Source organism: Amblyomma maculatum, chromosome 5 (assembly GCF_055883805.1).
Source record: "Amblyomma maculatum isolate TAMU_Amacu chromosome 5, ASM5588380v1, whole genome shotgun sequence".
Classification (NCBI taxonomy): domain Eukaryota; kingdom Metazoa; phylum Arthropoda; class Arachnida; order Ixodida; family Ixodidae; genus Amblyomma; species Amblyomma maculatum.
The window spans coordinates 26,204,508-26,276,596 of record NC_139348.1 but is presented as its reverse complement, the minus strand read 5'-3'; the positions used below and the strand labels follow the sequence as shown (position 1 = coordinate 26,276,596).

The following is a 72,089-nucleotide window of genomic DNA, read 5'->3' as shown; positions in this document are numbered from 1 at the left end:
CTATCGCTATTAGCTTTGATTCGTGTGCTTTCTCTCAGGCAACAAGTCATTGTCTATTTTAGTTCCTCATTTCGGGCTGTGGCAGTAATTCCTCTGCTTGTAGCGTCTTTGTATGCATACCAGTCTGTAGATTTTATAAGAAATTTCTCCGCCGCCCTCTGCGCACAGACAGCTGATATGAGGACTGGGCAATAGTATTCTCCACGTGTTTCCAGATTGGTGCGCACGCCAAAGTTGTAGGTAGCTGAACTTTTCACAAAGGTAACGTCAATGCTGCTGGCACCGGGCCTTGAAGATAGGTTATGGTGCCGTCATACAGCGGCTCTATTGAATGTTTTGCAAGAAGTTCTACAAGCTTGGCACCTCGTGCACGTGTGAACTTCCCCAAATGTCATTGTGAGCATTGAAGTCTCCACAAATAACATGTGGACTGGGCGTCCTTATTATCAAGTTTACAAGCCTCGAAGAGTCGAATGACCTGTCTGGCTCAAGACATACTCCAGTAAGAGTGTACTCTTGTCTCCAAATTACTGTTACGGCACACACATATTCGTTGTCATTGTGAGGCGGGACTTCAACGAAGGAAGCCGCAATATCCTTGCGAAAGCCTATTAGCAATCTACTGACGTCAACTGGCAGTTGTGAATGATGAAAATGGTATCCATTTTGTGTGAAAGTTTTCTCCCCGCGCGATTCAGAGATGACTATGAAAAGGAAGTGGTGCGCTCGCACAAGTTGTCGAAAATCAGAGAGTTTCGAGCGTAAACACCGGGCGTTACTGGAAAATGATGCATGTGCGAAATATGTTGTCGATGGTCAACTGTGGTGAAGCTCTTCCTGTCGATGCCATGATTACAGATATGTGATGTTACGCCCCTGCGGAGCGTACAAAACCTACAGCAACGGTTCCATTGCAGGGACAGCTTCTACTGCTGGGAGACCTCGTGACGAAGGGTTAGCGCGGACAAGAGCCTTGATGGCGGAAAACAGCATCAGAATCAGTAGGCATGTGATTTCTGGTTCGGCGCTTCCGCTTTGCTGCTTTTGGCTGATCTTGTTACGTTGCACTGCCTTAGGCTGAGAGCTAAACAGGTTGTTTGTCGGGTCTTGTGTGGAGTGTCGCTGCCGCTTTTATTGAGGAGAACAACCAATGGACTTCCAACGCTTCTTTTTTGGCTGCATCCGCGTATGTGTTATGAGATGTTTTTTCACGTTGTGGTTACTGATTTTGGGATAGATCTAGCATATTCGTCGGGGATAGGTGGTGGATTATGACGCTTTGGCGGTTTTCGTTGTGTTTGCTCCACTGTGCGTGCGAGTGTAGCAGCTTCCTTGTTAACACACCCTCCCTATAAAGCAGGGTGTATGCCATCGCAGTCGCGCATTTAGGTTGCGCTCTCGAGGTGCCCTCTGTGAATGGGGGCCAACCCAATTTGCAGCGCACGGGGCCGGTACATTGTTTCGATATGTGGCCGTGCCTCTGCAATTTGTAACGTGTCTCTACTTCCATGTACTAGGTTGCAGGGTGACTAAATAATCCAAGCGTGACTTTTTTAGGCAGTGGTGCATCTTTTGAACCTTTTAAAATAACGGAGCGACGGTGTACCTTTTTGGACTTGCACCGTCCTCAGGAATGCAAGTTGTTAGCCTCAACACGTTTTGATGCATTTTCTCCTCGCACCTGTATAACGCAATGACACCTATGGAATACAATGAAAGCACCAAAACAAAAATAAAATCATGGTATATTTTTGTCTAGTGTATTAGTAAACAGATAAATATAGTAGACACGTGCTTCTACGCAGTTTTGTACCTTTGCCGTTGTGCGTAATAAAAACATCTGCAATCGCTCCATTGTCATTCGCGGCTGGAATGTTTGACTGCCGAAAGATTTATGGTGAGCAATTTTATGAAAGCACACTTCAAAATTTCGCACCGTTTGAAGTAGCTTCTTACCCAAGTGTAAGCATAGTACTGTCGCAAATGTTTCATGTATTTACTTGTTCTTCTTCCACCGCCGCCAGCATGCGGCCTTATGACTGTGATTCTGGCGCGCTGATCAATTCTGTTTTTTTTTTTTTCTGCTTGTTGCCGCGAAACGTGGCTTTATCATTTGTTTTGTTGCAAAAGATGGTTCGAGATGTACATAGAAAGATTGCAGCCACACACCTGTACTTCTGCATTGTTCCAGGGTACACTAGTCACTGTTCGGGGCTTTATCTAGATCTTCATTCACCGCCTATAGACCGTTTTCGCGGCGAGGAGGAAAATAGCCTCGAACCGGAACGCGCTGCGCGGCTCCTCCTGTCTGGTATGTGGGGACGCGGGGATAGCAGCGGGGGCGGCAGGGCATTCTACGGAGAAAGCGCACACGTTGCAGTCTTTTGCACACAGAGTGTCTAAGCCGATTAGCTGATGTGAGCGACGTGCTTTCTTTCGCTGTTCTTTCTTCTTTCGCCCCTTTCTTTCCTTCATTTCCCTGATCGTCTCATTTCCGCCGGCCGCAGTTTAGCTGCTAAGAGCTGCCGCGGTTAACGCAATCTTTTTTTTTACACAGTTGTTTGCATTAGCAAAAAAATAACAACCAAAAGCAGATGATTAACAGAAGATAAAAGATTAACAGCGGGGGTATGTCCGTGTGTTACTCCACACTGTTCCACTTGCAACTCACTCAATTGGGCGAAGACGAGCAGCTTCTGAATTTCAAGCCCCAACCGAAAATGTTTCGCTTTGGCAGCCTTTCGTGCGAGTTCCGAACACTGTGTTTGTAGTGTAGGGACCGGAAAAACTGAATACCCGTGCAACAACGGCAGACTTTGGGCAACAAGCGGATGATATTCCTTGCGGCAAATATTTACGAGATGCTGCCAGGTAAAGAACTATTTCGATTCAGTCACTTGGGGTTAATGCAAGTATGAAAGAACCTGTCCCACTTGAAGACAACGATATACTAATAAATTGGTTGTCAACTTATTTAGTGAAACAGCGCTACAATATATATTTTTTTAAACATGCATCTCGTAAAATTTTGCTGCCGATAATAAATGGGAATATGATCATAGGAATAGCAGCGATTGCTTGCAGTAAGCAAACCTTGCGACGAAAAATAGACTATATAATTGCTGACAAAAGCAACTTTCGATGAGGTCATTATGGAACATAATTTAAGGTCCCTATTTTATAGGTATCATTTGTCCATTTTATCTTGTATTTTAATGTCAGCATGACGGCAGCGTCGGACAAACGCAACTAACGCCCAGTCAGAGAAATTGCAGGATAGCAGCTCCCACTATTGACAAGTCATCGCCACTCCCCGCACACACTGGCAAACAGGTGGCTGAGTCATGTAGGCAAGGCTGAAATCCGATTGCCTGGTAGTGGACACTTGAACACCCTGCCTGATTGTCACCCAACAAAAGTAGCCAGGGTAGAGTAAATGGATCCGAAATGGATAATGAACACTTAAGAATAGAACCCCAGTGGAGGTGTGGGAACTTCCGCAGTAGCCGCTCAAGCAGTAAAGAGTATATGAATGATCGGTTGACCGAACAAATCTAGCGCGATTAGCGTTGCTCCTAAACGTGACATGAAACAGCTACATTCGCTTTCTTTCTTTCCTCAAATTGTTACGGTAAGCCGTCTCTAGAAAACATTTAAGAATAACAAGTAGATCGAAAGCTGCCATCACTGCCAGGGGTGCGCCGCCGCCTCTCTGAGCCACATAAAAGTTACACACTAATTGTAATCAGGCTTCTAGCCTTCAGCCGACCTGATCAGGAGCATAATTTTTGTCATTTCGGACCGAATGGCTTCGCTGCTACTGAAAACGTTTTTTTCTTTCAGCTAGGTACTTTCAGAAAGCAAAAATTTGCTCGCGAAAGCTCCAAAATGCCGATTTCCGCTACTTGTCGCCTGTTCCGCGGATGGGCGCCCACATACCAGCATGGCGGTTGTTCACAACTCGGCCGCTAGATGGCGCCACATACACAAAATGGCAGCGCCCATGATAAAACGGTCTATAGATTGAGCGCTGACGAGTGAAATTGGCATTCGTAAATCGACCATAGAGAAAGAGATTGGTAAAGAGCGGACACTCCGATATGGCCCAGCGGCCCATTTGACTGTAGCGCACCAAGCGGCCGGCGGCAACTACTTCCAGTTTTTTTAAAGGCGCGCGATTTGAATGATAGCATGCGCGGTGCCCTTCCCTGCCCTTTTGGCGCGGTATTTTGGTTTTACATGGTCTGCTAGCGTTTCTATTTATATTCAGCCTGCATAGCAACATGATAAACAGATTCCCAGTTCTCTAAACTAGCAGTGGACAAAGCTGCGCCACAGCCTTTGCAAAACAGTATTGCAGGGAAAACGCCAAGTGCTTTGTGAAATGAACATTTATTTTTCTGCATATAAAACTCATGAGATGCAACAGATGTAGACGAATTCATAGACAAAACTTGGCACACATTAGGCGATGTGCACAGTAAATAAAAATAAAAATACACAAGGCGAGAAACAGCACTTGGGTAGAGACAAAAAGTGGCATAACGTTGATTTTCGAATTATGGCGAATTATTCGTAACAAAACAGGCATTAAACATAAACTACACAGTCCCAGTCGCGGCTACCTTAGCAAGGGTAACTTGAATTGTTCAGGGCAGAGAGGCGTACTGACGCTTGGGGGAAGGCCACACCGTTCACTCGTCGCATCTGCCGTGCTTCGGCTGCAGTCCGTGGGTCCATGCAGTGTTATTGGAAAAGGAATGAACATGATGCAGAAGGTTGCAATGCAATGTAAGGCCAGTGCACCGCGCACACATCTGTGCATGCGGGTGCGTACTGAACGCTTGGTGAGCGGCAGTTATGGCCCAGAACAAAAAAGCTGTCATTCGTGAAATTGATACAAAAACTACCCTTGCAACGTAGAGGTCAGGAAATGCAGGCTAACCGAACCTATCTGAAAATGCATTTCTACAGTGAGTGAAATCACAGCCACTAAACAATATTCCTCAAAAGCACTGAACAGCTGAAGCAATGAAGCTTGCAGCATAATAAAACATTTCTCACTTTAACGTTGTCCCGTTAAATGCAACGCGATACTACGCAAAACTAGCCGTTGACTAAACCACGGCCGGGAGCACGCCATGTTGACTTGCCCTTTATATGCGCCACTTTTTGAAGCGCAGACCGCTGTGCTGAGCTAAACTGACCGAAATGCCTCGCAGTTTGACAAGAATGAAACATTTCTCACCTTGCGGTTGCTCTGATAAACGCGACAACACGCAAAACTAGCCGTTCGCAAAACCACCTCACGCTATGTCACATCATCGCGGCCAGCACGCGCCTTGTCATGCCTGTCAGCTTGCCCTTCACGCACGACTTTGTGAAGCGCAGTCGCCGCCGTACTCAGCTAAACTGCCTGAAATACTGCGCAGTTTGACAAGAAAGTCAAGAATGCAACATTTCTCATTTTACCGTCGCGCTGTTAAACGCGACACTTAGGAAAACTAGCTGTTCGGCAAACCGCGTCAGGCCTGGCCGCACCGGCCGGCTAATACACCATGTTGGTGCAACGGCGTGCCTTGGTGCCTTCACATGCCACTTTGTCCAGCGTGTTGAGATAAACTGTTCGAAATGGAGCTCAGTTCCGCAGGAACACAACATATTAAAGGGGCCCAAAACAGCCTTAGCGATACAGTTTCCCTATGCCTAGTATGTGAAAGAATATCGATGTAAGATAATCTTCCCGCAAAAAATTTTTAAATACGGCATTTGAAAGCAGAGTTATTTGCAATCACATTTTGAATATCTGCGCCTTCGCGGCTTTTCACCTCTTTTCAACTTTTTAGCGCGCGCAAAGGCTGGCCCTCCTCCAAGGCCTCGCCCACTGACACGTCACAACTGGCGCATCTGCGCTTTTCAGGTGGAGGGCAAACCGGTGCCAAAAGTAGATCATATAAGGATTTTGGGGATGGTCATTCAATCCCACGGCCATAACGGAGAAGTCCTGAAAAAATTAGAAAGTTACGCGATGCAAACCCTCGGACTCTTGAGGAGGGTCGCCACTAAAGGAAGAGGCCTCAAGGAGAGAAATTTACTAAATCTAATCCAGGCATACGTAATAAGCAGAATCAGTTACGCCACGCCCTACCTGGACATCAAGGCCGGCGAAAAAGAGAAGTTAGACAGCCTGATTCGAAGGTGCATTAAGAAGGCGCTAGGACTGCCCATGGGTACCTCGAGCGAACGACTGCTCTAACTCGGGGTGCATAACACGTGGGCAGAATTGGCGGAGGCAGTGCGAGTCTCCCAATTAGAGAGACTAAGCACGACCGAGACGGGCAGGGTAATCCTTGCAAAAGTAGGCCTCAACCCAGACAGGGGAGTTCAAAAAAAAAGTCACAATTAATAGTGAAATCAGGAATGCCTTGGTAGTCCCCCCCTTCCCTAGGAATATGCATCCAGAATCTAATGTCGAAAGAAGGGCTAAATGGGCCGAAGCTCTAGAGCGACGGTTCAAGAACATGGGAGCAAAGGAAGTAGTCTATGTTGACGCGGCAAGTGACAGAACAGGTGCGGCGGTAGCTTCGGTAGTCGATGGCCGAGGGGCACCGGTATCCGCGGCAGCCATCAGAGGCCGCAACATAGAGACTGCGGAGGAAGTTGCGATAGCGCTAGCTTGCGTAGGAACAGAAGCCAAGTTCATAATTAGCGACAGCAAAACTGCCATTCAAAATTTTGGGAAGGGGAGGATATCGCCGGAGGCGGCCAAAATCCTCACCCAAAGCACGATAAATAGGAAAATTCAGTTAATTTGGACACCCGCTCACGCTGCCGTCCCTGGTAACGAGGCGGCTCACGAGCTAGCCCGAGCTCTCTACTTCCGGGTAGCCGTCGAGCCCCCCGAACACTGGGCATACGACGAGCGTCTGCAAAATTACGGGGAAATCATCGACCATTATAAATTGGGACGTAGAGTGGTACCCCCGCCATATGTTACACTAAATAATAGAGAAGCTGTCTCGTGGAGGCGGCTACAAACTAATACGTTCATGAACCCGGTCTGGGCGTTTCACGCGCTACCAGACTTTAGGGACAATGATCTCTGCAAACACTGTGGGGCGAGAGGGACCCTCGACCACATAATTTGGGAGTGCCCACAATGTCCAGGGATAGGGCAAAATATTACAAGTAGAGAAGCCTGGGATACCCTGCTGCGAAGCGCGGACCCTGCGATCCAGCACCGCACCGTCCATCTGGCGGAATAGGCCGCAACAAGCCAAGTGCTACCTGCCAGCCTCTAATCCGCGGGCGCACGACTCCCCGTTTCCGATGGAATTAAAAGTTGTACAACCAACCAATCTGCGCTTTTACTTTTTTTGCTTAGCGCCGCACGCCGCAACTTCCGTTTTGTCGCGCTTGCTTGCCGACGCGCCGCCGGGGGCCTCTTGTCTGCTTCATCGTCATCGCCCTTGGCACAACTGGCAAGTTTTGTTGCCACGCTATACATCCCTGGCGTTGACCTCACCTTCGATTTTGTGTTACGTCGTGTGCGCGACGGGGGCAGGACAGTTCTGGGCTACACTGGTCACTATCTTGTGTTCGCGAAGGCAGTTATCAAAGCGCTGAATTGTTGTTGACGGGACATGAGCGGGAGGTTGTTACAGTGTGCAGTCCCTGGCTGCAAAGGTATTGCTAGTGACGGCAGGAAAAACATTTTGCATCAAGTGCTTCAAAACGCCAGCCTCCGGAAACAGTGGCTACAGCTCATCGAATAGCCAGCATCGGTGAAAAAAGCGTTTATCTACGTTTGCTTTACCCGGATATGTGGTTCGCGATTTGGGGATCCCAACAAGACTGAGTCTGCGTGAAGGAGCGGTACCAACGCTGTTTCTTCCAATCCTGCCGGTAAGTGTAAAATAAAAAGATTGTGATAATATTAGCTATAGACGCGTTATCACAGTCAGTGTGGATTGTTTTTTTTTTAACTCAGGCGATCTTGCTCGGCGTTGTGACATGCATATAGCAAGATTTGTCATGATCACTGTGAACTACACTGCTCAAAATAAACCAGTGGCGAGCTTACGATGGGATTTTATTATTTTTTAATGTTATGCTAGTCGACCCCACGCACCAATGCACCCATATAAGCCGTATACTATCATCGTCGGGGTTCAGCAGCGGATTCTTCAACGGCGTGTACTTATGGGGGTCGAGTCCCATCTCGGTACTCATTCGCCGAAGTCGCTTTTCGAGCTCGGTGTCCATAATATCCGTACCGCAGCAAGGGCATGAGATGTTAGCGAAAGACTTGAAATTCAGAATCGAGATCGCAGAGAGCGGTCTTCCGGGCGTTGCGGAGGGAAACTCTCTTGTGCACCTTGCCCGAACCTTGAAACCTTCGTGTTTGGGCTCCTCTTGCTTTTGACTATACGATGCCCCTTCGTGAAAGATAACGATCGATTGTAAAGAAAAAAAAAGGAAATGAATGAGGAGAAGGGGACGGCGTAGTTGTGCGCTGTGGTTAGTTTATCAGCCGCGTTTCGGCGTCAGCTGACTGCAACGGCGAACGCCCGCGCCGACATAAAGTAAATAAACTCTGCTCGGTGCCCGAATATTATCGCAGCATGACTCCCGCCCTGTAGCCTTTCTTTTTTTTTTCTTTTTTTTATGCCGTGTGGTGTTTGTACAGAGTGCACCCTGAAATGTCGCGCGGATGGAGCCGCATCAAAGTTCACCAACCGAGGCGGCCAGGAATTAGAAACACGTAAAAACCGAGATGGGCGTTGATAAGAAGAAAGAGAAGAAAGGAGGGACACTGTCAGGAATGAAGAGATGATGGAAACAGAAGAAAAAGTGCCAAGAGGCTTTACCCTTCAGCAGGAGGGGGGGGGGGGGGGGGGGTCGCGAATGAAACGTTATCACTCGCGCGAACTGGCTTAGTCGCCCAAAGTTGTGCCTCTTTATCCCTAAGCGATCAGCTGCCGATCGGAAGAGTTGGTTTTGACAGGAGCATAGACAGGAGTTATACATAACTAGATTTTTCCTGCGGAAAGGAGGGGGGGGGGAGATAAACCGCAACAAGGGAAGAGGACTTCTCCAAATGGCTCACCGACAGCAATAAGAGCAGGAGCCTTCTCCGGTTCCTAACGGAAAATAATTTGCACTGGTTCTTATAATATGCCTTATGGCAAGATTGTGTAATAAAAAAAGAAAACACAGCGCACGCATGCAGTAGTGCAACGATCGAGTGACACAGTTCGGCACAATGTTACAAGTGGCTCATAAAAGCACCTTTATTTTTGTCCCAGCTTTTCCAGGAACAGCTGGTGCTGGTCATCAGCCAGCTGGATGGAATGGAAGTGGACCTCGCAGGAGATGGGCGTTGCGACTCTCCGGGCTACAGCGCCAAGTACTGCACGTATCATTCAGGCTGACCATATTCTACAATGGGAACAGGTAAGAATAGGAGAGGTAAGGCAATGCTGCGATACGAAAATTGACAAGCTGCAATTCATATTAACTGTGTGAAGTCAGCTGCAGTGCCCAATAGTGCGAGCATGGGGCCTGGCCTAAACTTAACGAGTCTCAATGCAGTCTTTAACAAAACGCGACAATTTCTGCATATTATTAGGAGACATTATTTTCAGCCTCACCAAGAGTGCCCTTGGCAAGTGCTGCTTGCATGTCTATACATAAAAAGAATCAAATTAATCATTATATAATACAAACAATTGAATTACAAAATGTTTCATTGTTGCAAACTATTGGGGAAGAGATACATTTGCTGACATATGTAATGAGTTTTTAATTTCATCTATCTACAGACCGCCACCCAGCTATCCGGACATATTGCAAGAGCAGCAAATCGCCCATACAACACTACTTTGATTCTTGGCGCATTACTAAAGATGCATGCAGTTGCTTGCTTTATAATTAGGGTGAATACATGGTAATAACATTATTCTATACTGCATTTAAGAAGTTGGAAGCTGTGAGCAGGTCGAAGGGCTGTGAAGCAATAGAACCATGGATCCAGACAATCACAAGTCTATGTTGCTGCCCTGGGCCAGGGTAAAGGTGACCTGATCATCAGCATGTAGTGCTGCCTGAACCACATATGCGATAAGCGTGATGGCCATGATAGACCATAAAGCAAATGCCTGCATTAGCTCCTTGCAAACAGGCAATGGATGAGCAGAGGTAATCTGTTTTGTATAGTTTTTTTTTTAAGTTTTTACTTTGATGCTGTTTGGAAGGTGCACGGCTCACACTTGTGGCATTTGTCAACCAATGATAAATTTAAGAGGTAGGTAATGCAAATAGAACTTCACGGAAAAAACTTTGTACACATCCGCACATAACAGCAAGTTCACATATGACATAGCCGAGAAAGAAACCCCTAATGAAGTGAAGAAACAAAATAATGTAAATGTGAGTGCTGAGACTGCAACATATTTTAATACTGAGGCAGCTTGGTTATACATGCCAGTATAGAACACAAATACAATGGGATTTTCCATACCGTCCTATACTGACAATTTTAAAGAAGACAAAGAGTAGCATGTTTGCTCGACAACATCGTTTAGATTTCTTTTCACCGTATAGTACAAGACCTGGGGTATTTTTATGATGCTAACACTGTTTTCAGCTGCAATGCAGCAGCTGTAAGCAGGTTCAGCATCTACGATTGACTAGAACACACACCAACACTGCAACTCATCAGCCAAATATTTATATTTTTTATGTATATATTTTTAACAGACTCATGTGCTTTCAAGAAGCTGAACTCCATTCTGAAGAACTCCCGGTTTTTGATTGACACTCGACAACTGTCTCCCAAAGCCCAAACATCTTCCCCTGAATCTTTTTCACAACTTTGTCATCAGGTTTGCTTCCACATCAATTGCATACTCTTATGGTGGGATGCAAGTAAGGTTTGTTGAGTGAAAGAGAAGACTAAGATATTATTTTTCACTCCAGTGTGACTATGTAGTCCAACTTTTCTGCATGGCATGTGCAAACAATAAGTCCAATTGCATGAAGCTTTTAATGTATGTACATAATATTGCCATTATAAAAGGAACAGAGACCCAAGGAAACGGAACACAGTGCGAAAAAGAAAAACAGAAGTTCATATCATTTGCTTCATTTCCTTTTGCTCCTTTTGATTCTTCAACTTGCTAAGCAGCCCATTGGAACTTGCAACTAAGCAGATCGCTTTTAGTTCGTGCTATGCAATAGCCCTGGAGGGCTGAAAAATTGCTTTGTGGCCAATTTCAAGCACCTCAAAACAGTCTTTCTTATGGTCTAGTGCTGAGGTTTTGAGAAAAAGAGTTCAATGGTTTGTTTTTTTTTTTGTTTTTGTAATGTGAGGAGGGGGAAGCTGCTGTGTTACTGAACGCGTTTGGCGCCTTATTTTTATGGAAGTTGGGCTTGACTTCAGTCTCCTTAGTGCAGGGCTTGATCTGGAGCTGTCATGTTATCAGGCCAGGTAAAACAAGACCCTACAATTGAGATTCACAGGAGTCGACCCTTGACATCTGCCAAAAAAAGTGCCCACCACGTAACTCAATCCCAACTTCTGCATAAAGTAAGCACTCAATGCATCTTATGAGCCAGCTGCCACAATCCTTCCATCCTGATAGTAAATACACTGCTGTAAAATTAGCTGAACCTATCTTGTGTCTTTCTTTTCGAAACTTGCAACACTTCCATGTCAAAGGTGGTTATCATACATTTGGAGGAGACTGCAGTGCACACTTCTGACATTCAAGGATGCTTCATATAATATGGTAAAAACATATTTTGTAGAATGGTAGCACTAGTCATTCTGTAATCCCCTTCCATGGAAAAAGTGAGACAGGAGGCTATAGACGTACTGCACAGGCCACCAAGGGTCCTCATTGAAAGTCATTGCTGTTATAATAGAATAGACAGATGGCATGAGATGAAGAACAGTGCACCAGGAATACATACAGACAGAAATGACATGAGCTGAGACATTGCAATGACACAAAGTTGAGGGCAAGCATGGAGGGCTGGCTGGAAAAACACCTCGTTTCTCTTTTGTGCTCCTCATCTTAGTGCAGTCCCAAGACAAAGGTAGTTTTTAAAGAACTAGAAGTTATCAGTGCAAGTTTCCGACCCCTCTAGAACCGTCTCAAATGTCCCGAAGCTAATTAATGTATTGAAACTGGAAGAATGCTCAAGGTTCACTTGATCACTTGGACTAATGATGATCGCTAGAATACAACAGCAGGGAGAACACGAGTGATCCACGATATGAAGTTGTATAGACCATGTCATACACTCATTTTGCTGCTTGAAGGTCATTGCATCACATTCTTAATTTGATATAAAGGCGCTGGAAGCTAAAACAGAAGCAATCTCTGCTGCAGTGATGTGAATATAATGCATAATGGTTTCTTATAGTAGCCTCTACTTGGCATAATTTTGCTAGTAGGCAACAAGAAACACAATTTATATTTACCTTCTTTTTAGGTCACATCTGGCTGTTATTCACTTCAATCAAAATTCTTCTAAGCTCCAGGCAGAGAAAAAGAAAGGAGAGGATGGCTGGAAAGTGAAAATGGCAAAATCAAGAAAAGGACATTTCAGTGCCGCTTCAGTGAAAATGGAGCATACTTTTTGTAAGTTAAAACTTTGTTCTACTTATATTATTACACAAAAAACTAAGTGAACTGTTGTAATCACGATGACTATTTCACGCAGCGTACGTCCAGAGGCTCGTCCAGGATGCGGAGAAACGGTCTCAGAGCTCTTCACACAGAGACACAGCTGCAAGCATAGCGTCAGAGCGCCACCTTATGACTGATGCCTATGAAAGACCGTCAAAAGAAGAACTAATTGCTGCACACAGGCACAGATTTGTGCTTCATCGTGACTATTCAATTGCACAGCACAACTGTCAGTATTCTTAAACCAAATGCTCAACATACTGGCATCAGCGAGGCACAGCATTGGACGCTGGAGAAAAAACAATTGTTTCAATATGTTTGCTGCGACTAACAATAGCTGGAGCGCAGTTTTATATCACTTTTTTTGTCGTAGTGAGTGCAGTCTTGTACCCATGTCTCTGTGTTTCGCTTCTGGCTGCGGCCAATCAAACATGCACACAAAACATGTTGCTGTTTGCTTATCGCGGCAACTCCACATGGTGTGCGACCGCTCGCAGGCCCTTCAGGTATTGCATCAAAGTTGCCGCTTGAAACAAAAAGTAGGAAAGACAGAGCAATTGTGGGTTCAGGGTGTGTGTAAAGCTAGATAGCGAATAATTATGCCGATCAGAGTTGTTCAGCTTCTTGAGGCCAAGCTGGAAGTAAATGGAAGTAATTAAAGTTAGCCGACTTCACAACCATGTCACATCTCTCTTTTCACGGCTCGCTGTTCCCCATTCGCTAAGCTGCACAGTTTACAAGATAACAGTGTAAATGCCCTGATTATTATTATGTGCGCGAAATAATACTGTGTTCTTAGCAGTAATTTATACTGCTGAGCGGCAAAGAAAGCACAACGCTTCGCCGCAGATATATATATTTTTTTAATAACGTCAAATGTTTACTGCCTCAGGACATAATGGAATATGCTCTAGGACTTAGAGAAATGTTGTAGGCCTTCTCTCGAAATAAAGTTGTTTTGTTTGTTTCTTCGGCGCCTCCTTATCACTGCACGTCATGTGAAACCTTGCAAGGGGCAGGTACAGCATGCGTATCATAATACGTGTTTACTGCGGCGTCTTGTATCTCTCCGGCCTAACCGCTCAGTAGTTTGTGGTGAAACTGCGCACGGAGCTTTGATATTGCGGTAACTTTTATTTGCTCGCAGTAAGTTAGGTAAGGGTGCTTAATTCGTTGCTGCTGTGTACAATGCGAACCCGCAATCTGCGCCAGTATCCGGGGCCGAAAGCTGCCAACGCCGGCACATGATACCACGGGTTCGCGCATCGCGCACGGCTGAGCCAGGTAGGTACAAATGTCTTAGCTAATTTACTATACGACAAAAAGTTCATACGCAACAAACTTACTACGTGACAAAACAAGATGCAATCAAGTCAGCAGTTGAAGCGGTAGGATTTTAAAAGCCGCCATAGTATTGATACATCACAACAATGACTAACTCATTCCACCCGTGAAACCGTCGTTTATCTGTGCGCTATATTCAGGCTAGTAAACACATTACTTACCAGCGCATGTTGTCGCCTTGACTCGATCCGACGTGCGTATTTTGGTTTGGTGGACATGGGAACGGAGCGGTTGCCTGCGAGCTTTTGCTGCACTACGTACAGCACGGTGCACTGGGGGCACGGCATTTAAGACACCGACCTAATGCTGGAGACCGGTAAGCCGATTTCGAAGTCCATTTCGCATAGGAGACACAAGAAACGAGAACATAAACAGGTGGAAAGCGCCCCAAGAGTGCCCCGCAGGGAACTGAAACGAGGTCTCCGCGCAACCGCGCCACCGCGCCGTGGTTACCGCGGTGCCCACGTGACACCGGAAGTGCAAGGAAAAAGACTTTAAAAAAATGTTTCTGTCTACAAAACATTCTAATTTTCTTTCCTGATAAGTAAATGTTAAGAGTATTACAATTATTTTGGCATGAGTGGTAGTTTTATGGATGCGTGACGTCGCAAAGAAGCAGACCAATAGTCATTCGAAAACGCGTGTACGTAGACGCGTTGCACGGAGGAGACGGGGGACCGCAAAAGTGGAAGGAAAGAGAGCGCCAACTTTCGAATAGGATTGCGGGACCTGTGCTGCGCGTAGACGTGTTTTATTACGTTCAGACGTGTATCGCAGCATAACCTAGCGACAGAGATAGTTTGCGAGCAATGCTCGGGAGGTGTTTGTCGGCCCCTTTAAACCTCGCCGCGGTTTGAAACTGCCGGAGCGTCACGAAATGCGCCTGAACTTCTCTATGCCTGAACAGCCGGCGCGCCTGTTCACGAGCTGCGAAAATTAATTGGCATCGGCCGGCGTGGTCATGGTAAACTGCTTCAAATGCAGCATAGTTTAGCAAAACGCGTTGCTCGCCTTGAAGTCGTTCCAAACCGCAGTCTTTCCGCGTAGCAGCCCACGAAAGATAAAAATATGTGGTCTGTGTCGCACAGGCGCGGCGAGGCACGAGCAGACAACCTCTCGCTCCCTTCGGCCACTTTCTGCTCCGGCGGGCTACCGCTGCAGCGAGTGCCGTCGCGCGCGCGTCCGCGCATGTCCGCGCTGGTGCCGCCATCCATCAATCGGCGGCAGCGCAACAAGTCGCGCGTAATTTTCTGGGGCCAGTTTTCGCCGAGTGTACGCTCTTTACCAATCTCTTTCTCTATGAATCGACGACCGCCGAGCCCGTTGGCTGCTGAGGCCAACGTCGATTGCTTAGTTCTTTTGCGGGCAGAAGTCAGCCCCGTAAAGAAATCATTCAGTCCAATTCTAGTCTCTTCGTTTGCTAGTTTCATTATCGTCACCAACACGTGACAATGCATTCATTTTGTCCTGTATTACCAAATTCCAGTGAGAGATTAAGTATTCGGCATGGTTGAAAAACGCACTGCGCCAAATATACGACGACTAAACACGTAAAGAACAGGACAAGGGCAAGGACAAAACGAAGTTTATTTGAACAAACACACGAAATATATACAGGGTGTCCAAGCTAACTTTAGCCAATGGGTTAAAAATGAAACATTTGAGATTGGGCAGAGAAACCACGTATGTACAGCTCCCAGCCATCTGGCGCATCACAGGCAATTTTTTGTTTTGCAGTTAACTATTAGTAGTTAAGATAATGTTTTTTTAAATTTACAAACTATTGCCTTTAAACAATAAATGTGATTTGCAGAGTTGGAGAGCTTTTTCTAAAACCCCGATTCCATTTATTTCCGATAAAAAAAAATTTTCACGTTTGTCGTTTTTTCATGCCCAGAAGAAAGCCCGCGAAAGGCAAAAAATATCACGTGACTAACGTATTCGCTTACTGTCTGTTACGTATAAGGTATTTACTAAAGTAATCGCTAATAGAATCAGGACAACTTTGGACGGCAATCAAGCAAAGGATCAAGCAAGTTTTCGGAAACGGTACTCTACTATCGATCATATCCATACCACTAACCAAATGATAGAAAAATGCTAGGAATATAACCAGCCCCTATACACAGCATTCATTGATTACAAAAAAGCATTTGACTCAGTTGAAACGTCGGCGGTGATGCAGGCATTGCGAAATCAGGGGGTACACGATCCGTACGTGAAAGTGCTGGAAGATATATATAGTGGCTGCACAGCAACCATCATCATCATCATCATCATCAGCCTGATTATACCCACTGCAGGGCGAAGGCCTCTCCCATATTTCTTCACTTAACCCGGTTCTGTGCTAGCTGCATCCACTTGACCCCTGCGAACTTCTTATTCTCATCCGCCCACCTAACTTTCTGCCGCCCCCTGCTACGCTTTCCTTCCCTTGGAATCCAGTTTGTTACCCTCAGCGACCATCGGTTATCCTCTCTTCGCACTACATGTCCTGCCCATGTCCATTTCTTCACAGCAACCAGCACAGAACAGCAACCATAGTTCTGCATAAAGAAAGTTACTAAATTTCCATAAAGAAAGGTGTTAGGCAAGGAGACACAATCTCCCCAGTACTATTCACAGCTTGCTTAGAGGAAGTATTCAGAGACTTGGAATGGGAGCAGTTAGGGATAAGGGCAGATGGAGAATATTTCAGTAATCTGCGATTTGCTGATGACATTGCCTTGCTAAGAAACTCGGGGGATGCACTGCAAATAATGATGGATGACCTAGGCAGGAAAAGTAGAAAAGTAGGCTTAAAAATCAATATGTAGAAGACTAAGGTAATGTTCAACAGCCTCGGGAAGGAACAGCAGTTTACGTTAGGTAGCGAAGCACTGGAAGTAGTTGGCGAATATGTCTGCTTAAGACAGGTAGTAACCGCAGATATGGACCATGAAAAGAAATAACGCGAAGAATAAGATTGGGATGGAGCGCATTTGGCAAGCACTCGCAGATTATGACTACCAGCTTACTGGTATCGCTTAAGAGGAAAGTATACAACAGTTGCATCCTAACTGTACTCACCTATGGGGCTGAAACGTGGAGGCTAACTAAGAGGGTTCTACTTAAGTTGAGGACAACTCAGAGGGCTATGGAACGAAAAATGGTAGGGGTAACATTAAGAGATAGGAAGCGTGCAGAGTGGGTCAGAGAAATAACTCGTTACTGACATTCTATTGGAAATTAAGAAGAAGAAATGAGCATGGGCAGGACATGTAGTGCGAAGAGAGGATAACTGATGGTCGCTTAGGGTAACAAACTGGATTCCAAGGGAACGAAAGCGTAGCAGGGGGCGGCAGAAAGTTAGGTGGGCGGATGAGGTTAAGAAGTTCGCAGGGGTCAAGTGGATGCAGCTAGCACAGAACCGGGTTAATTGGAGAAATATGGGAGAAGCCTTCGCCCTGCAGCGGGTATAGTCAGGCTGATGATGATGAACGTATTCGCGAACCACGATTGTGGGGCTCTCAATATTGGCTTGAGTAAACGAAACTAGCTGTGGCCGTGAGTCGACAGCCCAGTCCCAGCGGTAGGCTGATATGGTGGAGATGGTTGCAGCCGGCGCGGTGAACTCGCTGTGACTTGCACCGTCACGTGCGCTGACTGGCTGAAGCGGACGAAGAAACCAATCGCAGATATATCGGCCTGCCGCGGCAACGGGGTAGTTGATCCAAGGCTGCAGCTGATTTCATGCACTGAAGCCGAGGTTGGGAGCAGCACAATCATGGCGCACGAATGCTTCAGTCACGTGATATTTTTTGCATTTCGCGGGCTTTCTTTACAACATGGCAAAATGACACACGTGAGATTTCCTTTATCGGAAATAAATGGAAGCGGGGTTTTAGAAAAAGCTGTCCAACTCTGCTAATCACATTTATTGTCTAAAGGTAGTATTTAGTAACTTAGAAAAATTATCTTAACTACTAATTAGTTAATTGCAAAACAAAAAATTGCCTATGATGCGCCAGATGGTTGGCAGCTGTACACACGTAGTTTCTCTTACCTATCTCAAATGTTTCACTTTTTAACCGTTGGCTAAAGTTAGCTTGGGCACCCTGTATATACAGAAACAAACAGATGCACTTGCGCGGAACCGCCACATAGTCTTTTTTAGCGCAGTGCTTTTTTTTCAATCACATCTATATACTAACTCGCCGTACTTTCTACCTTACTCAAGTATTCGGCGTATTTTTTTTAATTGACGCTTACACTACCAGACTTTTGAGACACAGAATATTACGCTGGCTTGGTCTGGCATAATTACACGTAAAATAAAAAGAGGCATTTGTTTCAGAGAACTGAAATGCAATCACAAAAACTCACCTTCTGTAATATGGTGTCCTCTAAGTCAAACGCGAATAGTAATCCGCTGGTGTTGAATGTATATGCTCCATCTAGAATATTTAGTACACTGTTCGCTCGTCGTATTTTGTAAGTTCTACTGATCTAAAAATGAAAATTTATTGTTAGATCTTGTTGGTCACAAATACACTAATTATGACAACTCTCAGAAAGAGAATAAAATAGTGACATTCACTGATAACATATATAGAAATATCAGTGAGAGATTTTGCATTATGCAGCACTAGAGATTGCGTGCAGTCAAGCTTCTTTCAGCAGCACAAATTACATGGCTGTTAAGATTGCGGAAAGCAGATATCAAACTCCGCTTTGTGTTTCATTCCCGCAGAGCTGAAATGTCTCCCTACAGTGTATGGCAAAGTGTAGTGTTATCATGTGTGCTGCTTTCGGACAAGGTTGAGGGCACATATGCTAACCGGTGTGTCCAAACGTGACTCATCGTTAAAATTGAGGTGTGCGGTTGCATGATGACTGCGCTTCTCGAGAGAAACAAGGTCTTGCGAAGGGGGCAAATTCTGAAGCTCACTATCCCTCTGCTGCAAAAATAGACCTCAATTTTAACGATTAGTCACGTTTGGACACACCGGTTAGATATGTGCCGTCAACCTGGGCCGAAAGCAGCACACATGACAACACTACACTTTGCCATACACTGTAGGGAGGCATTTCAGCTCTGCGGGAAACTAAACACAAAGCGGAGTTTGATATCTGCTTCCCGCAATCTTCATAAATTACGAATGAAATTGCCACCATCAACAAATGAGAAAACGAAACAGAAAACATTTAACCGACTGCATAAATGCAACGTGTTTGCAAAGCAGGATACATGGCTGGGTTACTGCGTTCGCACGGGTAGGTGCGTTTCGCACTATAGTAACGCGGCGCCATTGCAGGCCGCGTGTTGGAGATACTCCTGCGTCAGTCGGACTCGCCTGAATTGCCTCTAGCAAATATTACTAAAAATGACTGTCAATATTATTTATATTTTTTTTGGCAGCCTCACCATAATATATGTCAATGAGACGTAAAGAATCTAATAAATTGAAGCCGCAGTTTTGGCTCGGGCGGTTTGTGTTACAAGAAGGAATATGATTAGATATAGAATTTAAACAACTATTAACTTGATTGCGCAGGCTCTACAAATCAGGGCACAAGTAAGAGCTATGGTTTTAGCAGAAACTGCTAAAATTTACCTTGCAAAAATTAAGCCAACTTTTTTCCGATGTCTGCATGCAAATGGAGATCTCTTTGCTTTCACACATGCAGCATGTTTCTCTTACCACTAAAATATGGGAGTGAGAGCAGCAGTAAGTGCTAACGCGTTTGTTCGGGCCCCTCTGCTCTTAATTCAACTCTATTGAAAAGCACATGAAATCAAAAGAAATGGCGGTTTTACCACACAGTACACAAGCATCTTTGCTGTGTGGTTCGAAGGTGCTGTGTATTGAATCAATTGTTTTGCCGTGTTTGGCGCCTGAGCTGAATACACCGCTGTCTCAATAATAGGATAGCCGACAACAGAAATGGTATATCAAGTTCATCATGCGGGAACCGCCAAACCCAGTAACCTGTTGGTGATATTTAAATAAACAGAACATCTGCGTTTAAAAAGATTAAATACCGGCATGTCCAGAAACCACTGAGCCGGTCACCCTTGTGACCGACGACGCGCTTCTCCCATAGCTATCATCGTCAGCCTGACTACAGCCATTGCGGCACACACATCTCCACATGTCTTTGTAATTCTACATTCCTGTGCTATTTGTGGCCAGCTATTATCACCAAAGGGCCTCATCTGATCCGCCTATCTGCGTTCTAGAATGTTCTGCTACGTTTTCTATGTTTTGAAACAAAATATGCTACTGCAAGCGAGCTCTAATTATGCTCTCTTCCCTTTGCTTGATATTTCCATTCGCATGTCATATTTATTTCGACTAGAAAAATATAAACTAAGGTTTTGCTCAAGCTCCTTCTATTTTGGTCCTGTCTCACAAGTTACGCTGATTATAGTCTTTTTCATAGCCTGTTGGGTTGTGTTGAAATTAGGTTTCAGTCCTTTTAGCCGCCACGCTTTCTCATTAAAACCCTGCTAAATGGCCAATCCTGATTCGCAAATGCGTTCCAATTCATCTATATTTATTTATCGCACTCTCATAGCCACAATTCACTACGTCTATCAAGACTTATTCATGTATTACTTTCAGTTCTTCGCCCCAATTCAAAAGTACGTATCCGTTCCCAGGCTGTTAATAATACATAAATTGTTTGCACAGCAGTTTCAAATCTATTTTGCTGCTCGAGCGACACCAGCGATGCTCCCGTCGCCCGCGCAGCCGCCGCCGGGAGTCATTGAACTTGGACTGACGTCACGGTCTGCGCTCCGCTCCGATTGGCTACTCCGTTCTGCGGGACGGGAAAAATAGCTCCCAACCCCATCGCTCCGCGGAACGTCAAACAAGTCAGAGAACGTCCAGCGTTGCGCGTTTTCCCGCTAGTGTGAGCGTGCCTACACTAGCGAGAAAACGCGCAACGCTGGACGTCCTCCGCGCGCCCCTTCCCGCAGAAGCCGTTTTTTTTCCCGCAGGCTGACTTGTTTGACGTTCCGCGGAGCGATAGGGTTGGGAGCTATTTTTCCCGTCCCGCAGAACGGAGTAGCCAATAGGAGCGGATTGATTGATTGCTTAGAACTTTAATTTCCACCGATTTAGGAGGCCCCCTACTCCCCGCTCCTGGCACACAGGCCTAAGGAACGGGGGCTGGAACCTCCGCGGCTAAGGACTGGCGAATATACATTGGTTATTCGCGGCCTCAGCGGCTATGCGGACGTCTTTCTGCTGGTCAGCGGGACGTCGCTTCGCAGCAGGGTTACCCAGGCTTCTCTGCTTTTAATGTTGTCCCTAGCGCCCGGAGACTTAGGGCATTCCCAAAGTATATGGTCGAGGGTCTCCCTCGCTTCGCAGGCTTTACTTTTATCGTTTCTTCTCTCATCTATCTGGGTGTGAAACAACCAGACAGGGTTTGGGAAATTTCCGGCTTGTAATCGCCGCCAGGCTATGGCCTCTTTATTATTTAAGCTAGGATTCGGTGGCGGCATCAGACGTCTTCTTAATCTATAATTTTCGATTATTTCTTTATAGGTTTGCAAACGTTCGTCCATCGCATTTGCCCGGAAGTAGAGATCTCGGGCTAAATCATGGGCCGCCTCGTTGCCAGGGACGGACGTGTGTGCTGGGACCCAAATTAGGGTGATTTTGCGATCGATTTTAGTTGCAGCTTTTAGAATGCGGGCGGCTTCTTGCGAGACCCTGCCTTTTCCGATATTCCAGAGAGCAGTTTTACTGTCGCTAAAGATAAATCTAGCCTTCGTTCCGACGCAAGCGAGCGCTATTGCGACCTCTTCAGCCGTGTCTATGTTTCTGCTTCGGATGGTGGCGGAGAAGACTGGTGCGCCGCTACCATCGACTACCGCGGCGACTGCCGCCCCTGATCGGCCGCTTGCAGCGTCTACGTAGGCAACTTCGTTTACACTGAATTCTTTTGCACTTTTAACCAGTGCTTCTGCTCTCTTCTCCATTCTCTCCTTGTGGTATTCTGGTTGCATGTTGCGGGGGAGAGGACGGACAATGATGTTCTCGCGACATTGTGGCGGTAAGGCAACCTTGTCGGCTGTGCCCCTATCTATTTTTTGACCCACCCATTCTAAGATGGTTCAACCCGTGCTCGACCCACTTAATCTCTCATGTTGGGCGATTCTCAGCGCTTCAGCAAGTTCCGTCCAGCTATTATGCACTCCCATTTCTATCAGGCGCTCCGCAGAAGAGGAGATGGGTAGACCCAGCGCCCTCTTGACGCAACGCCGCCTGGTGAGTGCGTCTATCTTATCTTTTTCATCGGTCCTGATGTTGAGGAACGGTGTGGCATAGCATATTCGACTTATTATGTACGCCTGCATCAGTCTCAAGAGGCTTCTCTCTTTGAGGCCTCTGCCTTTGAATGCAATCCTCCTAAATATCCCTGTTACTTGCGTTGCGTAGGTAGTGAGTTTTTTCATCGTTCTGTCGTTATACTCGTCCTCTTGAATAAAAAGTCCAAGGATTCTCATTTGGTGGACTTGTGGTACGGTTTTGCCGTCGACCTTAATTTCTACGTTAAAGTCGCCCTTGCACCTCAAAAGTAAAATGTGGCGTCTTCCGACCAGGATGCCATGGTTGCAGCAGCACGTGAAAAACAGCTGATCGCCCGCGCTATACCCGCGCCTGCTTCGTATGAGGCGATGTTAGCGATTCCGATACAGCTACCGAGCGAGACAGGCCAGCGCTGTACCGTTGCCAGGCCCAATGAGTGCAAATCCTGCAAAAAGTCCGAGGGCCGCCGCTAGAAAAAATGCTGCCGGATTTATCGTCCGCTCCGGTCCGCGGACCTGACGTGGACTTGTCGGACCGGAAGTGGTACGCCACAACGGACCAAGTCCGCGGGCCAAAACAGGTCCGTGGTCCGTCGTGTGGATGCACCTTAAGAGGTGGCGGGTGCAATGGCGGCCTACAACAGATAAAATTAGGCGGCTGGCTAGCACCCGCAGCAAGCGGCGTTCACCTACAGTCGCCGCCCCATACGGCAAGGAATAGCCACCGTTCCTCAGCTGAGCCACCTCCACTGCCTTAAAAAGAAAGCAGAAAAGAAAGAAAAATTTGGCTGAAGGCTTAGCTTGGTTAAGCCTGGTGATTGCGAAAGCAATACCGAAGCTACGCTTAGTTCAGCTGGTAGTGTTGCAGGAGGTGGTGCTTGTGATTGGACTTGTGGTTATGCAGTGATATTACCTGTTTAGTCTGTGTACAACTAGTAGCGATGCGAGAGTTGCTGTGGCTGCAATGATATACTTGGTTGTAGGCGAGGTTAATACAGAATGCAGAACTGCTGCTCCGGCACCGGCTGCAACGGCGTTCTTTACACCAGTAGAGAGCATGTTAGAAACACTCTTAGTAGCTGTACTGCCCCTGGTGGATTCAACCCCTATAGGCTGCAAGGCTACATCGCCTGCAGAAGTAGCAACCGATGTGCCGACAATCTTGTTGACCCCACCTCTACTACATACATGAGGATATGTCAAACCTGCAGTTCCAAGTGTGCTCGGCTGAACACTAAGCGAGGTCGGCCTTACTCTAAGTGTGTAAGACTGTACTCAAACCGGTGCTTTAAATGTACCCAGGTAGCACAAAATGAGCTATGACGTGGGGGCCCACGTTGGGCCCGTGGGGGCAGCCCATATGGGCCCCATGCGGGATTTGCAATAAGTACCCAGAGGGGGCCCGCGTGGGCTGCCCAATTTTGCCGCGATTGGTCCCAATCTGTACCCGTGTGGGCAGCCCAAATAGGGTTGCCTGCATTCAGCCCAGATAGCTGAATATGGGCAGCATACCAGAATCATTAAGGCGTCCTACGTTTATTAAGGCAGTGCCGCCCCATTGTTGAAGGCTTTAATTTTTATGTCGAAAGATCCCTCCAATACCTCAATTGTTCCAGCGCGGGCTTTGCAGAGGCCATTCCGTTTCGGGCTCGCCCCTGTGCTGCCCTCATGTGTTGAATCTGGTATTTTCGGGGCTGCCCAAGTTCCATTAATCATGAAGTGTGAAATATCGAGCAGTAGTTATTTATCTTGTATTCGACACTCAATAACATAAAAGAAATTTATTCCCAATCCACTACAATTATGGGGGCTGACCCACATCACCCCCCAAATGTTGGTCTGAATGTTTATTTCGGTGGTGTATGTAGAAAAAAATGGCTGAGTCTTAGCTTGGTTAAGCCTGGTCAGATGCGACGCATATTGATTGCTAAACTCGGCTTTCCATGGTTACACTTGGCTAAGCTTTTCTTTCCTTGGTTACACGTACCTTTACACGGTTTAAACTCCTTTTTACTCCTCTTAAACTCGTTTAAAGCACGCTCCTTGGCGAAACGTTCTTCCCGCTCTTCTGGGCTCTCTGCAGCACACCGCAGCCTTCGCTTTTCATTCCACCGCTCGGCTGCACTCCCTGGAGGCATCGTCACCTTTTGCGAGGGTGTACTGGAGTTGTTGTTGTGGCTGTAGGAAGAAGGAAACGAAAATGCACGGGCCTGCTACTGGCTCTGTAGCTGAGCCACCTCCGCGAGCGAAACACCCTTCGCCTCACCCAGGCTTACATCATAAGCCACACCGTATATGCCCTTCCATACCTACCCCTCCGACAGAAGGAGAGAGACCGGGTAAACGCGCTCCTGCGGAGTTGCACGAAGATGGCTCTACGCCTTCCCCCCAGCACATCCAACGATCGGCTTCTCAAACTCGGTGTCCACAACACCTTTGAGGAACTCACAGAAGCCACCTTTACGGCACAAATATACCGTCTATCGAACTCAGAGGCTGGCCGTGCCCTATTATCCAAATTAAACCTAAACCCAATTACACACCCTACCAAGGATGTCCCCCTTTCTTCTATCTTCCGCTCTAACCTCAATATACCCCTCCTCCCCAAGAACATGCACCCTGAGCGAGATGGGAACCGCAGAATAGCAAGGGCTCGGGCCCTCCACAAACAGTATAGCGAGGACCATGGGGTGGTCTATGTGGACGCAGCGGAAGATACGTCAGGCCACCGTATGGCCCTGGCGGTAGCCGACAATAAAGCAAAACGTCTAACCTCCAGCTCAATCATCATCAATTCGGCTATAGAGGCAGAAGAGGCAGCCATCGCGCTTGCTCTGACCTCTACATCTGCCAACATAATTATCTCTGACTGCAAATCTGCCATTCTCAACTATGCCAATGGCTACATATCTCGCACCGCTGCTCGCTTACTACGCTTCTGGCAGCCCCGGCACCCTGTAACCCTTATCTCAACGCCAGCACATGCCGGCCTCCCTGGCAACGAAGAGGCTCATTCTCTAGCCCGAGGTCTCACATTCCGGTCAGGAGGAGATGAGCACCTTCTACAGCCCGAGGAGCGTCTGCTCTCCTTCCGCGATATTCTCTCATGTTACCGGGACAAACGAAAAGAATACGCACCCCCAGCCCCGGCCCTTACCGTAGCGCAGGCCGCACACTGGCGACGAATACAAACTCGCACTGCTCCATACCCCATACTGCTACAAGTCAGATACCCAGACCAATTTCCCTCCTCATGCAAACTTTGCGGCAACCAGGAGATTTCCTACACACCCTCCTCACATGCCCCACCTTCCCTCATCCCCCATCACCGACCGTGGCGGAGTCTTACTGGGAAACTCTACTGACCAGCACTTCTGCTCAAGACCAGCGCCGGATCATCTCCAGTGCTATGAGAAGGATAGCGCTCCAAGGGCTATCCTTCGCTTTGTAAGGGTGCCCTCCTCACAGTGAGGGAGCACCCAAGTGCCATGTAGGGGGCTTCGCCCCTACTATTCATATCATTGGCAATAAAAGAAACAAGCTGGAATTTCTTTACAGCATGGATGACAAGATAATTAAACAAGTTGAGGAATATAAGTATTTAGGGGTTACAATTACATCCAGGCTTAAATGGACGGCGCACATTGATAACGTGTGCTCTTCAACTCGTAAAAAACTAGGTTTATTAAAACATAAATTAGGCAGATCAACAGCTGCACTGAGAAACAAGGCGTACAAAGCCATGGTGAGACCCTCTTTGGAGTACGCGAGCATTGTGTGGGACCCTCACACAAAGGTAGAGATAGAAAAACTAGAAAAACTTCAAAGGTTGGCCGTTCGTTTTATTTATAACCGCTATAAACGCCGAGACTCTCCATCTGTTATGTTAAATGACGCAAACCTGGAGCGCTTGAATGAACGCAGAAAAAATTTGCGAATTAAATTCCTTAATCGCTAATATTTTTCGAAACTAGGTATTGATCCACAAGAATACATAACTAAACACTCGTCAAGGAAGTCTCGTCATAAGAACAAGCACTACATAGAACCTATTTTTGCTCGCACAGATGTGTATAAATTCTCCTTTTTTCCTCACACGATCTCTGATTGGAATGCACTGCCGCATGATTCACCACTACTTGTTTCCGACGAGTGACTGCATCATTAATTGACACTGTCTGTAATTCGATGTGTTGTTGACTTTGTGCAGCGTTTCTTTCAACTAGGGTAGTCTTTTGATGCATGATTTCACCCCATTTAGTTTTGTATAAGTATTCATTGTTCGTTTTTTTTTTCTTTTTTGTGCGTGTTCTGTCAATACCAATGTTGCCAAGGGTCAGTTTCTTTATACTTTCTTTTATACCGTGCCTCTCCTGCTTGGACCATGTTTGGTCCGCAGTATGTGATAAATAAAAAAATAATAAATAAAAGGTTTTACCACCACCACCTCTGCTGCCTCGTGCATATAGAAGAGAATATAGAGAAGAAAGAAAAGCAAGAGGGAAAGAATGACGCGCGCCGCAACAACAGCTGTCGTCCACCACCAGCGGTGGCGTGTGCAATGACGGCCTACAACAGATAAAAATTCGGTGCCAGGCCAGCCCCCGCCGCAAGCAGCGGTGACCCACCTGCACCAGCCCCATCAGGGCAGAGCATCTACTGGAGGCGAGCGCAATCGTCGTTGTTGTTGTTGTGGCTGTAGGAAGAAGGAAAAGAAAATGCACTGGCCTGCTACTGGCTCTGTAGCGGAGCCACCTCCGCTGCCTCGTGCAGATAGAAGAGAATATAGAAAGAAAGAAAAGGAAGAGGGAAAGAAAGACGCGCGCCACAACAACAGCCGTCGTCCACCACCAGCGGTGGCGTGTGCAATGACGGCCTAGAACAGATAAAAATTCGGCGCCAGGCAAGCCCCCACCGCAAGCGGCGGTGACCCACCTGTACCAACCCCATCGCAATCGTCTGTTGTTGTTGTTGTGGCTGTAGGAAGAAGGAAAAAAAATGCACGGGCCTGCTACTGGCTCTGTAGCTGAGCCACCTCCGCTGCTTCGTGCAGATAGAAGAGAATATTGAGAAGAAAGAAAGCAAGAGGGAAAGAAAGACGCGCGCTGCAGCAACAACCGTCGGCCACCACCAGCAGTGGCGTGTGCAATGACGGCCTACAACAGATAAATTTGGTACCAGGCCAGTTCCAGCCGCAAGCAGCGGTGACCCACCTGCACCAGCCCCATCCGCAATCGTCTCCCCTTCGTCGCCCCTTTATATATAAACCTGTGCTATACCACGTGGTCCGCATGGCGTGCAACCGCAGCCGACGGCGCGAGCCGCTCCCCCGCAATCGTCTCCCCTTCGTCTCCCCTTTATATATAAATCTGCGCTATACCACGTGGTCCGCACGGCGTGCAACCGCAGCCTACGGCGCGAGCCGGTCCCCCGTTGTTGTTGTTGAAAGCCTTTATTTCCACCGAGAAGAAGCTCCGTTTCGGACTCCCCGGCACGCAGGCCTGATGGAGCCCTACTCAGGAGCCTCGCGAACTAAGGTCTGGTGAATATACATTGTTGCTTCACGGCCTCAGCCGCCAGGCGGATGGCTTGCTGCTGCTGAGCGGGGTCCTCGCTTCGCAGCAGGGTCTCCCAGGCGTCTCTATATTTTCTTTAGCTCCTGGGCTGTTGTTACATTCCCAAATAATATGATCTAGAGTGCCCCATCTCCCACATGTTATTCAATGTAGATCCTTTTCATCTTTTGAAATAGTTGCATATACCCAAAAGGGACTAGTATGATTGCCCCCTTGTAGCCTCCTCCATGCAATTGCCTCCCCGTTTCCGAGGGAACGGTCTGGCGGCGGATAGACCCTTCTGCTTAGTTTATAGTGCTCTGTAACCTCTTTATACGAGATTAGGCTATCTTTTACATCCATGCAAGAGGGCTGCTCGGCAGCCGCCCGGTGATAGAGAGCTCGGGCAAACTCGTGAGCAGCCTCTCTCCTCTGTCGTGACGTCAACGTATCACGGGGTGTGACGTCACCATACCACGTGGTCTGCACGGCGTGCAACCGCAGCCGACGGTGCGAGCTGGACCCCCGACTCTCCTCGGTCGTGACATCAGCGTATCACGTGTGTGACGTAGCATTCCACATTCTTTGCACGGCATGTAACCGTCACGAAGGGCTGTGGTTTACCTCTATCAATATGCTTCGCGTAATAACTGATTTTTTTTATAGGAAGGGAAATGCACGGTAACTGTCTCACTTGTTTTCTGTGGACATCGCAACCGCGCCGTAAGGAAAGGGAGGAAGGTGGCAGTGAAAGTGGAAAGAGAGAAAGAGGAGCCGTAGTGGAGGGCTATGGAGTAATTTCGACCACCTGGGGATCTTTAACGTGCGCTGACATCACACAGCAGACGGACGCCTCTTCGTTTCGCCTCCATTGAAACGCAGCCGCCGAGGTGGGGTTCGAACCCGGGTACTCCGGCACAGTAATAATGTTGTTGTTGTTGTGGCTGTAGGAAGAAGGAAAAGAAAATGCATGGGCCCGCTACTGGCTCTGTAGCTGAGCCACCTCCGCTGTCTCGTGCAGACAGGAGAGAAAATAGAGCAGAAAGAAAAGAAAGAGGGAGAGAAATACGCGCGCCGCAACAACGTCGTCCACCATCTAAGCGGTGGCGGGTGCAATGACGGCCCACAGCAGATAAAAATTCGGTGGAAGGCTAGCCCGCGCCGCAAGCGACGGTGACCTAGCGAGCTACCCCTAAACGCTTCTAATATCGAGGATCGGGCCCCAGGACCTGCCGGTGGCGGCTGGAGCCGCGTCCCAAATCATCCTACCCCGGCAAAACTGGCATGGATCGATCCGAAAAATCAAGCGGAACAACTGGATACAAAAGTCGTCCAGGTGGGCCGATTTTCTTCAAATCTACGGCCATTTTTCGACCGACCACGTTGGCGCCGTCGTTAAGCCTAACGGCGTCGCCGACGCCTGGCCTGGCGGAATCGGCCCTCCGAGGAAAAAAATGGCGACTTCCGCGGATCAAATACGCGGTTACGACCCTGAGGCGATGTTGTGGACCTCGGTACCCGCCACCGGAGATACAAATTCGACGGTTATTCCGAAAATTCGGAGTCAAGCTTTACTTCAAGCGGCTGCACGCTGCTCCCAAGACAAAGCCCAGATGGCGGCGTTCGGCACCGCCCCGGCCGCCATTTCGTCGGTCGGAAACATGAACGCTCCCGCGACGCGCGCCACGGGAAGCAAGGACAAGGCGCTCTCGAAGTGTAAGCCGCATCCAATGCCCAAACCGGCTCCCGAAGACTACGTTATAGTCATAAAGCCCAGAGAAAGTGTTTCTAAAGAACCCCAGGTGGTCGAAATTTCCGGAGTCCTCCACTACGGCGTCTCTCATAGCCTGAGTTGCTTTGGGACGTTAAACCCCACAAACCAACCAACCATCTTCACGAGGCGTTCACGGAAACTGGCTACGGCACTGCCATTTCGGCGTACCTCGGGCTGAAACGGGCCAGCGCCGTCTCCGTTCTACCCTCACGAGAACAAAACATCATCATTGTGCATACCCCGGACATCGAGGCGGCCGACCTGCTCATCGTGGACTTCGCAGTAAACACCGAGAAGGGATCGATCCCGCTTCGGGGTTACCTGAGACAAGACGGCGGCAACATATGCCACGGCGTGATCGTGGTCCGTAACTCGGACACCACAGAAACTCTCCAAGACCGAGTGTGCTGGCGCGCCGGCACCATCCTGGAAATCCGGAAATTCGGAACATCCAACAAGGCACGCATCACTTTCGCGGGTAAAGAGAAGCCCCGTTACGTGCACTATGACAACATGGTCGTCTCTGTGCAAAACTATTACAAAACTATTCCTGCGTGCGGCCAGTGTGGGGCCGTCGGGAATCGCGCGGACGCATGTCCAAACTTGCAGTCTGACACCTGTGGACTCTGCGGATTCCAAGCTCCGCTAGTGGAGGGGGTGCGGGCTCCTCACAACTGTGTTACGCGGTGTTCTGTGTGCGGTGGCTCCCATGTCACCAACTCTCGCGACTGTGCGGCAAAATTCCGCACACCCAAGATAAAAAAGAAAAAAATGGCGCCCAAGAAGAAACGCCGCCATGTTGGGCCTCCCGGCGATCAGCCTCGCCAGGAAATCACCAACATCGAGAACCCACCTATAGGAGGAGGTGCTGAAAAACGACCATCGAAGGTGTCGCCACCACACGGCGGACTGGCGAAAAAAACGACGGAAACGCGCGGTGATACCAGGACCTGGGTCAACGCAGTCGAAAACGGACACCAGGTGAGCGGTTCGGGGGGGGGGGGCTGCTTCTCTCTCCCCCCCTTTCCGCTCCCTTCCCAAGGGCGCGTAGCGCCGAGCAAGATCAAATAGCTGCACTCAGGGCCCAAAACGAGATGCTGCTTAAGAAAATTAACGAATTGGAATCCAAAATTAACCAGTCTTCTCCGCCCTCGCCTCCCGCGGCTGAGGTAATGGAGAGTGAGCTCGTGGTGCCAAAGGCGGTAATGAGCTTGGAGGCAGCATTTGAGGCCCGATTCGGGGCCACGGAGGCACGATTCATTGCCATAGAAAATCAAATTTCAATGATGGTCAACGCCATCTCCAAATTGCAAAAGACAATCCCCGCGATTATTGCCAAATTGCGCATTCCTTACGCTCCTCGTGCAGTCCCGGCGGTCCCTTCCCCGGCCGTCCTAACAAAACTTCTAGACGCACCCCTGAGGTAGACGATGACAACTGCTCGCTCTCCGGTATGGAGGATGCCCCCATTCCCGCGAGTGTTGGCTCCGGAGCAGCGTCAATACAACCCCTCCTCAGCCTAAATGACCATGGCGAGCAGCCCTAAGATCAGGCGCTCCCCAAGAACCAATTCGGCCACCCCCGTCCAAATTGTCCAATGAAACTGTCGGGGCTTCCGTTCCCGCGCAAAGAGGGCGGATCTCCGACTTTACCTTTCAACTTTCAACTCTCTTCCCGCGGTGGTTGCCCTCCAGGAGCCAGGGAGTGGCGTCACCCTCACAAATTACATCACCTTTCAGCAGGACCCCTCTTCCTGCGTCTGCATGCATAAAAATTATAAGGCTACTATAGTTGACTTAGAACTTGACACTGAATATTCCTACGTGATGGTGACACTTCGTCCGCTCAAGAAACAAGATGCGCCACTCCACGTACTCAACATCTACTGCTCCCCCAGACTCAAAAATGTAACGTTCGCAGCACTCTTTAGCCGCGCTCTAAAGGCTGCGGGCAGGGACCCCTTGGTGATTGTGGGTGATTTCAACGCTCACAGTACACTCTGGGGATACGTGCGTGAAGAGAAGCGGGGACGCAAGCTAGCGGAACTCGCGTCCACGCTGGGCCTGACTCTTCACACTGACCCTGCATATCCAACGCGGATGGGTAATTCAGTGACCCGGGATACATGCCCGGATCTCACCTTTACCAAAAACATTGTACACGCAGAATGGATCAACACCGAGGAAACCCTCGGTAGTGACCACTGCCTTATCCACCACTGTACTGTAAGAACTAAACCATTGGCAAGACCCCACGCACAAGCTCGGCTACCCGACTGGAATAAGTTTCGGCAAAGCTACATCAATTCGGCCTCTATCCACGAACAAGGATACCACGCGTGGGCACAAGGATTGGTTACACATCTTCGTTCGGTGGAAACACAAATTCAGCTCTCGGAGGCCACTCCAGAGGTGGACAACCACCTTCTGCACCTTTGGGAAGCGCGGCACAGCCTCATCCGCAGATGGCGCCGCCAAAAACATAACAGAAAGCTCAAAATTCGTATCGCCGAGCTCACTCAGCGAGCGGCAGAGTACGCGGCCCAACTCGCCGACTCAAACTGGGTAGACCGCTGCAACACGGCGGCCAGACAAATGTCGAGCCGGAGCACATGGCGCCTTTTCCGTGCCCTAATTGACCCGACTCAAACCCGCGCCGAGACACAAAAACATCTCCAACGAGCTATTCATAGCTTCGATGGAAATACATCAAAATTAGCATGCAAACTGCGCGACCAGTATCTTTGCACTAAGCAGGACCCCTGAGGACCCGCGTACTCGTATGCAGGTTCAGAGAACGCGGATCTGGATCAACCGTTCCAGTTGCATGATCTGAAGGCGGCCCTGGCTAAAATGAAACGAGGAACGGCACCGGGCTGGGACAAGATAACTGTGAAACTTCTTGCCAATCTTCCCGACCCCGCCTACGAAACCCTCCTCGCTTTCATCAACTCGATCTGGCTTGGTGAGGCACCTCTACCAATTGAATGGAAGACCGCCCTGGTAACTTTCATTCCGAAAGCCGGCAAATCCATAAACACAGACAACCTCCGCCCCATCTCCCTCACGTCTTGTGCGGGAAAGCTGATGGAGACCATGGTGCGGGACAGGCTGTCTGGGTTTCTGGAAAATAAAAATACATTCGCAGACACCATGTTCGGTTTCCGCCCGCAAAGGTCCGCTCAGGATGTTCTGCTTCAACTCGACCGAGAAATTCTCAACCCTGTCGAATATCCCTTCAACGATAAGGCAGTACTCGCCCTTGACTTGAAGGAGGCTTTCGACAATGTCACACACGAAATCATACTGCAACATCTCTCCCAGACGAACTGTGGACATAACACATTTCAGTACATCAAGCAATTTCTCTCAGATCGGCAATCTTTCATCCGAATACAAGACGAAGAACACGGCCCATATAATCTGGGAACGAGAGGCACCCCACAGGGCGCGGTCCTCTCGCCATTACTTTTCAACCTGGCCATGATGAAACTCCAGGCTCAGTTGGCGACGGTCGAAGGCATCCAGCACGCGCTGTACGCCGACGACATAACCATCTGGGCCAAACACGGATCGGTTCGAGACATTGAGGCTAACCTGCAGCAAGCGGCGCAGATCGTAGACGCTTACGCCCGCCGCTGCGGCCTTCAATGCTCACCGTCCAAATCCGAATTTGTGCACATTCGCCCGTCGCCTAAGTGCACCACAAAAATGGAACTATCCCTGGCCAGCAGCCCAATACCCGAACACGATGAGATTAGAGTACTTGGTCTCCTTATCCACAAACATCGACGGGCTGATACAACACTAGCAAAACTGCGCAAGGTGGGGGACCAGGTGGGCCGGATGGTGCGCCGGGTTTCCAACAAACGCGGGGGGTTACGGTGCACAGACGCTTTGCGGCTGGCGCATGCATTCGTAACCAGTCGAGTACTCTACTCGACTCCTTACCTCCACCAGCGCAGATTTGATGAGAACGCTCTCGAAGTGATTCTTAGATGTACAAGCGTGCCCTCGATCTCCCGATCAACACATCCAACCAGCGTCTTATGGGTCTGGGGATGATAAACACATTCGCGGAGCTCCGAGAGGCGCACTTGACTAATCAATACACAAGACTTTCAAAAACGCTCTCGGGACGCCGCCTATTAGCCCGACTACACATCCACCACCCAACATTTACGGAAGAGCGCGTACGCATTCCTGAAATCTGGAGATACGCCCTGCACGTACGCCCTCTTCCGGCCAACATGACACGTGACGACCACAGTGGCAGGCGCCCTGCGCGGCCGGAGGCACTGGCCCGTCACTATGGGAACAAACACGGAATTTTCTACGTGGACGCCTCCGGCCCTCACCATGGGGGGTGGTACACAGCCGCAGTCGTCCATAAAAAAATCACAGTGAATGGCCTAACGTTCCGAGCTCAAGACATAACACATGCGGAAGAAGTTGCCATCGCGTTAGCCGCCGCAGACAAGGACTCACGAGTCATCATCACCGACTCGAGAGGGGCCTGCAGAAATATTAAACAGGGTTACATTCCTCTCTTTGCGCACCACATCCTTCACAACAGTGACTACCTCGGGGCCCCCGCGTCTGAACGATTGTATGGGCTCCAGCTCACATGGGCCTCGAAGGCAATGAAACGGCCGACGCCGCCGCCCGCGCGCTCACTCTCCGGGCAACGCCTTCAGACCCTTATGATACGGATCTCGAACCCAATCCGGCTCTCACTTTTCGAGAAATTATTGAATTATTTCAATTCGGCCATGCAATTTATTCTAAGCCTTGTAAGGGTCTTACAAAGGTGGAGGAACGCACACTCCTCCGCCTTTACACCAAAACGCTGGTGTGCCCGGCAGTTTTAAAACACTTTGATCCTGCTTGTACAGGAAAGTGCCCGCACTGTGCGGAGAAGTCTTCGGACATCTTCCATATGGTGTGGGCATGTCAGTCAACCCCGAACCTCACCCCCAAACCCAACCCCACCCGGGAGGACTGGGAGGCAGCCCTGCTCGGCTGCTCCGATCTGGCAAGCCAGAAGGCCCTGGTTCACCGAGCCCGAGCCGCAGCGGTCGCCAATGGGCTCCTGTAATGAGGAGCCCACCTAGTGTTTGCGTGAGGTTGCTCCGGCTACCTCAAGCTTCCTCCGAATAAAGGTTTTACACACACACACACGGTGACCTACCTGCCCCAGCCCCATCAGGTTAGAGCCCCATCAGCCTAGTGGTTAGAGCGCCCGTCTCGGCTGCGGGAGGTGGTCAGTTCGAAACCCACCGCCGGACACCCACCGGTAAAAATGGGTACAAGCGTCCCCCGGCCTGGCGCTCGGCTTTTCCAGGGGTGTGCGTTTGGGAGAAGCTCCGTAAACCCCGCTGCGCGCCCCTCCTCCGCAGTGGGCCCAAACCCAGTTTCGAACCTAATAATACTAATAATAATAATAATGGCGCAGAAAAATTTTGAGGTGGTTCAGTACATGCTCGTAAAGCGGAACACTTACTGATGCATATTACCTGCCAATACTGCTTAATTAACGCAGTTTTTAGAGAAAAATTAGATTGCCTTTATTCATGGCACGGATATGCATAAAATGGTTATGTGATATAATGGCGCAAGAAAAATTTTGAGGTACTTCAGTACATACTCGTAAAGCGAAATACTTACTGCTGCATTTTAGCTGCCAATACTGCATAATTAACGCAGTGTTTAGAGTAAAATTAGACAGTTTTTATTGATGGCACAGATATGCATACAATGGTTATGTGAAAAATCCAGAAGATTTAATTAGCGGCCGGTATACGATGAATTACATGAATTAAAGTGGTGCCTGAAATATAAGGTGAAGACGTTTCAGAGCGGTAAGCCCGCCTACGGCCAATTTGGGGCCCACTGCGGCCTTCCATGGGCAGCCTCAATTGGGCTTATCTTATTTTCCCTGCATGGAGTACGAATATATGTTGCCTTTTCCCGCATTTAACCCACGAAATACCCATGTGGGCGGCGTGGAGGCATACCCGATTTTCATCCCGGATGCAAACTACGCGGGACCTATTCAGTGTTTTAGTGGGTAGCCCCATTTGGGCTAGCCCGTCTACTATTCGGTTTAGGCTCACATTTGCATCGGATGTACCCAAAAGCGTCCCGCAAGAGGCCGATGCGGGCAGAAGCGGGAAGGAGCACTTTTCTGCCCTGCTACAGGCCATGCGGAAATTATCTAGGTTTTTGATGGGCAGCCCCATTTGGTGCAGTCCACGAATTTTCTGCATGAAGCCAACATTTCCGTTTGACCTTCCCTCGAGAACCCCTCAAGGGTCCCATTTAGGAAATGCATGGACATACCCGTATTTAGCCCCGCCGCGGCCCATGCGGGACCTATTGCGCTTTTGAGTGGGCAGCCCCAATTAGATTAGCCCAGGCTTTTTCCACACAAAGCCCAAATTCTCTTTGCATCGGCCCTAAAATTACCCGAGCGGGACCCTTGAGGGCCAGATGGGGGAAAATGTACTCAGTTAGCCCTTTCCACGCCTCTATGATGCCCAGATGGAAAAGGCAGGGGCAATTGGGCTTGCCCACTTGATCCCTAAAGGGGGCCCTCATGGGTGTTATCGTGGTTACCCAAGCCCAACTTGCCCATACGGGACCCAGGTGGGCCACGCAATGTGTGCTACTTTGGTAGGTTTAAGGGGCAATTTGAAGATTCGGCCATTTTGTTTTGCAAATGAAAGGCACATTGTATTTACTTTGACTGAACTTTATTCAATCCAATAAATATTCAATCCGGCACCGGAGTTGGAACCCTGCTCTTGCAGCTGTGACATCAAACCGCTAGGCGCGCGTTAGGCACCAGCCACCAGGCACGGCCTCGCCTCGCGACGGCACAAGTTGGGCCCTTGGATTTTGCGGCAGATGGTATGACGTCATAGCAGAGGTCAAGCTAAAGGTCAGTGGTAGCTACCGCGACCTCGCCACGCGAGTTGTTGTTGTGGCTGTAGGAAGAAAGAAAAGAAAATGCACGGGCCTGCTACTGCCTCTGTAGCTGAGCCACCTCCGCTGCCTCGTGAGGACAGAAGAGACAATAGACAAGAAAGAAAAGAAGAGGGAGAGAAAGACGCACGCCGAAACAACAGCCGTCGTCCACCACCACCGAAGCGGTGGCGGGTGCAATGACGGCCTACAACAGATAAAAATCAGTGGCCGGCTAGTCCCCGCCGCAAGCGGCGGTGACCTACCGTCCCAGCCCGTAGGTACAGGAACTGCCACCCTTCACCACCTCCCTCTTCGCCACGCGAGGAGCTGAAAGTGAAAGTGGAGAGATGGATTGATTTAGAGAAAGGGAAAGGCGCTGTAACTGTCTCACTTGTTTTCTGTGGGCACCTCAACCGCGCCGTAAGCGAAGGGAGGAAGGTGGGCGTGAAAGTGGAAAGAGAGAAAGAGGAGCCGTAGTGGAGGGCTACAAAGTAATTTCGACCACCTGGGGATCTTTAACGTGCGCTGACATCGCACAGCATACGGACGCCTCTTCGTTTCGCCTCGATCGAAACGCAGCCGCCGAAGTCGGGTTTGAACCCGGGTTCTCCGGCACAGTAAGTCGGGCGTCTTACCCCTGCACCATCAATCAGTAGGTGTCCGCGCCGAATTGTGAGCTACTGCGCTTCTTCTTTGATGTCAACCAAATTTAAACCCCGCTCAAGCCTGCTGTACTGCATTTATTTCTATATGCTCTGTGGTGCGGTGTTCGAGGAAGCGCCAAATGAAGGACGCCGCACGGACGCCTGGATCAACCGCCCGGCGGTGTCAGCTTCGCGTGAATCTCCTGGCGACGTCACCAGCCATGACATCATGATCGAATGTGACGTCATTATCACTTCCGATTATCAGACATGGCCGGATGTCACATCATGATGACGTAACATCCGGTCATTACGTCACGACTGATGAAGTCACCAGGCTACGATGTGACGCTGACGACCACGCGAAATCAGGAATGGGCGCCACAGAGCTGCGTTCTAAAAACTTTATTCAGACGAAAACCTTTCTGGGCTCGGGAAATAAATGAATGAATGAAAACTTCATTGGTTCTTTGAGAAGTAGTAACGGTAGAGGACAGAGGCTTCGGCTTGAAGCCTGTGTCCACCTTGGCCGTGGGTGGGCCCCTAGTCCAGTGCTCCACTGAGTCGGGCCACCTCGCTTGCGTGCGCTATGAGTGCCCTTTGGGCCTCTAGCTCGCCGCTGGCGAGCCGGCTCTCCCATTGCTCCGCACTTGGTGTTTTGTGTTTGTGAAATGCTTGATTGCTTCCGCACTCCCATGTGACATGATATAGCGTTGGGTTTGCTCCGCACCACGGACAGTTGGCGCTATACTGTGTTGGGAACATCTTATTTAATATGTATAAATTTGGGAAGGAGCCTGTTTGAAGTCTTCGCCATCCTGTGGCTTCTTCCTTAGATAAATGTTTATGTGGTGGGGGTACTGGAATCTTAGCCCCTTATGTAGGTATAGTAATTCCGAATAGCTGTCCCCGCAGTTAATCTAAGGTTCCTCCAGGGTTAGTGACGTTCCTGCTCGGCTAGTCATTCCTCGAGCTAGGTTTTCTGCCCCTTCGTTGGCTCCGATCCCTGCGTGACTCGGTATCCAGATTAGGTTGTGTATTGGTCGTTCCTCAAGGAGCGGACCTCCATTGAGGATCTTGAGTGCCGTACTGTTAATTCTGCCTGTAATATAGTTCCGGCACGCCTCTTGTGAATCCATCAGGATGTTAAGGGATCTCCCTGTCCTGTATCCTTCTTTGCTGAAAGAGCGACAGCAATCTCCTCTGCCTCCGATATGTTAGATACTTCGGCTGTGAGTCTTGTGATGTGTTCTCCGTGATGGTTTACGACTACTGCTACTGCGCTATTTTTGTGTTTGGGGGTATAGGGAGGCATCAGTGTAGACTGTATTGTCCCGATGTCCCATCATCCTCTCATAATGTTCTGCCCTAGCCTGTCTCCTGTGAGCATGGAGGTTTGGATCCATGTTTCGGGGGATGGGTTGTATGCATATTGTCTTTCTTAAGGTCTATTCACACTTGCGACTAGATGAGGTCGCGCTACTGGTAGGAGACCAGAGGAGAGGAGCTCGCCACTACCGATGTTCACACTTGCGACTGTCGCCTTCTCGTTCGTCAGGCACAGTTGGGAGCGATGACAGCGAACGTCGGTAGCGGCCGCTTGCCAGACACTTCAGCTTTTTCAGGCGGGCCCGTGTGCATGCCGCGCTCTCGTGTTTCCAGGAGAACGCCGACGCCGAATTAACTGTGTCAATCACCGTGGTGTCAATATAAAATGTTGCGCCTGCGTGAAAAACCCATTTCTCAAAAGTTCATGGTACTTACCGGATAGTCCGAATATCTTTCCAATCTCCTCCCAGGCCATATTCTTCTCCCTGCCTTTGAATTCCGAGTGCCGTTTGTTGAAAAGGTAGAGGTATTCTTTAATTGCATTGAGAAGGTGCTCGATCGAGTACTGCGGGACCTCGCCGATTGGTGAAATGGGTTGCGACTAGTAGTCGCGCGACTGAAAATTCGCGCAGTGTCCGATCGGCCTGCGGCAGTCGCTTTTCGACCGATGCGACCATTTGCGACGGTCGCTTTTCGACCAAAATGGTCGCGCGACAGTTGCCAGTCGCAAGTGTGAACGGGCCTTTGGCGAGTCTGGTATTGCGACGCTGCTGTTTTGTGGCTTTCCTAATTCCCGGCCTAGCCTTGTCAGGAGCGCCCTTCCAGTCGTTGTGTGGCACAGCGAACTAAATTCCGGACACCAGATCTGTGATATTCTGCGGGATGTGCTTTTTTCTAGCGTTCCTGCCTCTGCAATCCCACACTTGAATGCGCCCAGGAACGCCTAGCGACTGTGGATATGGTGCACCCTCCAAGCACTTGCCGGAGAAAATGTGACAGATAATGCGCCTCTCCTTTCCTGTAAACCAATTATAATTATATGTAACCATGCGGCGAGCGCCGATAAGAGGCAAACGCAGAGGCAAATAATAGGAGAGGAAGGGTGTACGCTCTCCCGGACGGGGCCGCCGTCCGGCGCATGTGAAGGGAGCGCTTCAGCACAATCCATATGAGAGCGCTCAGCTGACGTTTTTTTTCTTCGGCTACGCGCACAGTGTTCTGTCTAATTTCAGGCAATAAAACACAGCAGAGAGCCATGTGCTTTTTTACACGCATCGGCGTTTTATTCATTTATTTGCCAAAGTTTGCAACTTCCGCTTCTTACTGTTGTTTTCCGGGTCAGATACCTTGTTATTCAAGCGTCGACAGTAATGTTTGAGTAGAATGTTTGTGCTGCACCACAAAACATATTTCAGCACTATCTCACTCGCGTGTCCCTGTTCACAGACGTCGAAGTCTTAAGGCTCCTCATCGCTGAGCAGTTAGAGTGTGAGTTCTGTAGCCACTTGACGCTGGTTTTGGACCTTTAAAAAAGCTGTTCGCTTGGACAACTTTTCCACCACAACCTAATTGTGAACCGCAGCATTCACAGCTGGCATTGCTAGGTAAACTAGCCCTCCCCTGGCATATTCTTTGACAGGACTGTACATGTGATTGTCAGGCGAAACTACAACCGTCTTGTCAATTGTCAAGAGCTCTTTGCATTTGTGACATTTAAACCTCTTCAGAGCGATGTGCACTGAGTAACCAGCCACATATACAATGGCTGGTATGGCATTCTTCAGTTTTGACAGCGACTGTTCCGTCACAACAATGTTGAATTTTCCGCTTGGCACGGCTGCTTGCATTTGAAGCTCTTCCCAATTTTGATTTTTATCGTTGTTGACTGCAGATACCGCACTCATTTGTGAAGTGTGCTTTGCAGTCGCAACTTGTTCTCACATTACAGACAAATGATATTGCGAACCAGCCAGTCGTCGGTAACATCCAAAGCGGTCTTCTAGAAGGTCGGTCTGGAACTTTTCAAGAAGCACGAAGGACACCTTGAGCTCCTCAAAGCAGTATCCTGCAATCTCAATAAATGCCTGAGTTGTCTGGATCAAATCACCATGCGTTTCATCAGACAACTTACAGGCGTCCGCCCTTCTTCCCTTTCATTCCTGCAACCAGTCCAGGAAATCGCTCAAAAAGCAAATCCTCGAGTCGAATGGAGAAGGGTAGACGGGCTTTTGATATTCATCCCTTAGTCTCAGTGCTGTGAAAAAAATTTTGACGTTGACAACTTTCCACCATTTCACTATTATATCTATGAAACTGGCGGTTTCTTCGTGGTGTTTTAGGTTGTGCTTGGCTCCAATCACTCGAAGTGCGTTCGGTCTGGAATCGCTGAATACCTGCAAAAGCAAGTTTAACATTTTGCTTCTGAATGTGTGTTGGAGAAACAGCTTTCCTGGACAGAGTGTAGCCGTACCGGAGTAACTGCTCACTCTCTAAATTATATACGTCTGATAGTCTTGAAAAACGCGTAATGCATGCGCCGCTCCCCCTTCGTGCTTGGTTCAAACTCAGGGAACCAGAAACACTGGCCGTTTTGTTTTAACCAGTTGCTGTGCACGCACTTCAGTAAGTGCACTGGGTCAATGACAAAGAACAATGGCCGGTGGGGATCTGATGGGTGCGGAAACACGACATTATTTGCCAGTGATTTTTTGGTGTGGCTTGGGGGGTCTTTGTCACAGGGTACTTAAAAGGCAACATCGCGATTCGATTTACAGAGTTGTTGGCAGTTGCAACGCACATGACTTTGTAACTAATTTTTTCCACGCCGCGAATGATGTCTCCCCAACCCTTGTGCAGAAATTCCCCATTAGCCTTGTGCACGGGCACAATGTGTGCTACCTCCTTAAACTTGCACATGAGGCTGTGCACTATAAATACAAATGCACTGTTAGCGGCTTCTGCGTTGTTTAACGCTATGCCAGCGATGTTGCCTCCTTTGTAGTAAAAAAAAAGAACCTTTAGGTGAATTTCATACACCATTAAAGTCACATAGAGTTGCTGCTCATTCAACTTGGATATCGTCTTGGCCTTGTAGCGGAGGAATGTGCCGTCTTGCTGCTCTAATTGCGGGTTCACCCCGAGTGATGAACATAATTGATCTAACGGTCCTTGTATGAGGCATGATGATGCTCCCGTGACTTCGCATGTACTTGTATGCATGAGGCGATATTGTAAAAAGTATGCAATAGTAAACCATGAAGTCTGCAGAGCAGCGCCGTCGTTCTTTTCTTGTTGACATTAGCTGCACTTGCTCGGTAAGCAGTTGAATGATCGGAGAATTGTCTCCTTACGCTGCGGATATTTCGCCCAGAAGAGAAGTGGCAGTCTCGCAGATGTCCATGTCTGAGCTTTCAGAACTTGAACTCACAGCACTGTCAAAATTCTCGACTCCCTCAAGCAAATCCAGCAGCCGTCGTTTGCTGTCGACCGCCGATGGAACTAGCACTTTGGACCCGAGCCGCTTCACAGGTGCTTTACGACGTTTATTGTCAGGGTTAGGTTGGTTTTTATAACAACAGAGTATTTAATCCAAGGAGCCTCATCGTTACAAATGTGAGCGAAAATGACATGTTCATTGCACTCGATGACATGCCAGAATGTCAGCTGCTTGCCTCGAACGTAGTTTGCCAAAGCTTTCAAATCGCAAAGCTTGTCTGCTTCTTCCTCATTCTGGGAAGTGATAATTGGCTCCGCGAGCGCTTTATCAAGGGCAGCGCATCTCAGCGCATTCTATTGCTCTCTGGGTTCTCTCATACAGTCCCATCTCTGGACAGGTAGCTTGGGCAATCGGGGAATACCGTCGGTACGGCCTCAGTCGAACCCGCAAACGTGAGAGCGACGCCGTCACTGTGCGGCCGGTGGCTTGGTCAATATAGCTTGCTTATCGGACAATGTCTTCCGTTTTAAAGTGACGTTCGCAGACCTAAACAAATAAATATAACCTAATAAGTACGGCTACTTAACATCGCGAGCTATGCGTGACGCATTTATCCTTTACGTGCCACAAAGGAGTTGTAAGCAAGGCTTGCAACCCCAAGGGTAGAAGCAAGTTGCTGTTAAAAAATACACAGCAAAAATGTCTCACCCTGGAGTTTGCAGACACGACCAGGTTTTCGCGTGGAATTGCACGTATCTAAGCTTTTCTTGCTTCTTCAGCTTTAGGGAACGAGAAGACGTGGACTATGGGGCCTATCTTGTAATTGCCATTGCACCGCGGCACACAACACTTCCCAGGCATTTCGCAGTTGGTTCTAATTCTGCAGACAACTTGAAGTAGACCTGTGCACGGGCTCGGGCTAGCACGAAAGCCCGCACCCTCCCGGCCCGCGGGCCGGACTCGGGCCGCTCGGAACCCCTTTCGTCTGGGCTCGGGCGGGGTCCAGGCCAAAGCATTTTTGCCTCGGGCGGACCGGGACGTACACCCGGATCACGAACACATGCAACATTTGTGAAAGGGCGAAATAGACGTATAGTGCGATACGCGTCTAGAATGCACTGCATTATTTCGCGTCGGCCCCACGTGAGAGCTTCCGAGTTCTTTGCCGGCGTCGGCTCGCCTTTCCTCCCCGCCTCCTCGCCGCGTGGAGAGGCTTGTGGGCTACAGTTTCTATCTCCGCTTTGGTAACACCGGCGCTCATGTGTACATGCCCGTTTCAAATTTCGCTCCATGCTGTCGCCAATCACACGTCTCTATTGTGACGCACTACTGCCTCGACATGACCTCGTTTCAAGCGGGTCACAGATCAAAGCTTCTGCGGTGCAATAGTTTACTCTTGCTTCTCTTGTTGCGAAACTTTCACTTGAAAGGCACATGGTAAGCTAGGCGAGCCCACCGAGTACCTGGCCACAAAATCAACCCCTTTTTAGGTTTATTGCTTGCACACATTTGAAGAAGAAAACCAGCTGCTCATCAAAAACTTCTTTTCCTATCAGCTAACGGGTTATTCACTGCTATAGCACTGAAAGAAACCTCAGTGCTACAGGGTTCATTATCCAGAGCGCCGCAAATGTCTCAATTCAAGGGATAAATTATTGCTTTTGTGCAACAAGTTAATTCCACGGACGTGCTTTCACCTATATATTCAGAAAGTTTGTCATTTAAAACATGAGAACTCAACACCTTTCAGACCTTGGATAAACCTCATCATAACCATGAGCCTGACTATATCCAGTGCAGGGTGAAGGCCACTCCCATATTTCTCCAATCAAACAGGTTCTGTGCTAGCTGCATCCACTTGGCCCCGGCGAACTTCTTAACCTCATCCGCCCACCTAAATGTCTGCCGCCCCTGCTACGCTTTCCTTCCCTTGGAATCCAGTTTATTACCCTAAGTCACCATCGGTTATCCTCCCTTCGCACTAGGTCTCCTGCCCATGACCATTTCTTCTTCTTGATTTCCACTAGAATGTCAGTAATTTGAGTTATTTCTCTGACTCACTCTGCACGCTTCCTATCTCCTAATGTTAACCCTACCACTACCATTTTTCGTTCCATAGCCCTCTGCGTTCTCCTCAACTTAAGTAGAACCCTTTTGGTTAGCCTCCACGTTTCAGCCCTATAGTTGAGTACAGGTAAGATACAACCGTTGTAGACTTTCCTCCTGAGCGATACCGGTAAGCTGCTAGTCATAATCTGTGGGTGCTTGCCAAATTCGCTCCATCCCAATCTTATTATTCTTGTTATTTCCTTTGCATAGTCCGGATCTGCGGTTACTACCTGTCCTAAGTAGACATATTCGCCTACTAGCTCCAGTGCTTCGCTACCTAACGTAAACTGCTGTTCCTTCCCGAGGCTGTTGAACATTACCTTAGTCTTCTGCATATTGATTTTCAAGCCTACTTTTGTACTTTTCCTGTCCAGGTCAACAATCATTCTTTGCAGCTCATCTCCTCAGTTACCTAGCAAGGCAACGTCATCAGCAAATTGCAGATTACTGAGGTACTCTCCCTCTACCCTTATCCTTAACTCCTCCCATTCCAAGTCTCTGAATACTTCCTCTAAGCAAGCTGTGAATAGTACTGGGGAGATCGTGTCTCCGTGTCTAACATCTTTCTTTATGACAATTTTGTTAGTTTCTTTTGCATAGCTATGGTTCCTGTGCAGCCACTATAAATATATTCCAGCACTTTCACGTATGGCTCGTCTACCCCCTGATTTCGCCATGCCTGCATTACCGCCGAGGTTTCCACGTTCCAGCAGTTACGAAGGACGAGGTTAAGAAAACAATATAAATTATGAAAAGGGGGAAAGCAGCTGGAGAGGATCAGATAACTATAGATTTGTTGAAGGACGGGGGGTGGGGGGGGGGGATATGATGCTAGAAAACCTGGCCACCCTGTATACGCAGTGCCTGGTGTCATCGACGGTACCGGAACCATGGAAGAACGCAAACATTATCCTCATTCATAAGAAAGGGGACGCTAAAGACCTTAAAAATTACAGACCAATCAGCTTACTGTCTGCTTCGTATAAGGTATTTACTAAGGTAATCGCTAATAAAATCAGGACACCCTTAGACTGCAATCAAGCAAAGGATCATACAGGGTTTCGGAAACGGTACTCTACTATCGATCGTACCCATACCATCAACCAGGTGATAGAAAAATATTCGGAATACAACCAGTCCTTATACATTGCATTCATTGATTACGAAAAAGCGCTTGACTCAGTAGAAACCTCGGTGAATAAACTTATCATCCTGAAATTATGTTCTTCTCTTTCATCTCTTGAGCTGCAATTCTAGCATGATGGGCCGGTTCGGGACCGGACCTTAAATTAAAGCGCCGGGCCTGGCTGGGCTGGGAATCCTTATCCATGTCCGGCCAGGCTCGGGCCTGTAGCGTCGGGGCAGCGCTCGGGCTCAACATTTCGGCCGTGCACACCTTTAACGTGAAGTATATTTGCTTGAAATCTGTGTATCAAAAAATACATGGTATCCTGAGGGAGCCGCGATTGTATTTTGAGCATAGTGTATGTCTGTTTCTTATGTATCCTTTTCCATACTTTGCATACCTGCATGTAGTGCTACATTTGTCTACCTATGTATTGTTTCTTGCCTTGTGCTATTTTTTTACCCTTTATTATGTACACGCGGGCTGATGTATCCTACGTTTTGTCTGTCTTCCTGGTTGCTTTCATGCACTAAACTGTGAAAAAATTTTATCTGTTTTGTTTTTGTATGAAGCAAAATAAATGTTCATTTCACAGAGCTCCTGGCATCTTTCCTGCAATACTGCTGTGTGGCAAAGGCTTTGACGCAGCAGCGTTGATGGTCAGCCAGCAGTAATTGTGACCTACGTTTATATTTCATTGCTCAAAACAAGTAAAAATAAAACCACAACATAAAGAACAGAAATAATGTGCCAACAGAGCGTGGCAGTACCGCAAGCGTTTGCTAATTTGCACCCGTCAGAGAGCATGGATGATCGGGTGAGACGCAGATCCCCTTTTCATAGTCTACCTCCCCCCTAGACGTTGGCCGGAATCAGTTGGCTTCCGTCGGTGGTCTGGGCTTGACGGATGCTTTGTTTTTTGGATTGTTCTTCCTGGTTGTGAAGGCAGGATTCCCATGAGTCTCTACTTCCATGTAACGCATTTAGCACTGGGCAAGCCGAGAGCAACTGATTTAGGGTCGCTATGCCTTCACAGGTTTTGCATTTGGAAGATTGCACCTCAGGATGCCATTTGTGTAAGATATATGTGTTTGGGAAGGTGCTCGTCTGCAGGTTTCGCCAGATTACTTCTTCCTTCATCGGGAGAGATCTATGGGAAAGGGAGGGTTCTCCTGGCCATTCTGTAGTGTTCTAGAATTTCTCTGGATGTGATTAAGTCTCGCTTTTTGGACAGGGAGTAGTCTACCCACGCTGGGGCCCGGTGGGTGAGTCCTCGGGCGACCTTGTTAGCGATCTCGTTCCCTGTGAGTCCACTATGCGCGGATGCCCATATTATTTTAATTAGGTCGTTAGGTACGTTCTCCTTGCCTGCTTGCAGAATTTTGTCAGCCTCTATGACCTTACCGTTGTCATAGGCTTTGATTGCTGTTTTAGAATCTTTGATGATTATTCTGCTGGATGTATTTGTGATTTCCAGGGCAATCGCCGCCATATCTGCCTCCTCTGGTGAATAGTGTCTTACACTACAGCTCGAGATTAGCTCGCCTTTGTCGTTGACTACTACTGCAGCGTAGTGCCCTTCGGTGTATTCTGCCGCATCAGTGAACACTACGCCTTGATTTTGGAGGAGGGAGCTTTGGAGTATTTAGACTCGGCTTCTCCTGCGTTCCTTATTGTGTATGGGGTGCATGTTTCTTGAGATGGGGGTATTCTGAACTTGATGACAATTTCTTTGGGGATGGCGGTTATCCCCTCTCACTATTCTGGGTTTTGGTAGCCCAGCTTCCTGAGGATGTATCTACCTGTTTTGCTGCCAGTACGTCAGATATATTGTGCTGTAAGTTTCGCCTCGCATATTTTCTCCAGGGTGTTGACACTCCTAGGTTGAGGATCGTCTCGGTTGATGTGCACGCTGGTAAACCTAGGGCTGTTTTGACACCTTTGCTGATGAAGATGTCTGCCTTGTCTCTCTGTGCTTTAGTTGTCTTCAAGTACGGGATAGCGTAGGTGATTCGGCTAATGATGAAAGAGTAGACAAGACTAACTAGGTTCGCCTCCTTCATCTCCGCGTTTTTGTTTGCTATCTTTTTGAGAAGCCTGCAATTTTGGTTGGTCGTGGCTTCTAGTCTATCTATTGTTTCTGTGTTTCTTCAATTTGGTGTATCCACATACGCCATAATCTGATCTTGTCCACCCTTGCGACCGGAATGTTGTTGACCAGGAGATGGATATTGACCTGCTGCTTGCTCATGATTAGCATTCCCGATTTTTCCGGCTAGCATCTCAGCCCTATGGGTCTCAGATAGCTTTCCGTTTCCCAGACTGCCCTTTGTAGGGTGTCTTCTACCTGGCCATCGCTCCCCTTCGATCGACCGAAAGGGTAAGGTCATCAGCGTAGAGAGTGTGGCGGAGGCCCTCTATTTTTCTGAGTCATTCTCGCAGTCCGATCATTGCAATGTTAAAAAGGGTAGGGGACAGCACCGATCCCTGCGGTGTCCCTCTGTTGCCTAGCCTAATGTTATGTCTTGTTGTGCCCCCTATTTTTATATTCACGGTTCGGCCCGTGAGGAAGCTTTTGATGTAGTTGTATAGCTTGCTTCCTACATTTAGACGATTGAGGTGTGACAGGATCGCTTGGTGTTTGACGCTGTCAAACGCTTTGCTGACGTCCAGTCCCACTATGAATCTCGAGTTGCCAGTCTTCCTTTCCAGTACACTGCGCGCCATGGCGCAGCGCATTTCAGTATTCTAACTGCGCGCCTTTAACAAAAGCGGATGTGCGTCGAACCCCAGCCGCTTGGTTCGCTACAGTCAATTGGGCCGCTGGGTCCTATGGAAGTCTCCGCTGTTTACCCAATCCCTTTCTCTATGACGTGGCTCTGCGTTTTCGTTTGGGATGCACGCACCAAGGCAGATCGCAGGTAGCCAAACTTACATAGACATCATAGGGACCGACTGGGTGAGGCGCGTGTTTATTGTCCCCGCCACGCCCTCTCCGAATGGTTTTGAATACTAGTGATAATAAAAAACAAACAAAAAAGCATGACGTCACAGTGACGCATTTCGGCACGGACTTTGAAATTTTTTCCTCTTAAACACAAAATACAAGGCCAACGATGACGAAGACTGAACGATTCTCGGCTAAGTCGGTAAAATAATTGACCCCTTAACTGTTGCGGAAATATAGTCTGGCAGAAAATTTGACAGCCAATTTACGGCAACTGTTGGTGCTGTCCGTGGCCTAATCTTTGCCGACTTGTCAATGCATCGCTCAGTTTCCTTCGTCATTGGCCTCGCCTTTCTCTGTGAGTAATGTAAAAGCATGCAGCTTTACACCGCTAGTTACATCCACATTCATTCTTCAGGCATGCAGTGGCAGTCACAAAGGTGAAGAAAGGCAGATTAGAGTGTCAGAGAAGCAGCAGCAGTTAAATGTCAGCTCTCAGACGTGACAAAGCAGCAACATGGTTCAGAAATGGAACAAACGGCCTTAAAACAAGATGAAATATACAGCTCCAATATTAACGCAAAGTAGTATGTCGCATAAGCAGTACGGCCGAGCTTGAAGATGAAAAATATACATATAAAAGCGCGTACTATATAGTTATTTGCAACTTTATTTCTACACAGCTATGTGCCCACAGAATCAGTGGATACTAGTCAAAGAGAGCCCACATTAAAAAAAAAAGCGAGATCCTCCCCAACAATTCATGACAGCACTCTGTACAAATATATTATTACATGAAAGCGTATTTATTTGGTAGAATAATCTGTTTACAAATAGCAGTCAGCTTGCACACATCATGCCAAGGCAGTATGATTCCCATCAAACTAAATATTATGAAAGTGAAATGTATGCAAAGCACAAAATAACCCTTCACTATCAACCGCAGCAAAATTTCGGACATCTGAATATAGACGCAGTGAGCAACCAAGTAACAAAATGTGGCCTTCCTTTGCCTCGCAAACCAATCAAGCCTAACTTATGAGAAGAAGGAAAACATTTCATCATATACAGCACCGCTGCACGCTGCCATGAATGTTCTACTTTTTCATCAAGGATGAATTGAAGAAATGGCATTGCCGATATTGTCTCTAGACAAAAGGGTCTGAATAAAAGCCTTAAAAAGGCATTCCCACAGACCAAAAATAAGTAAGAAGCTGTTCACATTATGTTCTAACGCCTCTAGCCATGAACACCAGTGCCTTATCGCATAGATTCCACCCCTGCATGGCATAGTATTCCACAAGGCCTTTAAACGTATCGAAAGATGTGTTGCAGGATTTTTCCTGAATGTAGATCTCATCAAACATTATAGTGCATGCACACCCGGGTGCCAAAAACAAAGCTGTTTGCTTCTTACTAGTTCAAATATTTAAGCAAAACACTATTTTCAAGAGAAAACACCTTCAACCAGAGCTGCAGTGTCCTCACTTAAGTTGACATGAAAAACTGTCGAAATTATCTGCAGCCCTTCTGGGATGAAAGTGATGTTCCAGGTTAAATGCTTTGCTGCAGCTGCTGCAAAGGTAACCAGAGCGTTTAACGCTGTTGAGCTTCAACCAGCACAGCAACTACTGACGGTACATATGCGTTTATATCGTTTACTATCTCGGCCAAGGTCCTCTGGCGACGTCATTGTGCGGACTGCTGAAGTTTTTGGATGCGCTCTTGAACCAACTGGTACTTCTTTCGAGGCTGTGGATGTTCATGGTGGCAGAGCGGTGGCCAGTACAGTGAGCTGCAAGTTGCATTAGAAACAATTGAAAGAAATGCGTGCTTAAGTCCATAACATCTGAGCTGAAAACAGTGTGGGATTCTCTACGGGGCTGCGGCTCCGCTCTCAGAGCAAACAACGCTCCGATAGCTCAGATCACAGTAGTTGCCCCGAGATCAACACGAACACCGAGGACTAAAGGGTTAACCATTAAATCGGCTTCCTCGGCCGTGCGCGCGCGATCAAGCAACGCTGTGTTCACCTGAGCAGTCCGTCTCTCCCTGGACGCGTCCGATCACTTGGCCCGTCGGGTCCGTACTGCCCTCGGTGCACATGCCACACTCACTCACGTCTCTCCAAAGCCACATCCAGCCAACACACACAGCGCGCGCTTCCCTCGCCACAGCAGTCAAGGCGATAGAGGGAAGGAGGCTTCCACATGATCTGGAGAGGAGAGACCGTCCTCGCCGCCGCGTCACAGCCAGGAGGCGAAGTGCCACAGAGAGCAGTGATATGTGTCCTCCCACAGCCCTCCTACCTCAATCGAGGTGTCCGCCTGAGGGGGGGGGGGGGGGGGAGCGCGCGTCGCTTTCACTTTGGTGCCGTTGGTCTGGCTCCTCGGCAGTTTTCTGGCGCTGGACACAAGGTTGTGCCGCGGAGAGGCATCTGGAACCGCGGTCGTTGCTGCCGGGGTGAAGGCGTGAAGTTCGAAATCTGGAATCGTGGTGCGCTGCTCGCTCCAGGCAGCGTCGGCGCCCTGGAATTGTCGACCAGGGCGAGAGGCGGGGCTCGTTAATCTTCTCCAGACAGGGTTGAACAGGCGTACTGGAGTCCGGGAGAGCCCAGACGGCGCGGGAGAGGCCAGAGTACGATGGTAGCTCCTCACCCTCCCGTTCGTGAGTTATTCTAGCTCGAATGCGCGCTTCTCCGTGAACGAGCTCGAATTCGAGCTTTTCCGGGGACCACTGTATGCCTGCGGAGCCATTGGGCTTGTAGACTAAACATCACCTTCGTCTCTACCCGCCGCCTGAATGCAGACAGCGTGGCCCATGCGCCCGGAGTGCCGGTGTCATAAATAAGGCCAGTCGGCGGGCTAGGTCCCTCTGAACGTGCTCAGCACAAGCTTCGCGTACAACAACACAGCCAGCTTGTGTGTCGACACGCGCCGGATACACACGACACCTCTCGTGCCCTTGCGGTTGACATTAGGCGACTTCGCCTACCTTCAGTACTGTAGCATCGCGGAAAGGACTGCTTTCCCTTGTATGCGCTCGCGCGCGAACTCGCGCGTCTGGTGTTCCTACTTGAACAGCTCGGATGCGAACCGTGCAAGCAAAAATCGAGTTTGGGGCCTGCATAAGCTCTCTCACGCATGCGGCCTCAACGATTTCGCTCACTGTGGGTGTTGTAACGATGCCGGTAGAGACTGCTCTCAGCATTGCCCGCCTCGGCGCTCTCCTGAACGAGTGGCGTTTCGGCTTCCACAGCATCTCTCTGGAAATGCTGCTTAAACCCTCCCACATGAATGTGTCCGCTTATTCGGCCTAAATGAGGGTCTTTAAGTCGGTAAATCAGCCGCGACTGTTTCTCTGCGATCACAAAGGGCCCGACCCATCGGGGCGCAAGGCCGGCCGCGAATCCCGCGGTTTCATTGCTGAGAACATGATTTCGCCTCAGAACCGTTTTTCCCAACTGGAACTCAAGGTCCCTGTGGGCTTGGTTGCTGCACGCCTTCTGGCTTGCCCTGGCTTCCTCACGACTGTGGCTCGCCTTCTTAATGGCACTGCCCAAACGCTCTCGTAATCGCCGTGCGTAGTCGTCGACATTGGCCTCGACTTCGCGAACATAGTCCGACCTATGGGTCAGGACCGTGTTCGTTGGCGTGTTCAGCTCCCTGCCAAGCATGAGAATGGCCGGCGTGAAGCCGGTCGAGCGATTTACACTCGTGCGCAGGGCGAAGGATATGGCGTCCAAGTGCTCATCAAAATCATTATGCGACGGCGCATATGCGCCCTAGGAGCGCCTTGATGTCCCGATTTCAGTGATCGCTCACGTTGGACTGGGGGTGATAGCACGTGGTTTTCGGCTGCCGTATACCCATTGCCGCGCACGTATCACGAAACACCTTGGACGTGAAATACGTGGCGTTGTCGGTGATCAGTCGCTCTGGAAAGTCAAAACGACAAAACACCTCCGACAGCTTTCCCAAGATATCGCGTGTAGTAGCTTTCCGCAGCGGGTGCAGTTCAGCGAAAGCGCTGAAATGACACGTAACGACGAGCACGTATTGGTACCCCTTCTTGCTATGCGGCAGCGGCCCTATGAAATCGCACGCCAGGATCTGCCATGGCTGCGTGCTTATGATGGGCTGGAGTAAGCCAGGCGGTTTGCCACCACGAGGCTTTCTCGTTTGGTAGATGTTGCATGTTCGCACGTATCGACGTACGTCAGCCTTCATTCCGGGCCAGGTAGCGAACCTACAAAACTTCCGCCATGTCTTTGAGGCGCTCCCGTGACCGTCGTCGTCGTGATAGTGCCGCACAGCGACGCGGCGCAGTTTGCGCGGAATCACAACTTTAAAGCACTCACTGGAGGCTTCTTTGCCTGGCACGTATTTTAGCAAGCTCCTTCACTGTCCAGCAGGAAGTTTTCCAACTCACACGTATCAAAGCCCGCTACACTGGAGTTAGCGACAAGCACACTACCAGTGGCTTCACAGCTCAATTTGGCCTGAGTTGTCAGAGCATCCATCTCTTCACTAAGACAATTGATTAACTCCTGACAGTATGAGTCTTCCTGCTGAGCTCTGAGAAGCTCTTCTCTGCTGAATGCAACTTCGAGGGGGACTACTGTTCCCACAAAGCGCACGTGTTTTCGGGGCTCCGCAGGTGGGGTACTTCCCGCTGCGCGTTCCCTACGCAGAAGGGGAGACAGCTGCCCTTCCGTCTCCTCCTCGTCTTCGCCTGCGGTTGGGTGTCAGTGACCGGCCCCCGTGACAGTGTGTCTGCAACTGCATTGGCAGTGCTTTTTCAGTAGCGCACTTGGAACACGAAGCATTGTAGTGTCATGGCCCACCGCGCAAGCCGACCGCTGGGCTCGCGCAGGCGTTTCAGCCATGTTAAGGCCATGTGGTCGGTCCCACATTCTGGCCCCACGTTGGGTGCCAAAATGTGGGATTCTCTACGGGGCTGCGGCTCCGCTCTCACAGCAAACAACGCTCTGCTACCTCAGACCACAGTGGTGGCCCCAAGAACAACACGAATACCGAGGACCAAAGGGTAAACTGTTTAATGGGCTTCCTCGGCCGCGCGCGCGCGATCCAGCAACGCTGTGTTCACCTAAGCAGTCCGTCTCTTCCTGGACGCGTCCGATCACTTGGCCCGTCCGGTCCGCACTGCCCTCGGTGCACACCACCACACTCACTCACTCACGTATCCCCGAAACCACACCCAGCCAACACACACAGCGCGCTCCTCCCTCGTCACAGCAGTCAAGGGAGAGAGGGGGAAGGAGGCTGCCAAGTGATCCGGAGAGGAGAGGCCGCGCCTCTCCCTCGCCGCCGCGTCTCAGCCAGGAGGGAAATTGCCACATAGAGCCGTGGATGTGCCCTCCCTCAACCGATAACGTGAGAAGTTGGGCGAGTTGGTCGGTGTTCATGCTAAAAGAGCGCGAAAGTACAAATACGGAAGAGCCGAACACAATCACTTGTGTTGTGCTGTCTTCTCTTTCGTGTTTGTTCTCTTTCGCGCTCGTTTAGCAAGAATACATTGATCAAACCTTCGAATTACTGTTCGATGTTGACAACTCACGTAGAGCTCGTGCGCTTTTTAAGGTTCATTTCGAGCACTATAATAAACATTGTTTTAAAGTGCCAGAGGAGAAAGTTTATTCTATCATCATCATCAGCCTGACTATATGCACTGCAGGGCGAAGGCCTCTCACATATTTCTCCACTCAACCCTTTTCTGTGCTAGTTGCATCCACTTGACCCCTGCGAACTTCTTATTCTCATCCGCCCACCTAACGTTCTGCCGCCCCCTGCTACGCTTTCCTTGCTTGGAATCCAGTTTGTTACCCTCAGCGAATCGGTTATCCTCTCTTCGCACTACATGTCCTGCCCATGTCCATTTCTTCTTCTTAATTTCCACTAGCATGTCGACAACTTGAGTTATTTCTCTGACCCACTGTGCACGCTTCCTGTCTCTTAATGTTGCCCCTATCATTTTTCGTTCCATAGCCCTCTGGGTTGTCCTCAACCTAAGTAGAACTCACTTGGTTAGCCTCCACGTTTCAGCCCCATAGGTGAGTATGGGCAAGATACAACTGTTGTATACTTTCCTCTTGAGCGATACCGGTAAGCTGGTAGTCATAATCTGAGAGTGCTTGCCAAGTGTGCTCCATCCCAATCTTATTATTTTTGTTATTTCCATTTTATGATCCTGATCTGCGGTTACTACCTGTCCTAAGTAGACATATTCGCCTACTATTTCATGTATATCGCTACCTAATGTAAACTGCTGCTCCTTCCCGAGGCTGTTGAACATTACCTTAGTCTTCAGCATATTGATTTTCAAGCCTACCGTTCTACTTTTCCTGTCTAGGCCATCCATCAATCGATATTTGCAGTTCATCCCCCGAGTTGCTTAGCAAGGCAATGTCATCAGGAAATTGCAGATTATTGAGGTATTCTCCATCTACCCTAATCCCTAACTGCTCCCATTCCAAGTTTGAATACTTCCTCTAAGCAAGCTGTGAATGGTACTGGGGAGATTGTGTCTCCTTGGAATTTTGTTACTTTCTTTATGCAGAACTATGGTTGCTGTGCAGCCACTATATATATCTTCCAGCAGTTTCACGTACGGCTCGTCTACCTCCTGATTTCGCAATGCCTGCATCACCGCCGAGGTTCCAACTGAGTCAAATGCTTTTTCCTAATCAATGAATGCTATGTATAAGGGCTGGTTATATTCCGAGCATTTTTCTATCACCTCATTGATGGTATGGATATGATCGATAGTAGAGTATTGTTTCCGAAAATCTGCTTCACCCTTTGCCTGATTGCAGTCTAAGGTTGTCCTGATTCTATTAGCGATTACCTTAGTAAATACCTTATACGTAACAGACAGTAAGCTGATTGGTCTGTAAATTTTAAGGTCCTTAGAGTCCCCTTTCTTATGAATGAGGATAATGTTTGCATTCTTCCGTGGTTCCGGTACCGTCGATGACACCAGGCACTGCGTATACAAGGTGGCCAGTTTCTCTAGCACGATATCCCCCCCCCCCCGTCCATCAGCAAATGTGTGGTTATCTGATCCTCTCCAGCTGATTTCCCCTTTTTCATAGTTTCTAGTGCTTTCTTGACCTCGTCCTTCCTAACTGGTGGAACGTCCGACTGTTTTTCCCTGCCGCCAATCCCCTTATGGTCCTGACTACTTTGGCTACTGTAGAGATCTGTATAGAACTCCTCGGCTACTTTGACTATCTTATCCATATTCGTGATGACGTTGCCCTGCTTGTCCCTTATCGCATACATCTGGTTTTTGCCTATGCCTAATCTCTTCTTTACCGCTTTAAGGCTTTCCCCGTTCTTTACAGCATGCTCAATTTTCTCCATGTTATACTTCCTCATATCGGCCACCTCGCGCTTATTGATCAGCTTTGATATCTTGGCCAATTCAATCTGGCCTGTTGGATTGGAAGCTTTCATACTCTCGCGTTTCTTAACCAAATCTTTCGTCTCCTTAGACAGCTTACCGATATGCTCTCTAACTATCCTACCGCCTACTTCTACCACGCACTCAGTAATCATCATCATCATCATCATCATCATCATCATCATCATCATCATCATCATCAGCCTGATTATACCCACTGCAGGGTGAAGGCCTCTCCCATATTTTTCCACTTAACCCGGTTCTGTGCTAGCTGCATCCACTTGACCCCTGCGAACTTCTTAATATCATCCGCCCACCTAACTTTCTGCCGCCCCCTGCTCAGTAATGATATCTCTGAAATTATTGTTCCTTGCTTCTAGGGTAATGTCGCCATCCTCGGTTAGAGCTGAATACCTATTCTGTAATGAGATCCTGTACTCGTCTGCCCTCCCCCTCACTGCTAATTCGTTGATGGGTTTCTTTCTTACTAATCTGTTGCATTCCTTCTCCATATGCTTTAGGCTAATTCGGGACCTCACCATCCTCACTTTCCCGATTAACTCTACATCTTGCATAATGGCGGGGGTTGAACACAGTATGAAGTCAATTTCATTTTTAATCTCCCCGTTAGGACATTTTCATGTCCATTTCCGGTTCTTCCGTTTGCTGAAGAAGGTATTCATAATTCTTAAGTTATTGCGCTCTGCAAACTCAACTGGTAACTCCCCCCTTCTATTCCTAGAACCAATGCCATAGTCACCTACTGCCTTGTCTCCTGCCTGCTTTTTCCCTACCTTGGAATTGAAGTCGCCCGTTAGTAAAGTATACTGCGTCTTTACTTTTTGCATTGCCGATTCTACATCTTAGTAGAAGTTTTCAACTGCCTGGTCATCATAACTACATGTAGGTGCATAGGCCTGTACAACCTTCAGTTTATACCGCTTATTAAGCCTAATTACGATGCCTGCCGCCGTCTCATTAACACTATATAATTCATCTATATTACCCGCTGTATACTTATTGACAAGGAAACCTACTCCTTGTTGTCGCCTCTCTGCTAAACCTCGATAACACAGTACATGCCCATCCTTCAGTACAGTATATGCCTCATTTGGCCTCCTAACCTCACTAACCTATGCCATCCCACTTCATGCCCTCTAGTTCCTCTAACAGCACTGCTAAACTAGCTTCACTAGCTAGGGTTGTAGCATTAAACGTTGCCAGGGCCAGTTTCCAATGGCGGCCTGTCCAGCGGATATCAATGTAATATAAAACGTTACAAAATCGAGAACTGAGGAATGCCAACGAGGAATTCATAGCACGCTGCTGGGCTCGCAGAGGCGCGAGATGCCATTGGCGTCTTTTGGCATATTCTTTATTTGCTGTCATGTAAATCACGTAAAATTATGGCCCACGCTCCTACCTGTCAGCAATAACTCCTCGAGTGAATTCACGCAGTTAATGGTGGTTAATTCCACGCAGTAACTGAAATGAGCAGCAAAGCTAGCAGGAGAAAGGTTGAGAACAATGCCACGCGCGCCCGAAAAGGAATTTGAATGCTCGCTTGCTCACCTTCCGAGATAAAATTCCAAAGCGACGCCTTCAGACGCCGTTCCATCAGTACATGCCGCCACTTGCTGCGACGGAACATCTCTTCGGGGAAGCGCTGACGCTACGCAGTCCGAGAACCTTTGTACGATACAAGTTTTACCACAGCCAACACAACGGCATGCGCCTACGTCTGGCAAATTAGAAACTACGGTCATGTTTTGTGCCGCTTCCAAATGGCAAAAAGAAGACGTGACGATGCGTTTCCTTCACCCGTATGGCGATACAACGAAGACACCGCTGAGCCGCCATCTTCCTGCACGCAATCCCATAGCACTCTGGAAGGTACCGCCGGGTATACAAGAGCAACAAGGGCCGCGAAAAATAAGATTAACTGTAATTACTGCAAAATAACGATACCGCTTTTTAAACAAATCTGGAAGCTCGTGTCCTGCAACGGTTGCAGGTGTCTTCCTGTACGTTATCCTCTGTCGGTTTGTACAATGTAGGACCTTGGTTCTGATGTTGGCTGTGTTACCACGCCATGTGATGCAGGTCCAGCGAGGATGCGCACCGCTGTGCCTAGTGGTAAGCGCTCTCGGCTCCTACCTTGTGCCGGGTGTCGTATGATCGCTTTGCACGAGTTCTGTAGGCTTCATTATTTTGTCTGAATTCGCTGTCGTCCCACTTCGGGGCTAACAGCTTCGAAGTGGTTGGTACTGTGGTCTTCAGACGACGACTCATTAAGCGTTCCGGTGAAAACCCTTCCACGCTGGGTGTGGCCCTGTAGACAAGCAGCGCTTTGTGTATGTTGGAAGACTTCCTCAAAAGCTGCTTTGCTGTCTGCACAGCCCTGTCAGCCATACCGTTGCTCTGCGGGTAGTAAGGGCTTGAGGTTGTGTGTGAGGCTGCCCAGTGATGCACTAGTTCTTTAAACTCTGTGGAAGTGAACTGCGGCCCGTTGTCTGTTCGTATTGTCCGTGGAACACCGTACCGTGCAAACATTGGCTCCAAGACTAGGGCTATATTTTTTGTAGCTGTCCTCGGCAGCTATTCTAGCTGGAAAATTCGAAAGTAGTAGTCTACTACTACAACATACTCTTTCCCCTCCAGCGTAAAGAGATCCACGCCGACTGTGTCCCAAGGGTATGCTGGCAATGGGGTTAGAAGTAGGGGTTCTGTTTCTGGCTTTCTGTGCTCTCTGCAAGTTGGACACGTTTCCACGTAGTCTTCATTGTGCTTGGCTATGCCTGGCCACCATATGCATTCTCTTGCCCTCACTGGGCACCTCGTTGTGCCCAAGTGGCCTGCATGGAGGTTTTCCAGAACCTCTACTCGGATGTCTGGCGGGATGATTATTCTGTCGCCTTTGAAAAGCAGACCATCAACGAGCAAAGTCTCACTAGCCACCTCGACGTAGCTTTTCAGGTCAGGTGACAGCCCATGCACAGTTGGATATGATGTACTGCAGAAGGTAGCCACCCTGGAAAGTGTTTCGGCTGACTGGATGCTTGCCCTGATTCTGTCCAGCATTGGTTTGAAGCAGGGAGCTGTTCAAGTGCTAATTCTTCAAACTCGCGCACTGTACTCTCGAGAGTTCTTTCTTTGTCTGCTGGTTTCCCAGATGGCTTCCGGGACAGAAGGTCAGCTGTGTACAGCTTTTTGCCAGGAGTGTGGGACATGGTGTAGTCGTACTCCAAAAGGCGCATCCTGAAACGTTGAAGGCAAGGACTCAGCTCGTCAAGTCGTTTAGTCGTCAGCAGCGGTATTAACGGCTTGTGTTCCGTTTACCCGTGAAAGGTTGATCCCAGCAGGTATTTGCGGAAATTTTCGCAAGCCAATGTGATTGCCAGTGCATCCTTTTCGATTTGGGCATATCTTTGTTCTGCATCCGTAAGGGAGCGTGATGCATATGCCACAGGTAGGAGCTTTTCTTGCGACTGCTGTAGAAGTACAGCCCCAAGACCGTATGAAGAAGCATTCACAGACACTGTGTGAGGCGACTGAGCATCGTAGTGAGTGAGAATGAGCGGCCTGCCTAAAGCTTGCTTGAGTTTGTCAAAACTCTGCTGCTGAGCTGGGCCCCAGTGCCAGTCGGCGTCTTGGTGGAGCAAGTCTCTGAGAGGCTTCGTAAAGTCTGCTAGCTCTGCAAGACATTTCGCTAGGTGGTTTGCAGAGCCCAACAAAGACCTGACTTCTGACACATCACATGGTGGGTCGAGCTCGACTATGGCCCTGACCTTTTCCGGGTCGGCGCTGACTCCTGTTGAGTTTATGACGTGTCCTAAGAATGTTACTTCTGTATGTCGAAAGGAGCACTTGTCGATGTTGAGGGTAACATCTGCATCTCCCAGCTTCCTCAGCACCAGCAGTAGGTTGGTGTCGTGTTCCTCAGTTGTATGTATGTATGTATGTATAACTTTATTAGGGAGCCGGCAAACGACGGGTTAAAGCGTCGTGACGCTGGCCAAGCGTCTACCCGGGGTTAAGCCCTACTCTGCACTACCTCATTTGGCCCGTTTGTGGTGGGTTGTGAGGCTTGTGCTTTTCGAGCGCACCCCGGGCCTGCTGGACGGCCCATAGTTGCATGTCCTTGTCTGTATTCTGCACAGCACTCTGAAGTTCCGGCGGGTATGTCCTGGATGCAGCTTCGGTCGGGAACCTGGCACAGTCCCACATGATGTGCCATTGGTCCGCCGGACCCACTTGACATACACTGCACATATCACTCGTGTAGATGTCTGGGTGGAGGACGTGTAGCATTGCCGGGGCTAGGAGCGACCCGGTTTGCATTTGCCTTAGGACGACCGCCTCCTCCCGACTAAGTGCCGGGTGAGGCGGCGGCATTGTCCGTCGAGCTAGGCGGTAAAATTTTGTCACTTCATCGTAACTGGTCATTCGGTCTTTTGTTTCGAACCACCATTCGGAACGGTCCTTCTCGGGGGCGCGGAAGGTAAGCGCTCGCGCCGCCGAATGGGCCGTCTCGTTGTGATTCGGTGAGGATGCACAATCTCCCGCGTGCGCAGGGAACCACTTGATGCGGATAGTGTTGCCGCGGTCTTGAAGCTGGAGCTTACTGATGATGGCGGCCTCCTGCGCGCACACTCGCCCCTTGGCAAAGTTGCGCACAGCGTTCCTCGAGTCGCTGAGCACGGTGCGACACTCGGCCTCCGAGATCGCCAGAGCGATGGCAACCTCCTCGGCGTCTGTGGCGTCCGTGCACCGCACGCTCGCTGCCGTTGTTTTGATGCCGGTAGCCGCCGCAACGGCCACTGCAACGAATCCTTCTCGCTTGTATTCCGCAGCGTCCACGAACCGGGCGTGCGGGTCCTGGGCGTGTTGCTCGACGAGGACTTTGGCCCGCGCCTGCCGCCGTTCTTGGTTGTATTCGGGGTGCATGTTTTTCGGGATGGGGTCCACGTGGATGTGGGCCCGCGCCTCATCGCTGATTTCGCACGATTGCCGACTGGGAGCTCGGGGATTGTAACCCAGGGACGTCAGTATACTGCGGCCTGTCTTGGTGGTAGAGAGGCGCTCCATTTGCGCCGTGAGCTGCGCCTCGGCTATTTCTTCTAAGGTGTTATGGACGCCGAGCTGCAGGAACCGAGCCGTACTCGTGGTCCCCATTAATCCCAGCGCCGTCTTGTAAACCCGTCTGATCAGCGTGTTTATCTTTGTCCGGTCCGCGGCCTGCCAGTTGAGGTAGGCCGCAACGTAGGCGATGTGACTGATCACGAACGACTGGACGAGGCGCAGAAGACTGTCTTCACGCATGCCTGCCCATCGTGTCGAGACTCGGTGTATGAGCCGGATAGCGTCCATTGCCTTGGTGGTAATCTTGTTGATGGTCTCGTCGTTGCGGCCGTTCTTGTTTAGTAGCAGGCCCAGGACCCTGATCTTGGGAACTTCGGGGATGCGCTGCCCCGATGCAGCCACGATCTTTATGTGATCGCACTCCCGAGGGGGAGCGCGTTTCCGTCCCCGTTGTAATGGTGTGAGGACGAACAGCTCGGATTTGGCGGGCGAGCACACTAGGCCTGTGCCGTTAAGGTGTTGCTCGATGGCAGTAACAGCCTCTTGGAGCTGCTGCTCAATGCTGGCGTCGGTGCCACCTGCCGCCCATAGGGTAATGTCGTCGGCGTAGATCGTATGCCGGACGCCGGTCCCCTCTACTGCCCTCGCTACCCCGATCATGACAAGGTTGAAGAGCAGCGGCGAGATGACTGAACCTTGCGGGGTACCCGTGCTTCCGAGCTTGTGTTCGGGGAACTTAAGGTCTCCGGCGTGCAGTTCCACCGTGCGGTTGGTCAAGAAGTCTTGGATGTAATTGTAGCTCGCTACCCCCATGTTGAGTCTCGATACTTGTGCTAATATGGCTGAGTGTTTGACTTTGTCGAATGCGCTTTGTAAATCAAGTCCCAGAATTACTTTGCTGTCTTGTGTCTTGTTGTCGATTATATCTTGTTTGAGTTGTAGCATGGCGTCTTGTGTGCTGAGTCTGCGCCTGAAGCCGATCATCGTATCCGGATATAGGTTTTCCTTTTCCAGGTACTCCTGCCACCGGTTGGAAAGCACGTGCTCAAGCACCTTGCCCACGCAGGACGTGAGCGAGATGGGACGCAAGTTGCCGATATCCGATGGCTTGCCCGGTTTCGGGATTAGGATTGTTCTTGCCGTTTTCCACTGTCGGGGGAGCTTGCCCGAACGCCAGCATTCGTTATAGTAGCGGGTTAGGGCCTCGATCGATGCATAGTCGAGGTTGCGTAGCATCTTGTTGGTAATAAGATCGGGGCCGGCTGCTGAGCGGGCGTTGAGCTCGTGCAGCGCTGCCCGTACCTCTGACATGGTAATGTCTCGGTCGAGCCACGCGTTCGGCAGCCCCCCGTATGGCGGGTGGGTTTCCGTTGGCGTGTGTGGCAGATACTTGGCTTCCAGGGCCTTGATACTTCCCTGAGACAATGATGTCATCTTGTAGACAACTCCCACCATCTAGTCCTTCGAGCACACGGAGCATTTCTCGTTGGTGGAACTCTGGCGCTGTGGAGATTCCGAAGGAAAGCCTCAGGAACTGGAGCCTGCCAACTGGTGTGATGAAGGTTGTGTATTCGCGAGAGTCCTTGGACAGTGGCACCTGCCAGTACCCTGCTCGTGCATCTAGGTGGCTGAAAACTGTTGCACCTGTTAATTTTGCAAGACACTCATCCACTGTAGGCATGACCACACGTTCGCGTATTATTTGTTGGTTGAGTTGACCATAGTCCACGCAGATGCGCAGCTCATTTTTTTTTTCGTGCGACAACCATTGGAAAACACCACTCGGTTGCTCGCTCGATCTTCTGGATGACTCCCAAGTCTCCCATCATTTCTAATTTTTTCTTCACAAGTGCAAGAAGTGGAAGAGGCACGCGTCTAGGATAACTGACTACGTATGGCTCAGCATCCTTTTTGACTTTGATGCGGTACTCAGTCTTCATGACTCCAAGCCCAGTTGTTAGCTTTGGGTATGACGCCAAGAAGTTGGGGACGTCAGTTGATTGTGCGAAGGTTTCGTCTAGCTCAACAGGGCGCTGTAGAATCCCAAGTGATTCTATAGCTGGTCGACTGAGCAGCGGTTCTTTTAATTCTTTGATGATGAAGACTGCTTCTTGGACTTAGGTGTTGCGCCAGGTGACTGTTGCATCGATGTAACTAACAGTGGCTATCGCTGTCTGGCGTGGGTCTATCAACAGCTGTTGCATTGACTTGATGGGTCCCATGACGGTTCTGTCGTACTGGTCGTGTGCGATTGCAGTCACACCCGCGCCGGTGTCGACCTTGAAGGTGGAAGGCAAGTTGTTCACGGTAGCAGTAATCCTCCACGGCATGTTCACTCCCACATTGATTTCGCCTAGATATAGCTCTCCGAAACCTTTTGGTCGTTGTCGGATACTCGAGGTCTCGTCATTCGGCTTAAACATGCAGACGCGGGCGTAGCGGCCTTTTTTCCCACACTGGTTGCTCGTCTTGTCTATCGCGGGGCACTGTGTCTTCGTGTGGTCACGCACACCACCACACCACTTGCAGCGTTCGTCTCCCGTCTTGTGTGTACGTTGAGGGCGCGACTTGAAAGGCGAGTTCCGGCGAGTTTTGATGTTTGCCTGGCCGCGAACGTCTCCCATGTCGAGAGCTGGCTGTTCGATAGAGCGAATTTCCTTGTGTTGAATTTTCACGCTCTCTGAATTGCGGGCAGCTGTGATTGCTTTTTCGAGAGTGAGTTCTGTGTCAAGCTGCAGGCTCTCGCTGAGTTTTACGTCTCGCAAGCCGACCACGAACCTTTCCCGAATCAGTTCGTCTTTGAGAGTTCCGTAATCGCATCTTTCGGCCATCTTGAACAGTTCAGTCGAAAATGAGTCGACGTTTTCATGCTGCTCTTGATTCCGAAAGTAAAATCACGCTCTCTCATAGATGACATTCTTTCGAGGTAGGAAATGCTTTTCAAAAGCACTCACCACGGCGGTGTATGATGTCATCTGTTCGTCTGTCAGTTTCAAAGCAGCGAGCACGTCCTCCGCTTCTTCGCCCATGGCGTAGAGAGATGATTTGATTTGCGTCGTCTCGTCCTGTCCTGTCAGACCGGAGATGAGTCGGTAGCGTTCCTACCTGCGGTGCCATCGTGTCCAATCTTCGGGCTTGCAGAAATCGAGCTTTGTCGGCAGTTCCACGGCGAGGTTGCACGTCATTCTCGGAGTGCTGCGATTGTCTGGCATGACGCTGCAGCCGCTTACTTTGGGCTCGCTGTCATTCTGGGTGTCACGCTGCGTTGGTTATCCCGCTGCTGCCGCCATGTGATATACGTAGCCGGTATAGCAAGCAAAACCGTTTATTTATACATCAGGTAATGGTGCCCGTTATCGCCCTGCTTGGCGCGGTCGCCCTAGCCGGGGTCTCCTGGTGGTCCACAGGGTTAGCTTGCCGCTTGGGGCGCTGTCGTCAGTGGCACCCATGATGGATAATAAATAGAATGATGGTTTAGTTAACCATTCTAAATCTATAATTAATAATTAGGGAGAAAATTAGCATGATAGCTACTGCTACCACCCCGTTTCAAAGGGGACGCTCCTATATTCCATCCATCCATCCATCCCACAACACTCAGTAGTTCCAAATTTACGACCCCATTTGAAGATGTCCTTCCAAGCGATTGGTGTCGCTGGATAGGGGTTTCTGTCTCCGTTTCGTTGCAAGTAACGCGACCAAGCGATGGGCCCTGCACGCACCGTGATCCGCTGATAACGATCGGGCGCTTTGGCAACCGAACACCATCACCGCCGCGCAGGAAGGGGGGGGGGGTACATGCGAGGCGAACGGAATGGTGTGGCAGGATCGCGCGCAGCAATGAGATAAAATGAGAGGTTGCCACAACGGAGCAAGAGGGGGGCTGAGCTAGGGAGTTGAAAGGGAGGCGGAGCTGATTACGAGGCCGACGCCGCGCAACGCCAGAACGAGAGAGCTGCGCTCGAAAACCATTTCCATTTTGACGCGGAGTTTCCCAACAAGTATGATCCAAATCCAAGCAAAGGACCAAGCAGGGTTTCGGAAACGGTACTCTACTATCGATCATATCCATATCATCAATGAGGTGATAGAAAAATGCTCGGAATATAACCAGCCCTTATACATAGCATTCATTGATTACGAAAACGCATTTGACTCAGTTGAAACCTCGGCGGTGATGCCGGCATTGCGAAATCAGAGGGTAGACGAGCCGTACGTGAAATTGCTGGAAGATATATATATAGTTGCTGCGCAGCAACCATAGTTCTGCATAAAGAAAGTAACAAAATTCCCATAAAGAAAGATGTTAGGCAAGGAGAGACAATCTCCACAGTACTATTCACAGCATGTTTAGAGGAAGTATTCAGAGACTTGGAATGAAAACAGTCAGGGATAAGGGTAGATGGAGAATACCTCAGTAATCTGCGATTTGCTGATGACATTGCCTTGCTAAGCAACTCGGGGGATGAACTGCAAATAATGATTGATGACCTAGACAGGAAAGTAGAAAGGTAGGCTTGAAAATCAATATGCAGAAGACTAAGGTATTGTTCAACAGCCTCGGGAAGGAACAGCAGTTTACATTAGGTAGCGAAATACTGGAAGTAGTAGGCGAATATGTCTACTTAGGACAGGTAGTAACCGCAGATCCGGACCATGAAAAGGAAATAACAAGAAGAATAAGATTGGGATGGAGCGCATTTGGCAATTACTAGCAGATTATGACTAGCAGCTTACCGGTATCGCTCAAGAGGAAAGTATACAACAGTTGCATCTTGCCTGTACTCACCTATGGGGCTGAAAGGTGGAGGCTAACCAAGAGAGTTCTACTGAAGTTGAGTACTACCCAGAGGGCCATGGAACGAAAAATGGTAGGGGTAACATTAAGAGATAGAAAGCGTGCAGAGTAGGTCAGAGAAATAACTCAAGTTACCGACATTCTAGTAGAAATTAAGAAGAAATGGACATGGGCAGGGTATGTAGTGCGAAGAGAGGATAACCGATGGTCGCTGAGGGTAACAAACTGGATTCCAAGGGAAGGAAAGCGTAGCAGGGGGCGGCAGAAAGTTAGGTGGGCGGATGAGATTAAGAAGTTCGCCGGGGTCAAGTGGATGCAGCTAGCACAGAACTGGATTAAGTGGAGAATTATGGGAAAGGCCTTCGCCCTGCAGTGGGTATAATCAGGCTGATGATGATGATGATGATCCAAATGCTCTGTTTATGCTAACATGAAGCACTGTCTTTTGGTCACGGAGTAAGACAGATAGGAGCGCCGACTCTGCTTTTGGGAAGGAGGAAATTTCGCTACATCAGAAAAAGCTTGGTGGCAGATCCGATAGATGGGCCTATGATTTATCAAAGACGCTGTTGAAGCATGCCGCCGCCACGCCACCACTCCTGCGGTGCCGTGCTGCCGCCCCGCCAATCGTCTGCTTCGTGTCGCTGAACTTGCATATCGCCTGCCTCGCCTTGAGATTGCATCCCTTGGAATCGCGTTGTCTGCATCTTCGAGCTGCACTGATGTGTCGTCTGTTGCTTGCCTCATCACTGGCATATATATCTTGCAGTCGCATTGCGCTCGCCTGCTTCATTCAGCTCACCTGCCGAGTCCCGCTGACACCTTCCTATATGCAAAGATCCCCATGCAGACAGCGGATTGAAATGTTGTGAGTATAATTAGGATTATAAAAACGGTATGGAATGTCAAATTCAGTGTCCGGCGACTGCACACAGCCCGAAGTGTATGGTTCTTGATCAAAGTATGGGCCACCTAGGGCTTTTGAATGCGCGCTCAAATCGCAGAGCGCGCGCATAAGCTACGTGTTCATTAAATTTCTGCAGTTAAAAATTTGTAGATGCAGCATTGTAGGCTTAAGGACAATTCACCGCGGAGCGAACAAGACTGAGCAGCTTTTCGCACATGTAGACAAAGCCATGTAAACACAAACCGGGAAGGTAAAGAGCCATCGCTGAAAGCTTCTATGAATATCTTAAAGTTTATAAAAAAGGAAACTGGCCACTGCAGTGTGCACTGACGTTCAGCAGTTATAGAACAGTGTGTTGTTACGACTAGAGGTGTGCACGGGCCGAAATTTTTAGCCCGAGCCCGGTCCGGGCCCAGCACTATAGACCCGAGCCCGGCCCAGCCCGATATGGATAAGGACTTAGCCCGGCCCGGACCGGCCCGGCGCTTAAATTTGAGGCCCGGTCCCGGCCTGGCCCGTCATGCTAGAATTGCAGCTGAAGAGATGAAAGAGACGAAAATAATTCCAGGATGATAAGTTTATCCTAGATATTAAAAATGTTGAGTTCTCATGTTTGAAATGACAAACTTTTTGAATATATAGGCGACAGCACGTGCGTATAATTGACTTATTGCACAAAAACAACAAGGTATTCATTGAACTGGGGCATTTGCGGCGCTCTGGATACTGGACCCGGTAGCGCTGAGGTTTCTGCTATAGCAATGACAAACACGTTATTAAAGGAAATAAGCAGCTGGTTTTCTTCTCTAATGTGAGCAAGCTATACACCTAAAAATTGTTTGATTCTGTGGCCAGGTACACGTCGAGCTCGCCTCACTTTCCGCGTGGCCCGCTTAAACTGAGGCCATGTCGAGGCAGTAGTGCGTCACAATAAATACGTGTTATTGGCGACAGCATGGCGCGAAATTTGAAACACAGGTAAACCTCAGCGCCGGTGTTACCAAAGCGGAGATGGAAACTATAGCCCATAAGCGTCTCCTCGCAAGAGGAGGCGGGGCGGAAAGGCGGGTATACGCCGGCAAAGAACTCGGAAGCTCACACGTGGTGAGGATGGGGGAAATTGCAGTGCATACTAGACGCATATCGCACTATATGGCTATTTCGCCCTTTCACAAATGTTGCATGTGTTCGTGAACCTGGTATCCGGCCCGGCTCGGCCCACCCGAAGCAAAAATACTTGGTCCCGTGCCCGGCCGAAAGGCCTTCCGAGCGGCCCGAGCCCGGCACGCGGCAAGGCTGTGGACGGGCCTTCGGGCCGACCCGAGCCCGTGCACAGCTCTAGTAAGGACACTGTAATAGACTAATAATGTTTTTTGCAAGTGTCATCTCAAGTTTTATCCCTGATTCTGAACGCACAACAGCTTTGGGTTAAGCAAAATGGCTTGTTGGGCGAGTTGGTTGGACATTATGTTAAAACAGGGATAGATACACGGACAGATAGAAAGACAAACACACATTGCGCTCATCAGCGTACGCATCAGCTCAATGTGTGTTTGTATTTCTATCTGTCCGTGTTTCTAACGCTGTTTTAACATAATAGCTTTGAGTTCTTGACTTTGCTGAAATACCATGGGAATTGTGCCCTTGATCCCATATGAGTCCGTTTTTCTTCATCAAGTAATATAGTTCCTTGATAGCTGCTGTAGTACTTTAGGAAAAAAAATTTATCCTTGAAATGCCGCGCACATTGCCTGTGCTATTGAGTTAATTCTCAGCCAATGTGAGGAAGATTACACTTCCACAGATCGAAAAACTTGGCATCAGGTGGCGGCGGAAACAAGGGGACGTTTTGGTTTCCATTGCCGTATACCCTGAATTACAGCAAAAGACCGAACACTTCATCGCCTATTCTACTATACGCATAAAAAAAAGCAGTCCACAGTATGCGCTCCTCCTCCGTCTGCCGTGCTGTGTGCCGTATAGTGATAATGATAAGTCTTCCTTATAATGAAAAAACTTCCGAGAATGCATAATTTTCCAACATTTACATATGATCTTGAGTTGGAGAAAAACAACTGAACGCTTATTTGGAACTGCCAACAAGTGGCGGTAAACTCCTCTCGAGAACTCATGGATCCACTGAACGATGTGATCTTCAAGCATTGACTTAATCCTCGTTATCTCGCTAAAGTCGTGGACTGACCAGTAAACTGCTTAATCTCCACGAGGAGCATTACCCTGTCGAGAACAACCTTCTTCCATGAATAATACATCGAAATTCTCACCTTCCTTCTGGGTTACTGTCGTCGGGGACGCGAAACTGTATCTCAATTACGTCAATTCAGATTGTGATTCACCTACGTTTCGCCAAATCGCTACGGTGGAACAAAACCAAAGGAACTACAGGACTGAAAGGGGAGACAGAGGCTGCGTTTTTGTCGTTTCCTTCCTTATGACGTTCCATGTCTCACAAACATGCCTACAACCACGGGGTATGAAGTTACGCTGGGATGACTTTGCCCCTCCCCCCATTTAGAGGAAAATAAAATGTTACGGTCTGGCTTCGGATGATACCGCGCAGCAGAAAGAAGAATAGAACCATCTGAGAATTTAGAGGACGACTTTATGCCTATTCTGGATTGGAAGCATGCGTTGGTATACGCACATAGCGCGTAGGCAACTACGAAACCTGAGAGCGTATGCGGCGCGTCGTCACCCGTCCGCGCCGAAAGAACTACCATGGTTGTCAGCACTCTTAGCATACATATAGTATATCTTACCAGCTCGAAGTGACCAAAAAAGGCAGGTGTCATGGCCAAAATTAATATCACTTGTATGTTAAAGAAAGGCCTTCGAAATGTTTTTATTTAATTTTGATTGTATTCTAGTGTTTTCCCGATGTCTCTCGTACTTGACTGTTGAATTGGTGTTTGTGTACTATTTTATGTTTTCCGACTCTTGACTTTTTCTTTCTTTATCATGTCTGTGTATAACAATCGTGTAGTTGATTTTCTTAACCGTGCAGTGGTATGCAAAGCAGAATGTGTATATTATTGTGAATGGAAGTGTTTTAAATAGGCTTGCTTTTGTACTCCTCGGTGTACGCTCGCCGCTGCTGTCATCACATGTAGGGGTAGCCACCTCGTCAAGCTGCCGCGAACGGTAGCTTTTTGTGGCTGCTCCTTCTTTGCACACAAGGAAACTAAAATGAATTTGAATTTTAAGGTGGCAAGCTCTAAACATGATCATTTATACTTCTTGTGCATGTTGAGGAGCGCCGACTTTTGCATAGTGCCTAAAACGTGTGTTGTCTTCATTGGCGTTCAAAGGTTCTGATCTTAGGCGAAAGCCTTCAATGGCTCATACTGCCGTCGACCGAAGTTGTTCGCACGAGCGACGCACCTGATTGGTTGACAGAGATGTGACGTCACCAACCGCCAAATTCGAGGCGACCAACCAGAAGTCTTATGCCTAATCACTATTGAATCGATACTTCAAAAGAAATCAATCAATTTTGTCTTCCACAGGGGAATTAAATCTCCATCTCTTGGATCCCCAGCCCAGTGCTTTACCACTGCGCCACGCCCCTGATTTTTTTTCGCTCTTATTTCCTGGTTTTGGCACACGACATAACACGAAATGAAACTTTGATCAAAACAGGAAAAAAGTCACATAAGGCAATTTACATAAATGAATATCATGTGAGATGCTTTTCAAAATTCACCTTGTCTACAGTGAGAATGATAGCAGGATTTCGCGAGTGACAGATACTGCTCCTTTCCTTTCCTCTAGGCAAATTATAGAACGCCGGTGAACTTTAATGTGTTCATTAAAATGCAGGTTGGGTTCGACAAGGGGCGCGTGATGTACCGTCACGACAGGTCATGACGTCACAATGCAATTCATCCATTATAAAGCTGACCCCAGGGCTTCCGATCCAGGCGTCCATGCGCCCTTTCATTTGCCGCTTCCTCGAACTCCACAACTCGCAGCAATCAGAAGCAGTCCCAGATATCAGAGGCGTTAGTACAGCAGGCATCACTAGCGTTTGAAATTGATTTACATAATAGAAAATGCGCAGTATCTGTCACAAATCTCCGCGGACAATTGTACCACGCCGTAAAAGAAGGAAGAAATGTGAAACAGTAGTCACCCTCTTTACTCGAAGTACAGTGTACTAGAATACTTTGTCTAGTACACTGTACTCGATGCATCATTCACCGCCACATTCGCAGCAAGTGCAGAGCAGAATGCGGCACTCAGGCTTTCGCCTTTCTCCACTTTGGTCGCCAAAAGGTCTCGCAATTTTATTGGCTGTATCAATATATGACCCCAGATGTAGTTTGAATATACTGCTTTCACAACGATACTGAAATCTGTCGGCAACGCTTTATCACTCTGTGATCCAAATGTGAGAAAATATATTTAGCTTAATGTAATTGCCGCATGAATTATTTCTCTGACATTAAAAGGCACTGACATGCAGCTTTATTAGTTCAGGATGATCGAAGTCACTAGATAAATGTCAACCACACAGCAGTGCTTCTACACCGTTACACACTGTGAATCTAGCTCTGGCCTCCAATATGCAATTTTCCGTGTCAGCTTTAAATTAATCGCGACCTAACCTGTAAACATTCAGTACCTCGGCGTACGCTGAGGATGACGGCTCCTATAACCACCGCCAAAATGTTACTGTAATCAGAAGAACCAATGTGTGCGCAGTGAAAAACTTTTGAGATTATTTCTTGTCATTCGTAGCGCTCTATCTGCGGTCACAATTACGCGTCACCAATTGGGCATGCCGGAGGAACTGGTGGTCCAGGAAGTGCTTGCCGCTGGTTTTTATTTCGCTTTGTGGCTATGATGGTCAGGCTCTGAACCTTAAAATGTCTAACGAGTTGTTTGCTAATTGTTAACAATTACAGAAAAACACCCTAACAGAATTTGAAGGACACCCTTATAGACGGCTCAAAATATATTGACCTATTTGGGGTTTCTGTTTGCGAATGCTGACGTTTCAGTGTATAAGGTAACCTTCAAATTTCGGCTGCTACGAATTAGACTGACTGTGAGAGACTAGTCTTATAAGCAGCAAATAGAGAACTGCCCACTAGCTTTTATATATGTTACTATAAGACCATTGAAACTGAAAGAATCAAGCCAGGTTCATTTTGTTTTATTTACCATCACTACAACTTGCACTAAAGAATATAAGCTCAAAGCGGAGCTTGTGGCGTTCCACGTTTTTGTGTGGATTTTGTGCGGACAAGTGCTTAAAAATAAGTGCTGCTTTTTTACATTGTAAAATATACATCCTGAGAAATACGCAGCTTTTATTGATAAATAATATTCTTACCTCGCTCTTGGATGCTCGTCGCATACGGTAAATGCTAGCATTTTTGCCATCGTAAGAGTGACCCAGTTTAGGATAGTTACTGATGGCGTTCACTGCTGTTGTAACACTGAAGCAGAGGTCTTCTCGGTTCAGATCCTTGGTCCATATGTTAAATGACTTGACAATATTTTCCTGCATACAAAAACACAAAATTTGCAAGAAATATTACAGCTCTTAAAGCGGGGGAAGGTCTCTTACATTGATTCGGTACCCTGCCTCCTCCTCCATTTCTCCCTGCCTC

General features: G+C 48.7%; 1 protein-coding gene and 1 pseudogene across 1 annotated transcript; one reads left to right on the top strand and one right to left on the bottom strand.

Annotated features, from left to right (window-relative positions):
- The first annotated feature begins 29,359 nt into the window (after positions 1-29,359).
- On the top strand, positions 29,360-40,081 carry LOC146187885 (uncharacterized). The gene is made up of 3 exons (XM_084604943.1): positions 29,360-29,694; positions 29,796-30,660; positions 40,067-40,081. Exons 1-3 carry the CDS (start codon positions 29,360-29,362, stop codon positions 40,079-40,081), a joined length of 1,215 nt encoding a protein of 404 aa, XP_084461069.1.
- Positions 40,082-40,101: 20 nt separating this feature from the next.
- LOC146187884 (uncharacterized) lies at positions 40,102-42,917 on the bottom strand (annotated as a pseudogene).
- Between the last annotated feature and the right edge of the window lie 29,172 nt (positions 42,918-72,089).

Bases quoted from the DNA above. Each gene is read 5' to 3' on its own strand.
- LOC146187885 (XM_084604943.1), top strand. From the start codon at position 29,360: ATGGCGACTTCCGCGGATCAAATACGCGGTTACGACCCTGAGGCGATG. The intron at 29,695-29,795 runs TAAAGAACCCCA...ACCAACCAACCA, and splicing joins AAGCCCAGAGAAAGTGTTTC to TCTTCACGAGGCGTTCACGG.